The sequence below is a fragment of the Molossus molossus genome, unplaced genomic scaffold (assembly GCF_014108415.1).
Source record: "Molossus molossus isolate mMolMol1 unplaced genomic scaffold, mMolMol1.p scaffold_m16_p_16, whole genome shotgun sequence".
NCBI lineage: Eukaryota > Metazoa > Chordata > Mammalia > Chiroptera > Molossidae > Molossus > Molossus molossus.
The window spans coordinates 64,540,005-64,612,093 of NW_023425351.1; the positions used below are offsets into that span (position 1 = coordinate 64,540,005).

General features: G+C 41.5%; 2 long non-coding RNA genes across 2 annotated transcripts; one reads left to right on the plus strand and one right to left on the minus strand.

The window, feature by feature from the left end:
• The first annotated feature begins 32,212 nt into the window (after positions 1-32,212).
• Positions 32,213-46,305, plus strand: LOC118631670. Its single transcript, XR_004959885.1, has 4 exons — positions 32,213-32,404; positions 44,488-44,599; positions 45,925-46,003; positions 46,208-46,305. It is a non-coding gene; the product is annotated as an uncharacterized LOC118631670 (long non-coding RNA).
• Positions 33,991-40,554, minus strand: LOC118631669. The gene is made up of 3 exons (XR_004959884.1): positions 40,265-40,554; positions 37,901-38,021; positions 33,991-36,203 (listed from the first exon to the last, which is right to left on the minus strand). It is a non-coding gene; the product is annotated as an uncharacterized LOC118631669 (long non-coding RNA).
• Positions 46,306-72,089: the final 25,784 nt, after the last annotated feature.

The window sequence follows — 72,089 nt, forward strand, 5'->3', positions numbered from 1 at the left end:
CAAATGCTTTCTTGGGATTCACAAAGCAGCTTCAAGCATAAACATTTTAGCTGGGGAGATGGGAGGGGCACAAGACATATATAGGCAAAAACTGTTCAGGTGATGAATCTGAGAAAAACTGGTGATAATCCTATTAAAATTATTTTTAACTAAAAAATATATTCAGAGTTCACATGCACTTAGAAATTGGCTAATGAGTATATTTAAGTGAGTATGTATCAATTTTGTGACTAGCTAATATGCCCTGATGTCCTTTCTTGGCATTAAAATAATATGTGCCTATAAAAACATTTTTCCTAGATCATAAAGTAATCCTCACTCAGAAATGCTCCACAATGAATATTTTATAGAAACCTAGGGTATTAAATAATTACGTGGAATTGAAAGGTGCCTGAGATCATTTGGTCCAACCTTTTACTTTACAGAAGGGGATCCTGAGATCCAGAGAAACAATAGATATCCCGAGTCTGTTGTAACTGTGATCAATCTGTGAGTCCCCAACACTGCCAAAGCCATAGAGAGCATCCTGCCATGGTGGCCTTCCCTGCACTTATTTCTAGCTAAAATAACCCTTTTCTGATATTTTTTTCTTCATCATAGAGACAGAATGGTATGATTTAGAAGTTTGGACTTCTGAGTCACATAGATGTGAGTTTAAATTCAGATTATTTCGCTTTTATTTATTTATTTATTATTATTATTATTTTTTTAGAGAGAATTGTTGTTCCACTCATTCATGAACTCATTGGTTGATTCTTGTTTGTGCCCTGACCAGCGATCAGACCCACAACATTGGCATACTGGGATGACACCCTAACCAACCGAGCTATTCGACCAGGGAAAATTACCTAGTTTTTGTTTTTTTTAAATTTAACCTCCATAATCTTGGCTCTCATATAACTGGGGTCAGGTAGCAGCCACCCTATCTATAGCATATATGGAGAGGTTCTATATGCCGGAAATTATGAAGATGTCCAAGGACACCTGTGGGAGGCGGAGCCCACTCTGCTGTGAGAACTTCTCAGAGAGTACAGCCCACGGTTCGAGGAACTAGCTGCAGAACCAAGTGCGTGTCAATGGACGTGTCACGCTCCATTCAGTGCCCACTGCTGAACTGTTCTCAGTTAGGGCTGCTACGGCAGAGACCTCTGGCTCCTCTGGTCCTTTCCCCATACCAGCTAGTCTGCAACAATGTATCTGCTTCTTGGTTCTTTATCTTGACATGTCAAAGCAAGGTGATGGTGACGATATAAAATGAGATTCTACACTTGCCCCAAAGATGGCATGAGTCAGTAATTCAATTCAATGGAAGTCAATTCAACAATCATTTATCAAACTTCTGCTACATGACAGGCACTATGCTAGCTACGGGGGCTGAGGAGAACGCAGTTCCTGCGTCCAACACTTACATCCTAGTGAGCTGTGTGGACAAAGAATTATATGAGGCAGGATTGGGTACAATTAATGTCTTGCCTTTCTATACCATTTCACAATAGCAAAAAGCATTTCCACCAACTTATGTCACTTGAAGCTCATCCAAAAGTTATCATTATCTGATGTTCAGATGGTGAACTTCATTATCTGAAGTTGTCATCTGAAGTTCAGACAGGAGACTGGCAGGCTTTGCCAGTGAGAAGCAGAGTTAAGTCTTCACACCCTGGTCTTTGTGGCCAGTGTCCACGGCTTCATTCCACGTTGTGTTGTGGGATCAGGAAAGAGTGGCCGATTTTCACCGCAGAAGTAAAGGCATTTGTCCAAGGGGGTATTTGTTTATCTTTGTCTGACTCATTGTATTTAGTGCAATGCCTTCAAGGACCATCCATGTTGCTTATCCCTTTTTTATATGATATCTTCCTCCATTCACCAAATTTCTGATCTCTAAAATTATTCCAGATGTCTACTGTCATGAAGAGAAAACTGAAAATACTGAATTCCATCAGCAGACCTGCTTGTCATAAGCTTTTGTCAATCACAGAACGGTTTAATTAGGGGACTGGAAATTAGTCCAAATGTATTTAAAGAAGGCAGACAAGTCTCATTTTGAGAGATCTCCGTTCTGTCAGCCAATAAAGTGTTCAGCCCGATGCCATCTGGATTGGGACTGGCATGTAAGACAGTTGATGATGAACATGTTCTAAGAATTAAGCTTATGGCTGATTTGGAGAGTTGACTCTTAGGGAGTGAGGTGTGCAGACTCAAATGGTATTAGAATCCTTCAGGGTGAGTGACCATTGGTAGATGGTCCTGCGCCACTGTTTTATTCTCCCATGATAGCAGAATATCCACTAAGGGATTGATTCTCAGGGAACACGGGGCCTTTCCATTGCACAAAAGACTTTACTGCAGGACATCCTGCTGTGGGGCTGTGGAATGATCTACCCTTTCCTTAAAGGCTGTCAGAGGACTGTCTAGATGGAGGTGCCCATAACCTGAGAGAAACACTAAACAATCGGAGTATACCCAGGAGAAGACATTCATATGGTGAGAAATAAGAAATCAAGTTTCAGGCTGAAGAAGCAAAGATTTAGAAATGAGTTACCTTCAAATACGAAAACATCTATTTGTAGAAGTTCATTCTATCTAGTTCCAGAGAGAAGGACAATGATCAGTGTTGGAAATGACAAAGGGGCAAATGTCAGCTTACCCTGATGTGGCAGAAAGTGAGAACTATTCAGTAGCAGAAGCAATGGCTTCACACCCCTCTCCCCCTTTCAGAGGTGTTCAAGAACACTCCGTTAAAAACGTGGAAGCAGGGACTCTTCGGTTGGGTAAGAAGTTGGGTTTGATGAACTTTCCTGGGAATAGTCAACAGTTCTGGATATCCACCTGAAGCTGGTTTAGTCCTCATGTCTCTGATTATACTTATCTTATTGTCCATGTCATTGAACTGTCCCAGGTGGGGAAAACACTTGATTGATTTTAAAAAAACATAGCCACGTTGTGATGTGGACAGGAAATCCATTATCCACACTTCTAGGTATATGGGACACTCAACTAGTCCCTGGTAAAAGAGCATATGTATAACTTCTTATTTTTCTCATGTCAATCAGCTGTGGACCAGCGAGGACCAAGGGTCCCACACAACCTATTCCAGTCTATCTGACGACCCCATGTTGACCCTGACCTCTCACACTTGTACCCTTGAGTCACATCCAGCTGCTGGGAGTTTTCAAAATGCACTCTTTGTTACCATATCCTTGGCTTAGGTTTTCCTGTGTCAGAGAACTACTCCCTTCTGGTCCTGCGCTGGAACCGCTACCCACCTCACCTGTCTGTTTCCTGTCCCTCCTTCAGTGTCATCAGACGGCATCTCTCCCAGGGAGTCACCCCTGAGTCCCAGGCTGTGCTCACTGCCACTCCTCTGCCCCCCTAGCACCACCTCCGTCACAGTCCTGTCCCTTGCCCCCCCGGCGCACACTGCTAATCAACGAGGCACACTCTCCTGGCTGAGCCGGATTCACTTGAAAACTCTTTACAAGTCGCTCCAGGCAGCCCCTGCTCATCGACCACAGCTGACTACGCACCTGCCCGCCAGTCCCAAGCCGCGGCGTACTTCACTCCTGACACGTTCCCTGTGATAGCAGAACAGTTCATGAACTTGTTTAGCACAAGGCTGAAGTCACCATTAGGGGAATTGCTGTCGTTTTTAACTTTTAAAGTGTCCAGCACCGGGGCACAGTGCTTGATATTGGGCTTTGCATAAGAGCTCCTTGCTGCAGGGGTCACGGAGGGGGCTGGCGGGCAGCCCTAGGAAGATGGCAAAGAAACTCATCGTGAGGGCAGTACTGTGGGGAAGAGGGAAGAGTTTACGGTCAAGTAGAGATGGGTTCAGGGCCTGGTTCACCATTTTACTACCGGTGGGACCTGGGGGGCCATTTAACCTCTGCCCACCTTAGTGTCGTCATCTGTCCAGGGGGGATGGCACTTACTCCCACTTCATAGTGCTGCTCTGAGAGTAAAGGCCGATGTGGCTGATGCACTGACTCCCACCCTGACAGGCCCTCCTGCCCCCCTTCTCGGCATCTTACCCTCTTCCCTCCTCTTCGTCCTCCTGTTCCCTTCCATTACCTCTTCGGTTCCCCTTCTCAGTGCCGTTGTAAAATGTATCACGGGGATTAAGTAGTGCACACGAGATATGACTCACTCCTTCTAATTTCTGAACCTAACCCAAGTGACTCACACCCAGAAGCGACTCTAGACCTCAAGCTGGGTGGGCGCTCAAGGCGGCGGCCCGTTCGAGTCTAATAAGCGCAGCTCTGTGGGACGAGGCAGCACTCGCTGCCCCTCTCTGGTCCGACATGTTCGAAACACAACATTTTCTTGATGAGAAGAGGGAAAGAGCAGCTGGTATAGGAGGTGCGGCTGGGGCTCAGCCAGTAAGTCACCCCACCGACCTCACACATCAGCCGGGAGGCGCTCACCAGGAGCACAGCCTTCTCTCCTTGCCTGGGGGTTCCCCCGGGTGCTTTCAGGCCGGGACGGTCCCCTCGTGCTTGGCGGGTGCAGCAGGAAGGGTGTTTCCTGGCCTGTCCGTCACTCTCTCGGTGAGGACTTCGGCAGCCTCCCCAGGGACGTCGTGGGGAAGATTAATTACCTAATCCTGAAAGGACCTCCGATGATGACTGCTAAGTGTTTGCACCGTGAAATTGCCATTTTTCCCCAAGAAAATATCCACAGAGTTATTAATCAGGCATTGTGGAAGCACCTCACGCCCCATTATTTTACAGTTGTCTGGCAATTAACTGGCATCAGTACCATTTCAAATGGCATTTATTGCCCATTTCCCTGGTTTAATTTTTGGAAATTTTATGGGAAGCCTGGGCATTGTTTCTTATTCACTGTAACTCAGATAATTAACAACATAAATGCGGCTCCAGGTGGTGATATTGTCAACGAGAGTTCTTTAGAGATTTTAATTAAGAACACCAGCACACTGTACTCCGTGTGGAAGTTGACCGTGGAAACACTGTGAGCATTCTCCCTCGTGGGGCTCTGGCTCCTGCCTGAGTGTCTGTGCACATGCAGGGGTGTGTGTGTTCACATGTGTGCATGTGCCAGTACATGGTTTCATGATCAGTAGTGTAACATGAGCTAAGTCCTCCTTCGACTTAGTGTTCTCTTAGGTATCAACTGGAGAAGCTGATTCATAAACGTTTCTCCATTTTCTGACTACAGCCTAGAGACCTGAGTTGGCTCAAATCGAGTATCACTTATTAAATGTCTACGATGTTATCAGATACTGGATGTGCTTCATACTTTCTTTAAGCTTGACAGCAAGTCAGGGAGGTCGCTCATGTTGACAAAGTGATGGGTCAGAAAAGTTAAGGAAGGTGGCCAGGGTCACAAGCTAGCAACAAAGACAGGACTCAAGCCCAAGCTTCTACCTCTGCCATAGTGTGGGTTCTGTTTTAACTGTAGACCGGTGGGGAGGACAGAAGGCTATGATGGTCCTTGGAGACACCCGGATTATTACTCACTCTGCCTCCTTCCATCGGGGCCACTGTGAACAAGTTTCAGTACCTCCCCAGCTGCATGTAACTGATGTGAAGATAAAGGAGAACATGTATGGAGAGTGCTTAGAATGTTTCATGGCACATAGAAAACACACCTCCGCAGAGGTGGGATGGATGGGTGCCCTAAAGAAATAGGAATAATGAATGAATGGCAGAGACCTTTGCTCAAGGGAATTATTACTTTCCCACATTCTTTTTCCCTCCAGTTTTATTGAGAATTAATTGATATATATCATGGTATCACTTAAGGAGAATGGCATGCTGGTTTGATTTAAACATGTTATAAGTGATTATCACGATCAGTTCAGCTGACATCCATCAACTATCTCCTTTGATGAGAACTCTTCAGCTCTACTCTCGTAACGACTTCCCCATCGACCTCACGCAGTGGCAACCGGCCATCGTGTGGTACAGTGCCTCCCTAGTACTCATTCCCGCCCTGAATTCCTAAAAAATGAAATAAAAATGCACCTCAAGTTTTGAGAAAGCCTAGCATCACCGACTGGGTGGCCCAGGCTGCCTGCCCCTCTGTGGTGGAAAAACTGAACAGATCGCACTGAGTATGGAAAGGTAGCCAACATCTTGACAAAAATGAGCACTAAGATCAGAATATGGAGATTGAGCTAAGTAATACACGGGCCTGTTGTGTTGTGACTTATTTCACCCCATTTCATGGGTACAGGGCGGAATGGTAGAGCCAAGAGGAGGCTCGGACTGGAAATCTCAAGATTCTTATCAGAATCCAAATTCCACCGCCTGTCATTATCTATGTTAACACTTGGGCCTTTGAGGAACTCTCCAGTATAGACAGTCATTTCGCAGGAACTGTCCAGACTCCAGGCAGGGACTGTGAGATGGAGACTCTCCTGTAGAGGCCAGAACAGCGAGGGCGGTGTTCCGCGTCCCACCACCTGCCAGGGCGAGAGAGAGGCAGGGCCGGGCAAGGCGTCTGCGGCTCCCTTCTGTGTCTGCAGCGGACACCAACCCTCCCGGCGTTTCTGGAGCGGGGATGGCCTTTCAGCACTGTCCTGAATCCAGAAGCGGGGTGAGCCTTGGGACCTTTGCAGGTTGCTTCTGGATAGGGCCGTGACTTTGAGCAAGGCCAGTGGAGGGCAGTGCCCGGGAGGAACTCAGCTGTGAGCTGTCTGCGCCCACACGCCCAGCAGCTGCATGAGTCCCCTGTCCTGGGACGGAGTCTGAGTGGAGCACCCCAGCACCCATTGCAGGGGGGGGGCAAAGACTGGAACTCAGGATGTGAACCATTATGACTGTATTGGTCCCCCCTGCCACTCAGTGACTATGATCATTTCCTTTTCGCTGAAGAAGATAGCGTCTCAGAGTTAAGTTGACCTCCCAAGTGACTGGCCAAAGCCCATGCCTGTTCCCTCGGACCATGTGTCCTCCTACTTTGACCAAATCAGAATGTACACAGTAGTTTGCTAAACTATTCAACACTACAGCTTGCTAAAGCTCCTAAGAAGAAGACTGGAGAGAAGTGTGTATGTGAGAGATGTTTCAGCACAACACATATTAGCTGTTTCCTGGACATGGGCAGCGCCACTTGGGACTTCGGAGCACAGGAGACCGTGACAACCCACCTCACAGCAAGAGGACCCTGAGTCAGGTGTCCTTGTTTATAAACTTAGCTCCATTCAATCCAACCTCATATACACCTCTGAGCTTCACTGTCTAACTCTGTATTATGCCAGCAGTTATTGGTTGCACATCTATGATACGCTCAATGGGAATATGGAGGTAAGTGGAACTTACAGATTGTGACGGGGTTGTGTTCAATCTGGACCCCAAGACTGTAATCACATTCTGGAGATGTGGTGGCCCAGGGAACACAAGAAAGACAGAATAGTCTCTAAAACCTCAGCCTGTTCGCCATCCCCAGACTGAGATGACTGCAGCAATGGGAAGAGGCTCTCGGGAAAGCGATGGCATATTTCCCAAAGTCTCTGGAATGTCCTACAACTCAAGAAGTTGTACGGATGTGTGCCAGTGGCCACCTTGGCCAGAGTAACCCCTACAGGGTTAATTGGCTTAAGCATCATCTTACGCACAGTCAGGATGCCAGCTTCTCTGCCACGTGAGCTCATGGAGGCACAGTAGCCACCCCGAGGCTTCCCTCCATAGCAGGGCTGGTCCAGGCACCCACCCTTCCCCCCACCCACCCAGCCTGCTGGGAAAGGCAGGCTTCACTCTAACAGTCTCCTGTCTCTTAATATGCCTCTTCCCTGCCTGGGGACCCTCAGGATCTGTGCATCTCCAGCAGGCTCAAGAGGCTGCTCACTAACGACGACAGCAGAGCCTGGCAGGACACTGGGCTTGTGAGCAGAATGAAGTGGGCTGGAGTCATGCTCCCATCGCTTGCTGGCACCGGGGAGGCCACTTAAATAGTCGGGGCTCTGGTTATTCATCATCTGCAAATGGATGGGGCAGAATAACAACCATGTCACATTGTGAGGATCAGATGGGAGAAAGATGTAGCTCAGATTGAACGGTTGCATTTAGATTAAAGGGTCACTTATTGGGCATCCATCAAAGGCTGGGCATGGTGCGGGAAACCTTATCTATTATCTTAACAGTCAATCGACACGACAGTTGCCTTTTGTGCAGTTAGAAATGGAGGCCTATAGAGATGATTTACCTTGCTGGAGGTTACCCGGCTGAGATGCCTCTGCACACTCCAAATGTCCAGCTGCACAGAGAGAGAGCTGCCTGGGCCTCGGTGGCTTCCCTGGGCTCTGGGCACAGTGGTCACGCTGTGCGGCCTGGCCTGCCACCGCCACCTGCTCCGGCCTCAGGCACCCGCCCTGCTCCCTGCCTGTCGCTCAGCACACCTGGCAGCCCCAGAGTCTGCTCCCTCTTGCCTGGGGCTTCTTTTGCATAGACCTCTCCCCTTGTCACTCTGTGTCACCTAACCAAAGCCTTTTCATCCTTGGACTCTCAGCACGAGCCTCTGGACCCCGAGGAAGAAGATACCTGCCAAGAAGGGCTCCTGGTGACTAAATGGGTTCCAACTTCTAGAAACAGAGCCCGGCAGCCATTTCCACACAGGGGCCTGTCACGCCGACTTCGGGGAGACGCCTGCCTCGGACCCCGCTGCCTGCCTGCCTGCACGGTGTCCTGCCAGCCGAGCAGGCTAGCACAGGACTTCCTGGCATCCTGTCTCAGCCAGCAGGACCGAGGCTTCCCCATCGAATGCGAGCTGCACAGCTGTGTTCCCATCAACCAGAACAACTCCATTCTGACCCGTTAGGAGAGCGCCTTTGGACCGACCCAACTGCGAGGATCTGGAGTCCTCGTTGGCACGCGGGCAGGCCAATCTGGTGCCAGGGACAGAGACTCCTATTCACATGACTGTGAGTGCTCTGTCCCTTTCCACCAGAGATGGAAGGCTGTGTTTCCCTGGCGGAGCTGAAACACCGAAGATGCCTCGCCAGAGCAGAGCAGGGCAGACCCGTGCAGGCCGAACAGACTGCCGCAGACCTGAGCAGGCGGGAGCAGAGCGAGCCGACCAGAGCGGAGCAGAGCGAGCTGACCAGCAGGAGCAGAGCGAGCCGACCAGAGCGGAGCAGAGCGAGCTGACCAGCAGCAGCAGGGCACAGCTACCTAGACCGAGGAGGCCCGGCCCCGAGGCACACACTGTTTCATAGCCCTGCTGTGTCACAGTTGCATCGAATCACGTTTCCTGTTGACACTGAATTGGCTGGCAGGACCATGGCCATCGGTGACACCTCTCCTTCTCATGGCATGCTACCCTGTGCTCCGGGGCCAGCTCAGCTTCCTGTGCATCACCGACAAGGAGGCCTGGCCCCCTTCCTCCAGAGCACTGCACCTGCTTCGCAGCTACACGGGCTCCAATGTCGATTCATACTTGCTTTTCCGTTCTGATTGTAAACTCCATAAGTGCAGGTGTGGACTTTATTCATTTATTTTTTAATCCTCGCCTGAGGATAGTTTTCCACTTATCTCAGATAGAGTGGGAGAGAGGGAGAGAGAGAGTAAAAGAGAGAGAGGGAGAGAGAGAGAGAAATATCCATGTGAGAGAGACACATTGACTGACTGCCTCCTACACGTCCCTGACCAGGGCTGGGGACGAACCACAACCGAGGTACATGCCCTTGACCGAAATCGAACCCGAGACTCATTGGTCTGCGGGCTGATGCTCTAACCACTGAACCGGCCAGGCCGCAGGCATGGACTTCCAATGGCTGGATCTAAAGTCTGACTCCCCACGTATTAGCTCGTGGGCTTAAGTGAGTTACCTAACCTGTCTGGGACTTAGTTTTGTTGTAACTTGGGGGTAATAACAGTACTTGTGTTGCCGAGTTATCGTGAAGACTAAATAATTTAATACTTATTTTACAAAGTGTTTAGAGCAGATCCTGAGACATAATGACTTGCTATTATTTTATTTGTGTGGCTTTTCGGGTCCCTGTAACCCCTTCCTTCCCAAATCTCCAACTATTCCCCTAATAGTTCAGCTTCTTCAGCCTCCTTTTGACCGAGTTGCTAAACTCTGACCATTTCCTGAGCCTGCTAGATTGTGACAGTCTTGTTTCTCTTTCTCCCTGATTTCAGTGGAAAAGGACATTTCCTTTCCATTTTGATTCCAGTTTCAAATTTCAAATTTAAATTTCATGTCCATTTCCCTTGAAATCCTTCCAGGGGCGGGAAGTAGATCTATAGTTTCAATTACACTTGAGGTCTAGTACTTCAGGACATCCGGACGGACAGATCCAATCAGCTCCCTGTGGTGCTGGGAGCACAACTCTCCAGAAAGGGGCTCCCACCAGGACACGCGAACCCCGCTGAGCGCCACTCTGCCCCAGGCGTCAGTGCCCGTGGACTGTGCCCCGTGTCTCCTCTCAGGGACCGCTGGGCTAGCGAGTGACATCAGAAGCTCAGCCTCTGAACCTCAGCACTGCTGGCAGACCAGGCTGGCAGTTCTCTGTCGTAGAGTCTGATGCTTCATGAGGACGTCTGGCAGCACCCTGGCCTCCACCCACCGGACCTCAGAGCACCCCTACCTTCACCTCAGCTCAGTTTTCACAGCAAATGTCTCAAAAATATGATCAGATATCCTCTGGGGGACAAAGCTGTCCACAGTTGAGAACTACTATTTTAACCTATATTACATTTCAGATACTAGACAGAAGAAAACAAACTTTTATGCTTCCTTTTCCCCGCTCTCGAACATATCTGTTATTCTCATATATTTACTATTGTAGTTAATTTCAAGATTCATTCCCAAGTATATTTAAAATATATTTAATTTGGAGGAAGTGGCATTTAAAATAGTAATTATTTTTACAGGTATATTTCCATTTATACCAGGGTTTTTTTGTGTTTTGTTTTGTTTTGTTCTTTTACATTCCAAATTACCATGTAATCCTGCAATTGGTTATAAGTTGATTATTAAAAATATTCAATTTGTCCTCTTGTTTAATTCATATTACTACTGATAGGATAAGTATGTAAATTGTTATTATTATTATTTTTTAAATCTTCATTCGAGGAAATTTTTTCATTCATCTTCAGATAGAGTGGGAGGCAGGGGGTGGGGGCAGGAGAGAGAGAGAGAGAGAGAGAGAGAGAGAGAGACATCAATGTGAGAGAGACACATCAATTGGTTGCTTCCCCCACGACTCCGACCAGGGCCGGGGACCAAACCTCAACCGAGGTATGTGCCCTTGTTTGGAATCGAACCTGTGACTCTGGCTCATGAGCCGACACTCTACCTGCTGAGCCAAACCTGCCAGGACTGTGAACTGTTATTTACATCTCATAGAGGAGACTCAGAGGTTGAATGGAAGAAGGTAGAACCTAGGCTGATTGCTTGAACTCTAGGGCTTTTCCTTTCACCCTCTGCCTCACTTGAAGGCCTAAAATTGGGGGGAAAAAAGACAAGGAAGATACAAAAGACAGTGTGAGTCGTTTCCTGCGTTTGAAAGTATCGCTGAAAGCAACACTTCCATCTTGCATGAGAGGGGAGATTTTCCCCCATGGCTTAGAGTGTTCTAACTCCCACAGATCCAGAAATCCCAGAAATTTTCTTCAACTGATTTCCAGCTCAGTCTTGCAGCTCAAGAGATTTGTGCAGTTCAAATCAATTTGAAGATCGCGATGCTCGGGTGAAACAGAGCGCAGGAACCCCACTCGTTCTAATAGGGCTCTGGAATGTATTTAAAGGAGCAGCAGTGTGTAATAACAGGTGAATTATGTAGCCACGAACCGAAATTCATTATGACCATTAGACTTTTGACTTTCCCCCACCTTTTTTCACCCTCTGCCTAGAGCTGAGGAATGGAGGAATAACTTGGAACATAAAAATCACTGTGCTTTCAGATCTTTTTGCATGATCACCAATGCATGATCATAAAAAAAAAAATCTCTTTTTCTTCTGTCTCAGGATTTGTTTAGAAGAAACCTAGTTTACTAAAGGAGGATTGGAGGACTAGGAGTCAGGGACAGCAGTGCCTAGTGGGTCAGGACCAGCGTGGGCAGCAGGTCCTCTGGGGAGGAGGAGCGTGGTCCAGATCAGATGGATGCCTGAGTTGTACCCGAGAGCATGCAGCTGACTAGAGGGAAGGTCTAAACTGGTGGCTTGGATTTCATAGGATCTGAACTCAACACACGTTCACAAGGTCAGCCACGAGAGAATGATGGAAAACCCAGTGAGCTACCACCATCACAGAAAACTGCTTCCGGATTATTGAGCTCCAGTCTCTGAGCAAGTCCAAGAGCGGAGAGGGAAAGGGGTTAGGAAGGCCTGAGAGAAACACAGCAGAACACTCCCATGAGTGTTGCAGGGACCACGAGATTGAAATGAAAAGCTGGCTCACGGAACACGTCAGAACTCAATTACCTGGGTTGGAGAATAAAGACCCCATAAGATCAGTAGCAAATATTTCTTGATTCTATATCTTTACGTGTTTAGCTGAACCTGCTTTCACCACACCACGGGGGAGATTTTATCCATTAAATGAGCAAATGCTCTTTGAGCACTTACAATAAGAAAGAATTTATTTAAAAAGACTATTGCAATACGGAGAATGCTCTGGTCTCAGAAGAGAGCATCTTTTAAGAAAGAAGAAAATCGCTTCCTTTAGTAGCAGGAAGTTTGTGGGGAGCAGGGCAAGAGGGTGGGGTGAGCAGGTGGCAGCACTGGGATGTTTTAATGAAAAATATTTTTTTTTGTGGGTAGTGAACTCAGTTCTCAGAATTAGCTGTTATGAAGGAAATGTTTTGCACCTTCGTGGTTCAGTGCTTGTTAAAACTCAAGGACAAGCTGCATTTTAGGGTCCTCAGAGGAGGGGAGCCTGGCTAACGTTGGTCATTGGTCAAGCGGAAATGCAATGGCTATGTCATGGACAATTGTGAGCACTCGGTCATAAGGGGAGTGTTCCTGTATCACGTTAAGTGGGGTGGTCCAAGGTGGGCTCGCTGAGACGATGACACATCAGTAGAGCAGAAGTTAGAGAGTCAAGACTCGAGAACCACGAGGAAGCAGGACATGTGACGCTGGGAGAAACCCACTCTGGCGGGGGGACAGGCTAGCGCAGGTCACTGGCTGTTGTGTTTGAGAAGCAGCACTAACAGGTTGTTTTTCAAAGACTGCCCCAATGACACCTCCCATCTCACACGCTCCTTTGGAGTGCAGTCTTGCCACACTCCCATGAACAGGCGGGTTTCTTTCTCCCTCTCCTTAAATTCTGCCAAGCTCCGTGACCGCCGAAGCCGATGAGTGGAGGGTCACTGTGCCGTTCCAGGTGCGGCCCTTACCTGGCCCAGAAACCTCTGCGTCCTGCCTCCTCTGAGACTTGCTCCTGCCTTGCCGACTCCCACAACCCGGTCTCTCCTAGCTGCCTAGTTGTGAGCAGCGCAAGGCGCATGGAGAGGCCACATGGGGGCGCTATAGTTCACAGCCCCAGCTAAGGCCAGCGTCAGCTGTCAGTCAGGAGAGTGAGTTGTCTTGGACACCCAGCCCATTGAGCCTGCAGATAACTGCGGACCCAGCTGACACTGACTGCATCCATACGAGAAACCTTAGGCAGGAATGCCCAGTGGATGGCAATCAACCTACAGAGCCACAGAGGATAACACATCATTGTTTAAGCCGCTGAACTCGGGGGTAGATTATTAAGGAGCAGTAAATGGCTGAAGCAAATTACAAGGAGGGCACTGTAACTAGAGGAGGGTGAGCAAGAGGGAAATTAGTAGGAGATAATGTCAGAGAGAACAATGGGAAGTCCAGTTGGATAGTTCCTCCTAACAACTTTGGGTTTCACTGGCAGGGAAATGGGGGGCCCTTGCAGGGTTCTGAAAGAGAAAGGACAGGCTCTGACTTCCATGCTCCAAGGCTCTCTCTGGCTGCTGTGTGGGGGTCAGCTGCAGGTGTGGTTGCAACAAGCCAGCTGAGCACTGATGCTAGCTCAGATCCCCTGGTGGGCGGGGGGGCGAGAAGTTGTTGGCATCTGCATAGATAAAGAAGTGTTACCTGATGGGTTGAGAATGAGAGAGTTAAGAATGCCTGATCCAGGAAAAATATTCTTAACTGAGATGAAGAACCCTGCTGGAGGAGCCAGCTCAGGGAGGAAGCTTGAGGGCTCAGCTTGGAATATATTTCATTGGAAACATCGATTGGACATCCCAGTGGAAATACCGAGCAGGCAATAGGACATTACAGGTTTGGAGTTGGTGAAGCATCAGAGTTGGAGGTGTACATATGAGAATGATCAGCACAGGGGTTTTTAAAGCCGTTAACTAATGAGATCACCTAAAGGAAAAGTGTTAGAGAAGGGAACAGAAAAGAAGGGCACCAGGGACTGATCTCTGAGGCATCTCAAGCTGAAGAGGCTGGGAGAAGACAAAGAGGGTAAAATGACTGACAAGGAACAGTCAGTGAGACGGGAGAAGACCAAGAGAGTGAGTGTCCCTGAAGTCTGGTGAAAGATGTGTTTCCAGTAGGAAGGAGTTAACCAGCTGGGTCAAACGCCGCTGACAGGTCAAATAAGAAAAATTAATATTGTTTATCAACTGTAATTGAAAAATAAAAAGAATTATTATAAAAGAAGAGAACTAAGAATTGACCTCTGTATTCAGCAATGTGGTCTCCACTAAATGGTCGCATTCTTTCTTTCTCTCTGTTCCTCCCCATATACAACCCGATATGTATTGAGCATTTACTATATGTCAAGTGCCTTGGGGTTGCTAAGGTAAGTGAAATGTCCCCTTAAGGAGTTTGTTACCATTCAACTGATTAAACAATATTTACCACATAATTACTATGTGAAGGATATTCTTCTAAATATTATGAGGGATATAAATGCTGTATTCGACACATGTTTAATCTAATTAGAAATGTTAGACAGTAATACATGGACTATTAAATGGTGGTGAAAGTAAAGCCTGAAGAAATGTCACAATGAAGTGTAAGGTCTCAGCAAATGACAGGCATATACTAGAAGACTGAGTGCTATATGATGAAGCGGTAGGTTGCCTAAGTTGGGAATAAATCTGGAAAAGCTTCCGGAAGGGCACACAAACAGAACAATGCAGGGTGGAGAGCATGGGCACAGGCAGAGGAGGTCAATACATAGACAACTGGGGAGGAATCAGAAAATAGGTATAAAGAGTAAGTGCGACAACATGGATGAACCTGGAGGACATTATTCTAAGTAAAATAAATCAGGCGCAAAAAAACAGTGCATGATTCCACTTATATGAGAAATCTAAAATAAGTTAAACTTATAGAAGCAGAAAGTAGAAACCCCCTGGTGGTTTCCGGGGCTGGGGGCAAGTAGCAGCAAGAATTGCTACTCATAGGACATAAAGTTTCAGTTCCGCAAAGGAAGGCGTTCTAGTGGTCTACTGGACTACATCATGTCTACACTTAACAATACTGCATTGCACACTTAAGAATTGGTAAAAGACTTGCATGGTAAATGTTCTTACTACAATATAAAAAGAAATCCTCAATCATTACGAATTTTAACAAGGAAGTGGAGATACATCAAGAATGGAAGGGGCTGTTGTGCATGACTGTGGATTTTGACCTTTTCCTTTTTCATCCATCCACAGGGGTGGATAAAGAAGTTTGGGACCATGGGACGCTTCATAAATTTCTACTTCAAAATAATCAGTCTGGTGGGAGGTGTTAGGATGGAGTGTGGCTGGGAATGACAGGACTCAGAAATAATGTCACTGGAACGAATTGCTACTCAGAATGGTACGGGTATTTTAAAGTTTTTTCGACCTCATGGAGACTTTCCCTCTTCCTTGATGTGCGTTCTTGTACTTTTAGGGTGTGTGTGTGTGTGTGTGTGTGTGTGTGTGTGATGAATATCTATTTCTTAATGCATTAATTCATAAATACTCAATGTTTGCTGTCAGAATCAGAGTCCATTCACTTAACAGTCTAGCTATCACTGGTACTTAAGAACTGAACTGCAATGCTTGGGGTTTTTTATATCATGCAACAAAAAACTTGATTTATTTTTCTCTGATTTTCTAGTTCTACCATCACATCATCCGCACACATTGGTATTCCAGTGTTTTCCATTCTGACGCTTCCGCCTCCTTTCTTAAGATCTGAAAGATGCGGGCATGGTGCCTGCATGTAGTCGCTGCAAACAATCATCGTTCATTCTTATCTCCCTTTCCCCCTTTTAGATGTCTAGACAAAGTATCCTCTAAACATGTCACATTTAGGTGCTTTTATTTTTAGGTCACTATTAGACTTTTATATTTTAAATCTCTTGATCTTATTTTGTAACTTAAAAATCTCATTTTCTTCACATTCCCTCCTGTTTAAAAACATTTACTGGGCCCTTACTATGCAAGGAACCAAAACCTGAACCTCACCCACCCACCACCCCTATGCAGGTCTAGTCTATTTTTGGAGGCAGACACTGATTCAAGTCAGTGTGGACACAATAAACAATAGGTATCATACAGGTACAAATAAATTGCTAGATTTCTCATTTATTTCAAGTTTTGTTAATTGTTATATTTTTAAATTTTTGATAAATTGGTTACATTCAAATATGTAGATTTATATTTTTTCCAAAGCATTATTAGTATTGTTATTGTATTACTAGATACTAATTTTATCATTCCCCTGTTTTATTCATGACTTATACTGCTATCTTCCTTCTCCCTTTTAAATATTGATTGAATACATAAGCTTTCTGTGCTGATATTCCCTTAGAAAGAGTAACAGCATAAATTATTACATTTGTGCTGGTTAATTACTCTTTTGGTAGTATTTCCAGTGCTTTAAATACATGTTTTCATTTTGTTATATTAAGCATATCTTTGTAGGTTATAATTTATTATATTTTATTTTGAAATTTAGGAAGGATTCTTTTCAATGGAATCTTCAAAATGAATGGTATCTCAGACACATTTTGGATTTTTCTCTTTTCTCTTATATATGTACTTTTGCTATATTCCTAGAGTTCTCTCTTCATGCATCTTCATATGCAGTAGATGCTTTAAGTTTATTCTTCTCTTTTGAAACTTATTTAAACTCATCTATATTTCATCACAATTAAATATATGAACATCGATTTTTAGAACTCTTTCTACTTTCCCATTTATTTATTTATTCTTCTTTTTTTTTTTTTTAAATGAGCAGATTACTTCTACTAGCTGAGAAACAGGAATCTGGGCAGACTTCTGGCCTCAACCTCTGTTGGTAGATGATGTCAATTTAAACAAAACTGGCTGCAAGTGTCCTGAGGCCTCCCAGGGGTCCCGATAGACATGCTGAGCTACAGATCCTCGGAAAGTGGGGCTTAGTCAATGAGCAAACTGTCTTCAAGTTGTTCTGTCCAACAGCGGAGGACGCCGCGGAACTCACACAGGCGTATGCAGCCCAGCTCCCAGGCGAGGCGGGCATAAAGGCATCCTAGAGCAAGGACTGCCTGGCACCAAGGCAGACTGAATTCTGACAAAAATCTCCTGAAAGCTTTGGAGCTAAGAAAAGAAAAAGCTTTACTTGCTACTAGTAAGAGGGTCAGTTTAGAAAGAGAGACCCTGACTTCTGGCGCTCAGCAGCTATTTTGTACATTACCAGTCCCATGGGTCCCGAGCCCGGTCGCCAGACCAGTGGACCCACAAACAAGAGTGCGGTGAGAGGGGCTGGGCAGATGTTCTCGAAGCTCATTTGCCTGTTCTCGATTTTCTGAGAAGTGAATTCGAAAGTTGGCTTTCGTCTCTTCTCAGAAAACCTTCCATGAAAGTAAACAAATCTGAGAAAGTACCTTTCGTACACTCTTGTGGCTTGTAGCCTGAGGTTTGCCGGGCTGTTAGCCCCGCCAGGATCCGCACCTCCCACTGAAGTCTGCTCTGCCCCACCCCGGCAACAATCCACAGCCGTATCAGTGCCACCAAAACAAGGGGGACTGCACAATCACAGACCCCACTGTAACTCCCCAAAGCTGACATGGGTCCCCACATTTCCCCTGCTTGTCAGCCTAGAAGTTAAAGGGAGAGGTTATCTTGGGGTGTCTGTAAGTGAGTGAAATCTAGCACCATGCTTTGAAAAACAGTGTGGAGAGCCAAGTAACAATAATAATGGGAATAATAATAACAACAACAAGAACCTTAGGACAGTGGCTAAAAACTGGCAAAGTAATGGCCTAACACTGACTGTGGAATTCTTAAGGTTTTTCTTTTTCAATTAATTAATTTATTTTTGTCATAGATGTTTCTCCTTTATTTCTTAAGGTTTTAACTTGGCTTACAGCTCTATCTCGTACCTGCTAAGCAGGAAGGTTATCTTTCCCTTTCTCTCAGCTCCTTCTAATGTCTCTAACAGTGAGAGTGGACAGCTACCATCCCTGGCGAGGTAGAATGATAGCCCGATTCGATGTGTGGATGTGCGTGACCGCAGAGGGGAAGAATCCACAGCATCCGCCTTGATCAAATATAATTTTATTATTTGTTTCTCAAACTATCTATGGAAAAGAGACAGTTTTACTTTTAAAAATTCTAATCCAGCACAGTCTTTTGATTCTTTTATGAAATGTAATAAAAATGAATTACTAAAAAAATTACAAAAAGGCAGAAAGTAAGACTCTGAATTTTTATTATTAGATGGCACAGACATGAAATTTCCTTGTCAGACTCCTGCAAAAGTTTCTAAAGACTTGCTTTCAAGTCCCATATTCATCTGTCACAGGTGGATAACGAGAAGTTCACAAGCCTGCTTTGGTGTTTGCACAGATCTGAAGCTGCACTTTCCCAAATGTAACCATTCTGAGGGAATGCTGTGACTAATCTTTTTAAACACAGGCTTATTGAAATTTTTCCATATATCAGTCTATCTATTTATCAATCTATCTTTACCTTGTTTATTATTTCCCCCTAATTCAAACTGTCTACTTGCATTGTGTTGTGTTGCACTGCATTGTATTCCATCCCATGGAATACATTTGCTGAAACAATTGCTGAAAACAATGGCTCTGGCAGTTCACTTTATAGTTCCTGATTTCATATTTTTAAGTAAATGATAAAAGTCACATTAAAGAGTGAATCTGTTGGGATTCCAAAATGGCAGTGGAGTGAATAGAAGCTACACAGACCATCTCCCAGGACAAAATTGGAATTACAACTAAAATAAAGACAATCGTTGGGAAAAACCAACAGAAGAGCAGCTGGAGAGGACCCATCTAACCAGGGACAGATAGGGGACACTGAATTGAGCCTGGTAGGAAGTGGAGGCACGAGAATGTGGGCTAGGAGCCCACAGACAGCAGCTGGTTTAACTGTGAGCTCCCTTGGGGTTAAAATCCCAAGCCGAATCCACAGCACAGAGGGCTGGGACAGAGCACTAAATAAGCTACAGCCACTCACCTTGGGCTCCAGCAGAAGGAGAGCAGACTGGACTGGAACTGTGAAGAGAGACCTAGGAACTTGGAGAGCTGGGAGAGCAATGGAAGTTTTGTGCTGAATCACTCCCTCACAAGACAGTAGCCATATTACTCCAAGAGCCCCGGGGAGAAGCAACAGCCCCTCTCTCAGGAATTAAACACCACACAGCTGGGCCAGAGAAATGAAAATTGAGGTTCATTACCAGCCAGCAAGCATCTGCCCCACCTACTGGATATCCTCTTACCCTGAACACCTGAGGAATTTTTTTCATTCAGTAGAGGGCTACAACCCAAGTCTAATCAAGTAACTGAGAATAATAGCCTCCAGGCAAAAAGCCTGAGGATAACTTAACCTTTTCTGGGATTGCAAATCTACCCAGGAAAGTAAGACTTGACAGTGGAGTTTAACATGGGTCCTCCCACATTCATCTAAACCCAGTAGAGAGAGCCACAACCAGTGGAACACCAACACCCACAGCGAAAATTTGGCAGGTTCCAAAACCCATTGAGAAAGCCAAAATGATGAAACAAAGAAATAAATCCCAAATGAAAAAAAAAAAAAAAAAAAGGCAATTCTGCAGGAGAAGAAATAAATTACATAGAGTTAAGCAAGATATCAGAGGGAAAGTTCAGAGTAATAATCATGAGGCAGCTCAACAGCATGAATAAAGACATAAAAACATTGACAACCAACCAACTGGAAATGAAGAATGACATAACAGAAATAAAGAACATATTGGAAGGAGTAACCAGCAGAGTAGAGGAAGCTGAGGACCAGACCAGTGAATTAGAAGACAGGGTAGGAGAAAATCACCCAATCAGAGAACCAAAAAACAAAAACAAAAAAACAGGAAGACAGCTTAAGAGAACTGTGGGAAAACATGACACATAACAACATCTGCATCATAGGAATTCCAAAAGAAGAAGAAAATGAGCAAGGGTTAGAGAATATATCTGAAGAAACAGTGACAAAAAATTTCCCTACTTGGTGAAGAAAAATGGCATACAAGTACAAGAAACAGAGAACACCAAGTAAGAAGAACCCAAACAGGCCCACACCAAGACACATAATAATTAAAATGACAAAAATTAAAGACAAAGAGAGAATCTTAAAGGCAGCAAGAGAAAAGCAATAGGTTACATCCAAAGGAACCTCCATTCAGTTGACCTCTCAACAGAAACCCTACAGGCCAGAAGGGAATAGCATGAAGTAATCAAGGTAATGAAAAACAAGGATGTGAATCCAAGACTACTCTACCCAGCAAGGCTATCATTCAAAATAGAAGGTCAAATAAAGAGCTTCCCAGGCAAAAAAAGGCTAAAGGAATATATTGGCACCAAACCAGCACTGCAAGAAATGTTAAAAGGACTGCTGTAATTAGTAGAAGAAATAGAAAAAATATAACCACAATAAACAAAAGTGGCAATAAATAAATACATATCAATAATAACCTTAAATGTAAACGGATTAAATGCTCTAATCAAAAGACAGAGAGTAGCTGATTGGATAAGAAAGCATGACTCATATATATATGTTGTTTATAAGAGACCCACCTCACAACAGAAGACTCACATAGGTTGAAAGTGAAGGGATGGAAAAAAATCTTCCAAGCAAATGGAAAGGAAAAAAGAGTTGTGATAGCAATACTTATATCCAATAAAATAGACTTCAAAATGAAGGCCATAACTAGAGACAAAGAAGGCCACTACATTAAAAGGATCTATTCAATAGGAAGATATAACCTTTGTTAACATATATGCACCCAACATAGAAGCACCAAAACATATTTTAAAAACTTCTGGAGGACTTCAAAGGAGAAATCAACAGCACTACAATCATAGCAGGGGACTCCAACACCCCACCAACATCACTGGATAGATCCTTTAGACAAAAAATCAACAAGGACACAGAGACTCTAAATATTTGACGCACTAGATCAAGTGAATTTCATAGATATCTACAGAGAATTATACCTCAAACCTGCAGAATTATTTCAAGCATCTTCTTGGATAACAATGGCATGAAACTAGAAATCAATTACAACAAAAGCCCACAAAACCATTTCAACACATGAAGGCTAAATAGCTTGTTCATAAACAATAAATGGGTTACCAAGGAGATCAAGGAAGAAATTAAAAACTTCCTGGAAACCAATAAAAATTAACACCCAACAACACAAAATCTATGGGACACAACAAAAGCAGTCCTGAGAGAAAATTTCATAGTACTATAGGCCAATCTCAAGAGACAAGAAAAATTTCTAATTGACTATCTAACTTCGTAACTCAAAGAACTAGAAAGCAAACAAAAAGAAAAACCCAGAGTAAGTAGAAGGAAAAAAATAGTAAAGATCAGAGCAGAAATAAATGACACAAAGACCAAAAAACCAATTCAAAAGATCAACGAAACAAAGAGCTGGTTCTTTTGAAAAGATAAACAAGATTGATGGATCCTTAGCTAGACTCACCAAGAAAAAAAGAGAGAGGACCCAAATATTCAAAATCAGAAATGGAAGAGAAGTTACAACTGACACCACAGAAATATAAAGGATTGTTAACAAATATTATGAACAATTGTATGTCAACAAATTGGACAATATTGGTGAAATGGACAAGTTTCTAGAAACACACAGTCTCCCAAAACTGAACCAGGAAGAAATAAAAATCTTGACAGACCAATAACAACTAAGAAAATTAAAGATGTAATCAAGAATCTCCCAGCAAACAAAAGCCCGGGCTGGGGCGATTTCACAGGGGAGTTTTACTGAACATTCAAAGAAGAACTAATACCCATTCTCCTCAAACTATTCCAAAAAATTCAAGAAGAAGGAAGACTTTCAAACTCTTTTTTTGAGGCCAGCATAATTCCAATTCCCAAACCAGATAAAGACACTACAAAGAAAGAAAACTACATGGATGCTACTAAGGATGCCAAAATCCTTAAAATATTAGCAAATTGGATCCAACAATGCATTAAAAAATTATTCACCAAAATAGCCTGGTACTGGCACAAGAACAGGCATATAGATCAATGGAACAGAACAGAGAACCCAGAAATTGACCCAAGACAGTATGTTCAATCCATATTTGACAAAGGTGGCAAGAGCATACAAGGAGTAAGGACAGCCTCTTTAATAAATGGTGTTGGGAAAATTGGACAGCTATATGTAAAAAAATTAAACCAGACCACCAACTTACACCATACACAAGAATAAACTCAAAATGGATAAAAGACTTAAATGTGACTCATGAATCCATAAAAATCCTAGAAGAAAATGTAGATAGAAAATTCTCAGGCATCACACACAGAAGAATTTTAACAGATACAATACCTAAAGCAAGAAAAACAAGGAAAAAATTAATACATGGGGCTACATCAAACCAAAAAGCTTCTGCACAGCAAAAGAAACAAGTATCAGAATGGAAAGGGGACCCACTAAATGGGAGAGCATAATTGCCTATGATACATCAGATATGGGGCTAATTTCCAAAATATATAGAGTACTCATACAACTCAACAAAAGAAAGACAAAGAACCCAATTAAAAAATGTGCAGAGGACCTAAATCGACATCTCTCCAAAAAGGACATAGAAATGGCCAAAAACATGCACAATATCACTAATTATCAGAGAGATGCTAATTAAAACAACAATGGGGTATTACCTCGCACCTGTCAGAATGGCTGCCATCAACAAAAAACATCAAACAACAAGAGTTGGCAAGAGTGTGAAGAAAAGGTGACTCTAGTACACTGCTGGTGGGAATGCAGACTGGTGCAGCCACTAGGGAAAACAATATGATGTTTCCTTGAAAAATTAAAAATCAAACACCAATCAGAAAGAATATATGTACCACTATCTTCATAGCAGTGCTACTTACAATAGCTAAGATCTGGAAACAGCCCAAGTGTCCATCAGTAGATGAATAGATAAAAATGCTTTAGTACATATACACAATGAAATACTATGCAGCTGTAAGAAAGAAAGATCTCTTATCCTTTAAAAAAAACTTTTTTTTTTCTTTATTGATTTTAGAGAGAGAGGCAGTGAAAGAGAGAGAAGGAATCATTGATGAGAGAGAACATCTATTGGCCACCTCCTGCATGCCCCCCACTGGGGATCAAGCCCATAACCTGGGCATGTGTCCTGACCAGGAATCGAACTGGCGACCTCTTGGTGCATGGGTCAATGCTCAACCACTGAGCCACACCAGATGGACAAGATCTCTTATCCTCTGAGAGGACATGGAGGGACCTGGTGAGGATTATGCTAAGCTAAATAAGCCAATCAGAGAAAGACAGATGCCACATGATCTCACTTATTTGTGGAATATAATAAACAAAATAAGCAGATGAACAAAATAGATCCAGAAACATAGAAAGGAGTACAGTTCAGACCGACAAACCTAAGAGTAGGGGGTCGGGGGTGGGGCGAGTTGGGGAGGGATGAGAAAAACCAAAGAACTTACATGCATGTATGTGTAACCAATGGACATAGGCAACAGTCCTGGGGGTGGGGGTGGGGGTGGCAGGATTGAGAGGAGGGTTCTAGGGAGGAAAACGGAGAAACATCTGTAACAAAAATAAATTAATTAATTTAAAAGAAAGAAAAACAAAAAAAAAACAAAGCAAAAATAAATAAAAGTTCCAGTAGAAACATATGGTGAACAGTTTCCAGAAATTGCTGAACATCATAAGCATATGGTTCTATTCCATACCATCTTAAACATTTTTAGGGGCAGAGAAATGAGTATGCTCTTTTAAGTGGCAAGATTGAGTAATAAGGCCTGGGAAAAAAAAGAGTGAATGTGTTTATATTTTAGGCTTGCTGTCCTTTATTTCTTGATATAAATCTCTGGGGGGTCATGTTTTGATTGTCAGGTATTCTTTCATTGTTTTGGTTATACCTTAAGATTTTCACAAGGAAATGACGAATTGACCACTTTTCTTCAGATACTTCACTGCCTCCTTTAAAAAAATAAATTGTAAGATTTATATTTTTAAAAATATCTTACTAGTTATACTCTTGAATCTTTCATTACTTTTATTTTTATTTATTAATTTATTTATTTTTATTAATTTGTCTTTATTGTTGAAATTATTACAGATGTCTCTCCTTTCCCTCCAACTAACATCCTCCTCCCTGCTTCCAACTCTGCCTTCACCACACTGTTGTCTGTGTCCACTGTTGGGCATTTATGCATATCAGTTCTTTGGTTTATCTCTTTTTTTTTATTTTTAATTTTGGTATGTGCCCCTAGCGGGAACCGAACCCGGTACTCTCTGGTCTGCAGGCCAACACTCCAACCGCTGAGCCAAACCAGCCAGGGCATTTGGTTTATCGCTTCCCTCCCTGCCCCACTCCCTTTTCCTCTGAGGTTTGTCATTCTATTCCTTACTTCCATGTCTCTGGATCTATTTTGTTCATCAGCTTATTTTGTTCATTCTATTCCACAAAAAAGTGAGATCATGTGATAACTTGTCCTTCGCTGACTGGCTTATTTCACTTAGCATGATACTCTCCAGGTCCCTCCAGGTCATCTCAAAGGGTAAGAGGTCTTTCCTTCTTACAGCTGCATAGTATTCCATTTTGTAAATGTACCATGGCTTTTGTATCCACTCATCTACTAATGGATACTTGGGCTGTTTCCAGATCTTAGCTATTGCAAATAGTGCTGCTATGAATGTAGGGGTACATAAATTCTTTCTGACTGGTGTTTCAGGCTTCTTAGAATATATTCCTAGAAGTAAGATCACTGGGTCAAATGGCAGTTCCATTTTTAATTTTTTTCAAGAAACACCATAGTGTTTTCCATAGTGGCTGCACCAGTCTGCATTCCCACCAGCACCCTTTTTCTCCACACCCTCACGAGTACTTGTTTGATGTTTTGTTGATGGGAGCCATTCTGACAGGTGTGAGGTGATGCTTCATAGTTGTTTTCATTTGCATCTCTCTGATGATTAGTGATGTTGAGCTTTTTTTTTTTTTTTGTATGTCTCTTGGCCATCTGTATAATCTGTATATCCTCTTTGGAGAACTGTCTATTCAGGTCCTCTGCCTATTTTTTAATTGGATCATTTGTCTTCCTCTTGTTGAGTTGTATGAGTACTTTATATATTTTGGAAATGAACCCTTTATCCAGTGTATCACTGGCAAATATGTTCTTCCATATAGTTGGTTCCCTTTCATTTTGATGCTGGGTTCCTTTGCTGTGCAGAAGCTTTTCAGCTTGATGTAGACCATTTATTTTTTATTTTTCCTTTTTTTTTCTCTAGCCCTAGGCAATGTATCATTGAAAATTCTGCTTTGTGTGATGCCTGAGATTTTTCTGCCTAAATTTTCTTCTAGGATGTTTATGGTTTCATGACTTATAGTTACGTCTTTCATCCATTTTGAGTTTATTTTTGTGTATGGGGTAATTTGGTGGTCTGGTTTAATTTTTTTTTGCATGTAGCTGTCCAATTTTCCTAGCACCGTTTATTGAAGAGACTGTCTTTACTCCATTGTATGTTCTTGTCTCCTTTGTCAAATATTGATTGAGCATACTGCCTTGTGTCAATTTCTGAGTTCTCTGTTCTGTTCCATTGATCTATATGCCTGTTCTTGTGCCAGTACCAGGCTGTTTTGATTACAATGGCTTTGTAGTATAAACTCATATCCAGTATTGTGATCCCTTCAACTTTATTCTTCTTTTTCAAAATTGCTGTGGTTATTAGGGGTCTTTTTTTGTTCCATATAAACATTTGGAGTTTTTGTTTTAGCTCTAAGAAGTATGCTGTTGGTATTTTAATAGGAATTGCATTAAATCTATATATTGCTTTGGGTAGTATGGGCATTTTAATGATGTTGATTCTTCCAACCCATGAACATGGTATAATATTTCTTTTTTCAGTGTTCTGTAGTTTTCTGAGAACAGGTCTTTTACTTCCTTGGTTAAGTTCATTTCTAGGTATCTTAATTTTTTTGTTGCAATGGTAAATGGGATTGTTTTTTTTTTTTTTAGTTTCTCTTTCTGAGTGCTCATTATTGGTGTATAAAAATGCCATCAATTTCTGGATGTTAATTTTTTATCTTGCCACTTTGTCAAATTCATTTATTAAATCTAGTAGATTTTTGGTGGAGTCTTTAGGGTTTTCTATGTACAATATCATGTCATCTGTGAATAATGACAGTTTCACTTCTTCCTTTCTAATTTGGCTGCCCTTTATTTTTTTTTTCTTGTCTGACTGCTGTGACTAAGAGTTTCAGTACTATTTTGAATAAGAGTAGTGAAAGCAGCCCAGCTGGTGTGTCTCTCTGTGTTTCCTGTCCTTGTGTGACTTGTTCCTTCACCAGCTTAGGAAAGTTGTCTGTCATTATTTCTTCAAACAGGTTCTCTAATTTTTTCTCCACTTCCTCTTTTTCTGGTATCCTTATGATGCAAATGTTGTTTCATTTCATGTCCCAAAGCTCCCTTGAACTCTCTTCTTGCTTTTTTGTTTATTTTTTCCATTTGCTTCTCTAATTGGCTATTTTTTTCTAACCTGTCTTTTATCTCACTGATTCTGTCCTCAGCTTCTTCTAATCTACTATTGAATCCTTCCAAGGTGTTCTTATTTCAGCTATATCATTCTTTATTTCCTCTTGATTTTTACTAATAGCTTCTACATCTTTTTTCAAGCTCCCACTGAGTTCTTCACAGTTGTCATTAAGTTACTTGTAATTCTTAGTTGTTTGAGCACCCTTACTGCCATTGCTTTGAATTCTTTATCTGACAAACTGCTTGCCTCCATTTCATTTAGTTCCTTTTCTGGTGATGCCTCCTTTTCTTTCTTTTGGGGGGTGTTTCTTTATCTCATCATTTTCATGGTTCAGGGTGCCCCGGGTTATGCTGGCAGGTTGGTGTGTCCAGGGGCATTAGGTTGTGCTAGGGCCAGGTCTTGGATTGAGTCTAGTCATCCTGGGGCAGCACCCCAGGTAGCTCTCTATGGTGGCTGCAGTAGTGGGGCAGGTGCCTCTTGTCAGCTGTGGGTCCAGGAGGGTTGATGGCTGGCAGCTCATGTTCGTGTGTCACTGTAGGCACTGCTGGGATGTGGGGATCCCGAGGAGCCGCTGCTGCCTGGTGGGGCTTGGCTCCTGAGCCGATGCTGGTGGTTCCGGGGGTGGGGCTCAGCTCCCGGGGGTGGGGCTCAGCTCCCGGTGCTGTTGCTGCTGCCAAGGATGGGACTTAGATCCCCCAGCGCTTCCATGTGCTGGTGCCTTGGCGTCATGGCTACTGTGTCCTGGCTGGGTGGCCAGCAGAAGCAGCTGGTCCAATGGTGCAAGGTGCACTCAGGGCCACAGAGCTCTGTGCTCTAGCCACTCCCTGCTGCCTCTTCCCAAGGAGGACCCAGCAGATCTTTCCAAGTGGCAGTGCCTTTCATCCCTGAGTGGGCAAAAGTGCCCGCCAAGCAGTGCAGAGTGGTAGCCGGCTGCTCCCTGGCCCTAGTACCATCTGCCCGAAGTTTCCACACTACTGCGCAGATAGATATTCATCCACAGCCACACTCGTTCACACTCTCCCTCACACCTATCACCCACTCACCCGCTCACTATTGCTCCGGTCTTGCTCATCGCCATGTTCCAACATCTAATTACTTCTGTTTTTTTTTTTAATGTGAAGGATCTTTTTTAATTCCTACATATTATATGTGTTCTGTGTCTTATAAGGCCAAAACGAGCATATCTTGGGCCCCATGCGCAACATTTTTGTTTATCTAAGATTTGTGTTGCTTTTCATAAATCCGTGACTTCTCCAGGTCTAAGAGGCAACATGTGCACTCTTTCATATTTTTGTATGTTTAATATTACAGATATTCCCCCTTTTTTCCTTCAACCCTTTTAGGTTTTGGCTAGGGCTCTGTAGCAAAGCCAGATTAACAAGAAAAAAACAAACAGAAGTTTGTTAACATGTATATTTCATAAATATACAGGAGAAACTCAGAGATGAGTAGCTCAAAGGTTTAGTTAGAACTTGCTTAGCAAGGGAAGCATAAAGGTTTAGAGAAGTGATAAGACAAAGACAACAGCTTTAGGTCCCCAGGGGCAGCAAGTTGTGTGAAAGCAAATCTAAGAGAAACTGTGCTGGGGCTGTTGGCTGGTGCATTAAATTAAAAACATGCAAATTATTGTCTGCTGAATGAGAGGGCACAAGCCACCTCTTCCAGTCATCAGGTAACTCCCGCAGCACCCAAACTCTCACTTTGGGGAAGTGAAACCCCGACACCCCTGGGATCCTTTGATTGAAGGCACAGTTCCAATAAACCCCAACAAAGGAAGTAGAGTCACAAGATTTATTACTCACAGATCCCAGAAACGGGATTGGGGGAGGGGTGGGTTACTCAGTGAGCAGTTCTCTACCCCAGGTCACAAGCTTGCAGTCGGTAGAGAGCAGGGGAGTGAGCACGAGTTACTTACAAGATAGTTGGGGCAGAGTCAGTAACGTTGGCAGGCTCAACGCTATGATTATTTTATTTTATATTTATTTATTTATTAATCCTCATCCAAGGATTTATCATCAGATAGAGTGGGAGAGAAAGATGAAGAGAAGGAGAGAGAGAGAAACATCAATGTGAGAGAGACACATCGACTGGCTGTCTCCCGCACTACCCCACCAGGGATGAGGAACCACAACCGAGGTACATGTCCTTGACCAGAATTGAACCCGAGACTCTTTGGTCTGCTCTAACCGCTGAGCAAACCGGGCAGGGCAACACCATGATTATTTTAGAAGGTGCTGTGGTCCAAGTACCCATGACTAGATGAATGGATAAGAAAACTGTGGTATATTTACATAATGGAATACTATACAGCTGAAAAAAAGAAGGTTCCCATACCCTTAAGACAGCCAGAATGCACCTGGAGATTATTATGCTAAATGAAATAAACCAGTCAGAGAAAGACAAGTTTCACATGATCTCATTTATATGTGAAATATAATGAACAAAATAAATTGACCAACAAAGTAAGTCCTGGGGCATGGAGGCATGGGACAGACTGACTTATCCTGGGTGGGGTGGGGGGGTGGGGGGGGGAGAGACAAACTAAAGAACTTATACACCTATATGCATAACCCATGGACACAGACAGTAGTGTGGTGAAGGCTGAGGGATGGGGGGAAGAGGATAAAGGAGAAAAATGGGAACATCTCTAATACTGTCAATAATAAATAAATACATATATATTTAAGAAATAAATATATACACTTTTACTTGTCCATTATACCTCAATAAACCTGGGAAACATACATTAATTGTATTTTTAAAAGAAAAAACCAAAAAACTGCTCCAGGAGAAGCAAAGTGAGAACTTGGGGTGGAAATGTCCCGACTTGGTGTGAGCAGGTGCCATGCTCTGAAACGCCTGGGCAGCGACTCAGAAAAGCTGTTTTCTCATCACCGAAGCTAGTGGTAGGTGAAGGCTGGCTAGCCCAGTTTGTCATGTAGATTTGTCTGGTGCCACCTGCAGGCTGATAAAGGTCTAAAGCTGTCTCTGGTGATTAACTTTTGTCCTTTCTGGTAGAGAGGGGAGAGAGGACACACTTGTCAATTTATGTCCTGCTTTTAGGCAAATAGGGGGAGGACAGAGAGCTTTATTGTCAGCTCCTTCTTAATTGCCTCAGTCAAAGTAATCGTTTTGTCAAAGTGGCATATTTTGGAGAGACTAATCTTCACATTTCAGGTTGTAAAATGTGAAAAGTAGGGGAAGACTTTTCTCTTTCAATGTTGCTCATGGTAACACTGATAAATTAATAATGTATATATGAGATTTAATATCTGAAATTTTAGAGTGCAATAAAAATTATTTTATTTCACAAAAATAAATACTGATCACAGAATAAAAGCAAGAGTTAAAAAGAGTTCAGAGAAAGAGGAGACAAATATATATATATATTTGTATATATATTATATATATATATATATAAATCCTTTCTGAAACTAGACCTAGATTTAAGAAGAAAATTTAATTACTGTCTTGTACAATACAGAAATTAAGGAGCCAGACTGCCTCCTTCCACATCCACCTGACGTGAATAAAATTGGGATTGAGGCCAGTAGCCTCCTTAAGTGGGAAATAAAAGAAAAAAGCAAAACCTTCCTTGTGGTATTGTGAAGATTGAATGAGTTAATACATTTAAAACATAGAACAGTGGCCTGGGAACTATGGAAAAGAAGATGAAGGTGACGTATTTTCTACTCTTTGAGAGCTATAAGAGTCACTAATTTTATGAACAAAATATAAAACAGTGAAAGTTAAATGCTTTAAGATAAACAAAGGGATGGGTTGACAGAAGGAAATGAAAAGTGTGGGCATCAGGGGTTCTATTCAATAAATGAAGAAACTGAGGACTAAAGAATGTGAATTACTGTTGTTCTCTTGGCCAACAAGACCAGTGGTTTACAGTGTGGTCACACTGCCAGCTGCAGAGGTGCATTAGTCAGCATCTACACAGGAAATGGTTTCTGAGCTAGCTTGAGTGCACTGGAATTTCAATTGCAGATAATCCACCATGTGACAAAGAACAGGAAGCTAAAGTATAGTCTAGACTCATGACAAGAGTCTAGAGACTAGACTAGATGTGATGCAAGTTAGTTGACCACATTCAAGGAGTGAGCCAGGGCTCTTTCCTCTGTGCAGCATAACCTCAGCTTCTCTACTTAGCAGCTGTATGAGCTTTGGGAAGTGACAGCCTCTCTGATCCTTAATTATGTATCTATGCAACAAAGATAACAATTGTACCTATCTCTGGAAATTGCTACCAATTTTCCAAATGGTGTGGTAGGTGATATGGAAGACCAGAATGTAGAATAGAGAAACTTGAGCCCATTCAGACAGGAAGACTGATAGGGGAGGTGGGGCCAGAAAGGAACCCAGAAGAGGCATCATCTAAACTTCATGTATACACACATTAAGGATTTAGCTTGATGGAGGCAGAAGAAAACACACAAGCAATGTCTAGACATGGAGGAACTGCACGTGGTTCAATAGAATTGGAGAGTCTCCGAAGGGCTGGCAGAAGAAAGGAGCAAGCCCACGCGTGAGGGCTTGGGTGCTATGCTGTGCAGTACACACTGTTTTTTGAAGAGCAATAGGGAGAGATTTAAAATTTTTGACAGATTAGTAACAAAATCAGATTTTTATTTAGTTCACTCTCACTGCTCTGTGGAGACCATATTGTGAGAAAAGACTGGAAGGATGAAGACCATTTAGGCAGTGCAGAAGTCTTGAAGGGATAAGGTGATATAATGACTGGACCAGCATCTCGACCAATGGAGAGATGTGGACAGATGTAGTAAGTGAAAGGAAGAAAGGCTACATATACAGAGGTTGGGAGGTGGGGCATTAAAAGTAAGTACATTCCATGCAGAAGAGCCAGTGGGGTGGGAGGGGTCATGACATAGCCTAGATTCAGGTATAGAGAACTAGAAACTAGACCAGAATGTAGTCTAGACTCATGACAAGAATCTAGAGCCTAGACTAGATGAGATCATTTTGTTTTGTTATTACTTCTGCTTGAAACTCTTTGCTACTATATCTTTGTCAAAACTAAACAAATGTTCCCCTTGCCTGATAAGGCAAAACATAAACACTTCAACTTCCTGTTCTTTGTTATGTGGTAGATTATCTGCATTCAAGTTACCTCAAAAACCACTTCCTTTGTAGGTGATGACTAAAGCATCTCTGCAGCTGGCAACGTAACCACACTGTAAACCACCAATTTGCATATTTTTTCGTCATTCTCCCTATAAAAGCTGATACCTTTCTGGAGATCTTCAGATTGGGGTGAGCTCCCTACAGCAACAGTGTAAAGAATATTAGTCTCCTAACTTGTGTCTTTTTGTGTTTTTGGTCTTTGACAGTTTGGTGCCATGGCTCAGGATTATAACTTGCCTTCAGATTCAGATTCTGGTCTGCTCCAGTCAGGTAATAGACCATGTGGAGATGATCATTCTTCATTTCTGACTGGCAACCCAGGGATCTAAGGGTAAGTTCTGACACTTGTCCTGTGTTCCAACCTCTTGTCTGTTGGTAGCATGGTAAAAATTGGATTTTGACTTTTCTGGAATGCTTAATGGATTTCTGGTACTGGATTTGTTCTTATTTTTGTTTTATAGTCTGATCATTTAGCAATCTCTCTAAAGAATTAAATGGTTTACAGATACCTTATCTCTCTTAGGTAAAAAATGTCAGAAAATCAAGTTTGTTATTTTTTTCTCCTTGTTTACCCATTTTTCTCTGTTTTGAACTCAAATCAATTAAGAATTTGTATCCACTGGGAGGACAAAAGCTCTTTTTTTTTTTGTATGAAAAGTGAATTTTGTATTTCTGGATTTATGCCAAACCGGTGGGCTGAAACTTTAGAACTGAAGCTATGAGTTTTTTATGTCTACATGTATAGTTATGTGTCTTGGGTATGTAATAGTTTCCCACTAAATTAGGTTATACACTTTTTAATTGAATTTATTGGGGTTACATTTGTTAATAGAATTATATAGGCTTAAGAGTGCAATTCTATAATACATCATCAATATGTTGTGTTATATATTCACCACCAGAAATCATGGTGTCTCTTTCCACCACCATTTATCCCCCTTTTACCCTCTTCCACCTCCTGCCACCCCCATTTTCCCTCTGGTAATCAGCATACTATTACCTGTCTGTCTATGAGGGTTTTTTTTTTTTTTTTTTTGCTTAATCCCTTCACCTTCATCACCCAGCTCTGCAAACCCCTTCCCCTCTGATAGCTGTCGGTCTGTTTTCTGTATTTATGAGTCTATTTCTATTTTGTCTGTTAGTTTGTCTTGTTCATTTGATTCTACATATAAGAGAAAACATATGGTATTTGTCTTTTTATGAATGGCTTATTTCACTTAGCATCATACTCTCCAGGTCCATTCATGCTATCACAAAAGGTAAGAGTTCCTTCTTTTTTGTAGCTGCATAGGATTCCATTTTGTAAATATTAACGTATTTTTAAAGAGCACTATTCTGATGGACTTAGAGCTAAGTAAGGACTTATACAAATGGAATATTTTTAAATTCCAAGATATCAAAAAGATTAAACTCCTAATACTTTTAAAGTGGTAAAATTGTTATATGGACGAAAAATTCAAGTATACATAAGTGAGGTACATTTTGGCAAATGAGACTAATTTAATATTATTGGTTCAATAAAAAACAGCTATATCTTCGGAGTTATCATCACCAGGTATAATAGAAACATATTTTCATTCTACTCGGCATGTTCTTTCTCAACTTATAAAGGTTTGCTGATTTAATAAGCTATCATTTTAGTTACTGGATTTTAAAGATTATAAAAAGTATAAACTTTTTTGTCAAATTAACTCATTATTCTGACACTATTTAAACAGTAATTATGTTTTTTTAAATTTATTTTAAATTTATTTTTTAATCCTCACCCAAGGATATTTTTCCATTGATTTTTTTTTTTTTTTTTTTTTTGATAGAGTGGAAAGGAGGGAGGAAGGGAGAGAGAAAGAAACATCAATGTGAGAGAGATACATTGCCTCCTGCATGACCCTAACTGGGCCAGGGATTGAACCTGCAACCCAGGTACATGCTCTTGACTGAGAATCGAACACGTGACCCTTTGGTCTGAGGGCTGATGCTCTAACCACTGAGTAAACTGGCCAGGGCAAAAAAAGTAACTATGTTTTATAGTATGTCACTTGAAGATAGTTTCCAAAATCCTCTTAATTTAAAAGCTTGGTCTGATGCTAAATTGAGTTAATTTGTCAGATATCTAGAACATACCTAAATAAGCTAAAATACTGAAGCATTAATTACTAAAAATCATTTCATTTTTTCACACTTTTCACTTCCTACTTTTCCTTAATACAGAGAGGCTGTATATTTGGGTCTGTTAAGGGACATGTTTATTCCTGCCACAGTAAGAAGTTATACTGTAAGGGATATTTATGGCCATGGAAAGTCATGAGATATATATTTATCAACTCTGCTGGCAAAGGTGGACGTATGAAGATAGTTTACAATTTTCTACTGACAGAGACTCCCTCCTTGCCCAAACTTTAGTCAGGCTCTTACGAGCCTGTAGATGGGGCCTCGGCCTTAGGCTGCTAACCCAGTTTTAGCCAAGAATCTTAAGAAACACCACCCCCTCCCCCAATATCTGATCAAGTTCCTGCCTTGAATATCTAAGACCTTGGCCTGTAAAAATTCTGCTAAGCCAGTTTAGCAAGAATTCCTGCACCCTTGATAGCTAATCAAGTTCCTCTTAGTTATTTTCCACCCACTGACCCCTTGCGCTGTTCCTTGGCTGTGGGTGACCAGCTGTCTTTGCCGTATTGGAAACTGAGCTCAGTGCTTTACTGAAGGCTCTTTTCCCTTCCGCAGTAGCTCAATAAGCTCAGTCTTGGCATTTCAAGCAGTGTTCATTGTATAGCTGTTTTTTTATACCACCTCCTGGTTTTCCCTGTGCAATTGAGGTTACAGTAGTTATAAAATTACAACTGATAGATGTGGGTCAGACTCATAGGAGTGAGAGGGGCAGAGAGAACACACTTGGCGTGCTAAGCATGCAGGTGTCTCATCAAAGACGAGAGTAGGTTTGTTCTGAAGTAAAACGACTAGATTTTCCGGATGAGAAAGAGAAAGTCATCTTCAAAGAACCTTCCTGGGTGGAGAAAGTTGCGGATGGTTCATGGAAAAAAAACTTTTAGTTCTCATAGTCAAACCTGGTTTAGGTTTGATGAGTTTACTTATATGATTTAAAATAGGAGTTGTAATTTCAAAACTAGAATTTGATTTTCTCTCTTAAAAATGACTTTTTTTCCCCTCTGATGATTGGTTTCTTAATAAGAGCTTGTAAAAGATTTTTTTTTACCTTTTGAGTAATCTACCTAGACAACAACTATTCAGTGTCTTAGCGAAATATTTTCCTACATTTTGTGTGGACTTTATCAGATCCTTGATAGTTTAAAAGAATAAAGTTTTCCACTTAAAAGAGCTAAAGTTCTTTATAATCATGTTACCATCTACCTTTTTAAAATTTGTATTACCATTTTGGTTAAATAGATAACCAAGTACTGATTCTCGGCAATCCATGATCCTACTGAGTCGAGTGTTCAAACTTCTTGACAACTTTTTATATTTTACCTTCCAAAAATCATATCCTAAATGATATCTTTTATATTGTCAAGAAAGACAAGGTAAATCCAGACTTGAGTAAAGAAAGACATTATTAAGCAAGAGTTTTGCCTCAGGGAGATGCTCAAAGCCTAAGCCAGAGAAGTTTCAAGCAAGGTGCGGGCAAGGATAGCTTTTCTACGCGGAGACCTGGGCTAGGTAAGTGTGGAAGGTGGAAGAGAGTTGCAATGCTTGAAGGTGGTGTGTGGGCGCAGCCTTTCAGCTTGACTGCACCAAATATTGCACTAAGAGAAAAGTTGAGGCGGCAGAGTTGGTGTGATCAGGCACATGGCGTTGCTATTCTGCATGTGACGTGGAGCAAACATGCCCGAGTGCAGAACGTTCACACGGAGCCGAGGGCCTAGCGGTGCTCTGCAGAGCTGCCTGCAGTTGTGCTCAGCACGGTTTAACCCACTTTGTCAGTCCCTGTTCTTGTTCAAGGCAGGCTCAACAAGACTTGAACAATACAGGGATAAGAAATTTTTTGAACAAGGGATGCTGAGTGAACCAGTCCTCGGTGACGTCCCTACAGGACTGGTTGGACCCTTTGCTTCGTGTGCTGGCCAAGGCCAGTTGTTTCTGTGTCCGTGAGGTCAGGCATCGAAAAAGTGGGAACCCTGAAATAAAAAGGAAAAATGTTAATACAAAGGAAAGGAACAAAGTAACAACCAGAAGTTGAACCCTAAGGGTATCTAGTTTAGCGAATTTCAAGAGCTCGGTGGATGAAACTTTCCTAATTATGAAGCACAACCTTTTGAATCATATTATGCTCCTAATTATGTTGCCCAGCATCGAAGTTACTTCTCTTATGAGGGGATACATTAGCTGAGCATTTCACCAGGATCCTTAGTGTCCCAGACAGCAGCTTTTCAAGAGAGAAATTGGCCCATGCATGGTCTATAGCAGTGATGAGTCCCAGGTTTATAACAAGTCCTCAGACTAGAGCTTGCACTGACTCTTCAGATCATGGGCAAGGACCAGCTACAAGGCAACCTTAGAGTCTCAATAAGGATCGGGCAGTCAGGTTTCAGTTCTCAGTGACTCCAAGTCAAAAAAAGGGAGGAAAAATGGAAAGCTTAATTTGGAGGCTCAGGTCAATTGGTAGCCAGTATTGAAGGAATCTGAAAGAACTGAAAATCTGGTAAGGGTTGACAAATGCGCGAGATGAGAGAACCCAGTTCAGTACCTAACCGATTTTCCACAGTGAAAGAGAAAGCTTGGTCACTAGACAAGACAGAGTTTGCATGTGGACCAGTCAATTGCATTTCACAGAGCAGTGCAACATAGCTCAGAGACAATGAGTAGGGTCCGAATCTGATCATCCAGGAGAGTGTGCTATAGTGAGTTGCCCAATGAAACACACACAGTTTCTCTCTACAGTCTCTCTTCTCCTTTTGGTCAAAGACAATCTCAAAGATTATTCTTGATCACAAAATAAGGCTGGTCTCATTAGAGGTGGCCTGGTCATTTGCACAGATGCACCAAGAATGGCAATCTGCCACATAGGTTTTAGATTTCCTTTGCTGGAAGTTTTCATAAAGAATCTCAGATTGGACTTTTCAAAGCCTCTTGAGGGTAGAAAGCAAGCCAAGAATTCACCACCACTTTCCCCCTGCAGCACCCAGTGACCTGATGGGAATCCTCTCTTCCTGAGGTCCCCCAAGTAGCCTAAGGTTCCTGAGCCTGCCAGGAAGTGACCTTCCTCACTCACTGGCAAGGCTGGGAACCCTATGAAGCCAGTTACCAGGCCAGTCTTCTCAAGAGAGACCAAGTCAGCCTTAGTTCCTAGAAGCATCTGGTCATATCTGACTAAATGAGCATCATTCTCCAATATGACATTCTAGGCAAAGCCTTGGTTGCATAACCAGTCTTTCCAGTTATGTCCTATTAACAAGGTGGACAGACTCTTACTGAATCTATGCAAATAACTGTATTGCCATGAAAATAAGAGTACTCAGTAAGAGTTTCAGAATTGTGGGAAGGTGAGTCAGGGTAGAACAGATAGATGTTCCACTTCTGTGTGCAAGAGCACAGTCTACTAAATTGTTATGAGTGATCGATAGCTTAATAGAAAGCGGTTCCTTACATCCAGAAAATAGAACGTGAATGCATCAGCACTATTGCAAACAAAGCCCATATCCATCCATCATCAGTTCATTCAGTCCTATGCAATCACACCTGTCTCACTCTATCTTGGATTAGCAGGCTCATAAATCCCTCTCCTTCTCAGCTGAAGTCCTGGAAATCCTGACTCAGTCCACCAACAACCCCAGTTATTGAAGCAATGCCCCCAGAAGCCAGTGAGCAGGAGTACCTGGCCCAGTCCTTCTCTGCGGGTCTTTGAGACTGTCCTTTCAGCTGAAGACAAAGCACTCGGGCACGTAGCTGATCTCCAAGTCTTCTTTGGGACGCATGAGAGTGAAACATGAAACTATCTGTAGACGACAAAAGACATAAAATGGTCACGGTTAACGTATTTTTGATAGTTTCCAAAAGGGAAAAGTTTGATGACAGTTCCCTATAAAAATAATACAATTGAGCCCTGGCTAGTTTTGCTCAGTCATTAGAGCATCAGCCTGTGGACCAAAGGGTCATGGGTTCGATTCCAGTCAAAGGCATGTACCTTGGTTGTGGTCTGGTCCCCAGCCCTGGTCAGAACCACACGGGAGGCAACCAATCGATGTGTCTCTATCACATCGATGCTTTTCTCTCTCTCTCAGTCTATCTGAAGACAAATGGAAAACTATCCTTGGGTGAGGATTTAAAAAAGAAAAAAATAATAATAATAATACCAGTGATGAGAAAATTTACTCATGTGGCACTTCAGTCAGTGTAAAATATTTTAAACAAAATATGCATAAACATGATGATTGATCTTAGTGTCAAAGAACAGTGGGTATTACATCTATTTTCTGAAAATGGAGGGATATATTCTTTAGAGGGAAAAAAATGTCAGATGTAATAACCCTGAAGCATAATATGCCATAAATATATCGAGCATATAGTTAGAATAAAGCAGTAATATATCTAAATTATAAAACAAAGAGGTTCAGAAAGTCTGTATATGCTTAAAAAAATATCCAATTAGAATAAACATGTATTTTCGCCAGATTGATAACTCAGAAGACATAGATGTATTTATTAAATTAATAAATAGATGACATTTTTATTAAAGTCTCATTTGCCCAAGATGTACTTATATCATGTGAAGTAAAAATGTTTGTAATATTTTGGTAAGTTTATGTAAGAATGCCCTTTTCTCCACATTGTGTATATTAGAAATTTAATTTTAATAGTTTCTTAAAATTTCCGGAATACTTAAAATTATAACCTCTTATTTATCTCTTAGGTAATACAAAAGGAATTTTTAGAAAGGATTTTAGAGTAGAGTGTGGTAGCACAGTTTGTAATTAGGAAAATGTTATACATGCATCACACACACACACACATATAGACACACTTACATACATACCCATATACAGAGGCACACAGATAGATTACAGCTTTGATTTTTCATTTTACAACTTTAGCCATGGTTCAGGCATAAACCCTGAAATACAAAACTCACCGGCTCATATAAAAGAGCCGACTTCATCCTTGCCTCACGGTTTACATTTTTACAAGGACTGCTTTTCTGGCAGATGGGGCTCAGGGAGGTAGCTTGCTCAGTCAAGGGCTGAGCATCTTCACCGGTATTTGTGGAGCAGACCTGAGGCTGTCCTTCGCCACGATGGGCAAGCCTATGGAGACCGTGCACTAAAGTTTGGGAGAGGGGTGGAGGGGAGACCAAGCAGCCATCTGGTGTCTCCAAACTCCATTTGAGTGGAAAAATTCCTCAGCCAGCTTCCTGTTAGCTTTTTCAGCCTCAGGCCGTTGCTCTGGGTGTCTCTGGAGCCCCGACAGTGTCAGAGGGACTTAAGTCTCGCATGACGGCAGGAAGGTTGAGGGGTTGGAGTGAGAAAGGACAGGTCTGGCAAGGGTGGGCAGAGGTGGTGAGGGAGAGCAAAGGATTCCAGGGAGCTTCAGGGTAGAAAGAAGAGAAGGGACAAGCTGGGAAGGTGAGTGAAGAGAAGAGACAGGTCTTAGAAGTTGTCGAGGAAGGAGGACAATCTTGGAGGGAAACAATAGTCTCTGAACTATTTTTGTGGGAGAGACATTTTTCTGGTTCTTTGTACCAATAATAAAAGCAGTTCATTGTTTGGATAAAATCTTGGAATCAGGGGATTCAAGAGCCCCTCTCAGAATGAGCCAATATGGACTAAATTTCAGGAGAGGGTTGGAGGAGAGACCAAGTTCCCCAAAGGGACCGTTGAAATTCTAAGTGGTCATTAGTACAATTTTGCCATTTTGAAGACATTGGATAGCATCAGTACCGTAATGATGTAGGATGTACCCCGCAAAGAAGAGATCTGAGGGACAATGATTAGACTGACAATGTCTTATGATAATGAAAGGAACACCTATTGGTACTAAGACCTCTGGGCTTTAGCCTAGGTATGATTTCCAGGGACAGAGTCAGGGGCTTTAACCACACTCAAAAATGGCAGAATGAGAAGACAGAGAAGTAGGGAACAAAAGACAAAAAAAGAGAGAGAGAAAAGAGAAAGAACAAATAAAGCCACGGCTTTACCATGCTCCAACAGACAACTGGAACACTGGGGTAGGAGTCACCACTTACCACTGTGGATCCCAATCTCCCCAGCCAGGGAAGAACACAGGGTCTGATAAAACGGCCTTAATGCTTGAGTGAAAAAAGCAGGGTCCGAGGGGTGATCAACAAACACTCCATCAGAGTCATGGCACCATTACTGTCAAAGAAAACAAAAATGCAAGCTGGACGTTAGCACGAAAGACTTCATCAAGGGGGTGCTGCAGTAGGAACAGGGGAGTGTTATCACAGAAAGAGGCTCAAAGACTAAGACAGAAATGTCTCAGGGGAGAGGGCTGGCAAAGTTTTTAAATGCAGAGAGAGCTGTAGAATGTAGGAGGGGTAGCGGTGAAGCTGGGCGGAGTGGGTTCTTGAAATCTAACAAACTACTGTAATAACAAGAAAGTTAAGACAGGAAATGGTGGTTGTGGTTGGGCACATGGGCTGGGTCCACACCTAAGATGAAACAAACAAGTTAAAATACAGGAAGTTCTCATAGAATCGAGGGCCTCGCGGTCTTCAAGTTGCCTCAAGTTCAATGTTTGATTAGCCTTTGTCAGCCTTTGTGGTTTCCCAGAGGGTCCCTGGAAAACTACCAAGATTTGTTCTTTCACCTTGTGAAAAGAGAAATGTTAGAAATAGGGTTATTTGCTATGTTACCAAGCATGAGTTACATACAAAATATTGTCAAATCAGAAGTAATGCTAAGACCGTCCTAGGTTAAAATTGCATGGGCCAAGTGTTATTAACATAAATATTTAAACACTTGTATTCTGTGTGAGAAGGTTTCAGAGAATTGTCAATGTTTTCGCTGTCCATGATTTGTTTCAATTTACCAGAGTCCTGGTGTTGCTTTGCCTTTAAGACAAAAGCAGTATCATGTTTTTAGTCATAATTTCAGTTACTTTTAAACACATTAACTTGGTTGTAACTTCTTTCATTTTAATCTAGTAGATTGCAGGCCAGTCATTTTCTATTGGAAATTCACAACACTTATCTGTGGAGTCTTATTAATCTATTGATGTTTAAAACCTTTTCCAGATGTGCTGAATCTATTTACTTGAAAATCTTGATATATTCTTGTTATATTCTAATGATGTGCTAGGCGTATGTGGCATTCTGTGTCTCAGGATTTTTATATACTACATCTGTAATTGTGTTCTCTGTGAAGATTATGTTCTTTCATTTCAATAAACCAGATGTATAGCCACCATTATTTGAAAATAGACTTAAATCTCTGTGTTTATGACGATTTTGTATAAACTTGTTCTGGGTTGGCTTTGTTTTGCGTGCCATGAAAACAACCAGATGTGCTTGTTAATTACATTATTCTTAGAACAAACTCTGTTTAGATTATTGTCTTTTAAAAAATATCAGTAATAAGTAAACAATAGCCACTTTTAGTCTTTTGACATCTACAGAGAGTTTTGTGAATGTGTTTTGTTTTACTCCTGATGCTTCCATGAAATCTCTTACAATCAGAAGGGTTCCATCTTCAACAAAGAAAGACCATCATAAAGCCTGGTGAAAAGGACTATGCCAGGTACTCTTGGGTACAGGCTTCTGATGGCACTGCTTAAAGGATTGTAAAATCACACCTGTGAAAATCAGGAGTTCTGAACCTCTCCTGGAAAGCAGATGCGTTCGTGAGACTACTGACGCAAGCTCAAGTGGAACAAGAAATAATTGCCTAGGACTGAATGGAGTGAGCAGACTGGACGAATATGGATTTTGGGATAGTGCTGATGCACTTATGTTCTATTTTCTGGGTGTAAGAAACAGCTTTCTGTTAAGCTATCTATCACTCAAGGCAATGTAGTAGACTGTGCTCTGGTACACAGAAATGATCAGCTACGTGCCCGAGTGCTTTGTCTTCAGCTGAAAAGGACAGTCTCAAAGACCCACTGAGAAGGACTAGGCCAGGTACTCCTGCTCACTGGCTTCTGGGGGCATTGCTTCAATAACTGGGGTTGTTGGTGGACTGAGTCAGGATTTCCAGGACTTCAGCTGAGAAGGAGAGGGATTTATGAGCCTGCTAATCCAAGATAGAGTGAGACAGGTGTGATTGCATAGGACTGAATGAACTGATGATGGATGGATATGGGCTTTGTTTGCAATAGTGCTGATGCATTCACGTTCTATTTTCTGGATGTAAGGAACCGCTTTCTATTAAGCTATCGATCACTCATAACAATTTAGTAGACTGTGCTCTTGCACACAGAAGTGGAACATTTATCTGTTCTACCCTGACTCACCTTCCCACAATTCTGAAACTCTTACTGAGTACTCTTGTTTTCATGGCAATACAGTTATTTGCATAGATTCAGTAAGAGTCTGTCCACCTTGTTAATAGGACATAACTGGAAAGACTGGATATGCAACCAAGGCTTTGCCTAGAATGTCATATTGGAGAATGATGCTCATTTAGTCAGATATGACCCGATGCTTCTAGGAACTAAGGCTGACTTGGTCTCTCTTGAGAAGACTGGCCTGGTAACTGGCTTCATAGGGTTCCCAGCCTTGCCAGTGAGTGAGGAAGGAGACTTCATGGCAGGCTCAGGAACCTTAGGCTATTTGGGGGACCTCAGGAAGAGAGGATTCCCATCAGATCACTGGGTGCTGCAGGGGAAAAGTGGTGGTGAATTCTTGGCTTGCTTTCTACCCTCAAGAGGCTTTGAAAAGTCCAATCTGAGATTCTTTATGAAAACTTCCAGCAAAGGAAATCTAAAACCTATGTGGCAGATTGCCATTCTTGGTGCATCTGTGCAAATGACCAGGCCACCTCTAATGAGACCAGCCTTATTTTGTGATCAAGAATAATCTTTGAGATTGTCTTTGACCAAAAGGGGAAGAGAGACTGTAGAGAGAAACTGTGTGTGTTTCAATGGGCAACTCACTATAGCACACTCTCCTGGATGATCAGATTCGGACCCTACTCATTGTCTCTGAGCTATGTTGCACTGCTCTGTGAAATGCAATTGACTGGTCCACATGCAAACTCTGTCTTGTCTAGTGACCAAGCTTTCTCTTCCACTGTGGAAAATCGGTTAGGTACTGAACTGGGTTCTCTCATCTCGCGCATTTGTCAACCCTTACCAGATTTTCAGTTCTTTCAGATTCCTTCAATACTGGCTACCAATTGACCTGAGCCTCCAAACTAAGCTTTCCATTTTTCCTCCCTTTTCTTGACTTGGAGTCACTGAGAACTGAAACCTGACTGCCTGATTCTTATTGAGACTCTAAGGTTGCCTTGTAGCTGGTTGCTTTGCCCAAGGATCTGAAGAGTCACTGCAAGCTCAAGCCTGAGGACATGTTATAAGCCTAGATCTATGAATCACCATTTCTGCTGACCATTCATGGTACTGCTCTTTCCTGGGATGAGCTGCTGTTTGGAGTACTCTGAAATTCTGGTGAAATTCTCATGTCACCCATGCCTTTATTGGAGATGTAACCAATGCTTTGGATGAGATCATTAATGCAACTGACATCATAACTTCAATGAACGTGGTGAGTGGAGAGAGGCTGGGTATACAAACAGGCAAAGGGAAGGCCATATATGAAAATAAAACTCTGACAATCCTGGATGTTTTGGCTTAGCAGTTGGAATGTTGGCTCAAGGACCAAAGGGTCTCAGGTTTGATTCGATCAGGGGCGTGTACTTGGGTTGCAAGTTCAATCCCAGGCCCATGTCAGGGTTGTTCAGGAGGCAACCAATAGATGTGTCTCTCTCACATTGCTGATTCTCTCTCCTCTCTCTCTCCCTCCCTTCCATTGTCTCTTAAAAATATCAATAAAAACATATCCTCAAGTGAGGATTAACAAAAAAACAAACAAACAAACAAACTCTGACACACATCCTCTATAGCAATGAGCCTAAGAGTCCATCCACAGTCTCTTCATCATCAGTCCAAATCAGGACCTAGTCAATAATTGCCAGTTTCTCTAATTTTTGCCCCTACTTCTAACTTAGGACCGACCATAGAAAGCCAAATATATATTTCTAACAAACGACATAGAAAGGCCCACTTCTAGTTAGCCTGCTTCCCGCTTCTCAGGCCAACAGCTTCCAGGTAGGGTGTACCTGAAGCCTTCCCTCATTTCCACCAGGGCTTGCCCACTATTCTACATGCATTTGAGTTTCTGCCAAACTCAAGTGTTGGTGGTGACTCTCTTGTTATAGCAAGCTCTGAATAAACAGAATGTGCTTGTTTTTATTTGAGAGATCTTCACTTATTTCCATAGTTTTCTTGTAGGTTTCACCAAGATACAGTTTGCACTCACCATGACCATGGACTCCAGTCTTCATCCAGCTGTGGAAGCCCCGGTGCCTTGCTGCTCACCTCTTGTCAAGTCTACAACAATGTGGTAAGTCGGCACCAGATTTGCCCTCCACTCCCTTTGTGTTGACTTACTTGGTTATTTACTCTCAGTTTGGCACCCAGGTGTTGTTATCAAGTTCCCATTGTTTGACCTCCTTAGTGGAATCAAGCAATTCTTTTCATTCTCCTTACTGCATTTTTGTTACTATTTCGTGGTATGCTGTCTCAAAGTGTTATTTGTCAAAAGAAGGAGAATCACCGGGCAGAACACAGGCATATGTCCTATCAGCCTGTTGCTCAGGGCAATCTACAGACCAGGGACTTTGTCGTTCTTATCAGAACTGCTCATCAGAAGTAATTCAGAATTCCACACAACTTTGAAGTCTAACAGGGGACTTCAAATTAAGGATACTCAGAAATCTTGTAGACACAGCTGGTCTTTGGAACAAGCAGGTGACTTTATTTATTTTAATTTTTTTCCTTTATTGATTTTAGAGAGAGAGGAAGGGAGAGGAAGAGAGGGACAGAAACATCGATGAACAAGAACATCGATTGGCCACCTCCTGCATGTCCCCCACTGGGGATCGGACCCACAACCTGGGCATGTGCCCTGACCAGAAATCAAACTGGTGACCCTTGATGCATAGGTTGACGCTCAACCACTGAGCCACACTAGCTGGGAAAAGCAGGTGACTTTAGAAAATGGACAGCTTCTGCCCAAGATGTTAAAGTAGGACCTCTGTCTGATTCCTATTTTTTTTTTAAATCTATCTGCTAATTATTTGAGGTGATGAAAATATCCTAAAATTGACTGTGGTGATGGTTTCAAATTTTTTAATATAATAAAAATTATTGTATTATACATTTAAATTATTCTTTTTCTCATTTCCTATAAAGAATTGTTGTCATCCACATATAATAGCAATTTATCTCTTTTTTGCCCCCTCCTTATATAATTGTTAGGTCAGAACATATTTATTTTAAAGCCATTCTTAAATGATCTCAAACGGTAGCCACTGCCCTCAGTCTTACTGATGCTGGGTATACCATCTATCACTGGATCCCATTATAAACCCCCTGGGCAATTCCAATCTCGTCAAATGAGATCATAAGGAAATATAGCTGGTGGATTTTCTACTTTTGATATTAACCAAATCAACTGGTAAATTATTTTATTAGTGTCCATCTCTCCAGTTATTATAATCTATAGATTGTACCCTATGTAATTCTAAATTATATTTCCACAACCACTTTAGGACAATGAGCCAAATATTTGCCATATAGAAGAGACTAATAGAGATCTAAATACGTGATCAAACTGATGTAAGGCCTTGGTTCTGCCCTCATGTCATAACTTCCTTTTTTCCCTAGATCTCTATGTGTCCCTACTGAGTACTACTTCTTTTGTGACCAAAATGCCTAGGTCTGTTCACTTCAGACTCTGCCAAAGGTAAGTGATGATGGCTAACTCCTTTGCTATATATCAGGCTATGAATAAATTAGTCTTTGCTCATTCTTATATGGGTGGTCTTAATTTCTTTTAAAGTACTGCTTAATCAAAGATTTTCTTCCACTAACCTCTTAGAATCCACTAGACTTGTGCTCCACAGAGTGTGAAAAACTTTTATATTAATAGTTCTTTTTTTCATTTCAGGAATCCTGTTTAAGGTGCCTGGATTTCAAAATTCTAAAACAACTGACCTGTGCTATAACTGTTCACCAGGTGGTTCAATGTATTTTACAGAAACAAAACCAACAAGAGTTTGAGAAAGACTGTTAATTAGATCTTGCTTCATCTCACCCAGGAGTTTTATACATCTCTCTTAGTTGTTTAGGAACCTATTATATTCATTTATATTTAACAAAAAGGAGGACTGACAATGTTCAGCTTTACCTAAGCTCTGTGTTCCTGTAAAACAAGTGATGCTTAAGAAATTCCCCACACTTGGGGCTGAAAAGGATGGGGGGTGGGCAGAGGATGGGAGGGATAGCAATGATCTTTTTTTTTTATTTGAGGTGATGAAAATATCCTAAAATTGACTGTGGTGATGGTTTCAAATTTTTTAATATAATAAAAATTATTGTATTATACATTTAAATGAGTGAATTGTATGATCTGTAAATTAGATCTCAATAAAGCTGCTAAAAGCAGCAGAAACAAATGACCCATGTTTGCAGATGTTTAGATCTTTGGAAGCCTGCTTCCTGAACATTAGAACTTGAGAGCTCATTCTGAACTATCTTCGACCCTTTGCATTCAAGCTGCCAGCATTTTTACCAATGTGATTCTCTTAAAATTTTTGTGGGTTTTCTAGGAAGCTAATGAGCAGTTCACTCTGTATCTTAAAACCACATCTATAATTATTTTTGAGTCAGATCTTCATCTAATGCTTATGAGAATACAAAGGTTCATTAGAAGCCCTTTGGTGTACATGAGAGGGTCTATTAGGTACCATCTTCAATTTTTATGAGGTCTTAACAAAGATCTTACAGTTAGTTATCCATTACTACATAACAATTTATCTCAAAACTTAGTGAATTAAAACAATCATGATTTTAAAAACTCAGATTATTTTGCGGAGCAGCTGGAAGAGTTCATGCTGATTTTGCCTGGATTTACTCATATGTGGTTTCAACTAGAGATCTGGCTAAACTGGAAGGTGCAAAGAACCTCACATATGTTTGGCTGCTGGCTTTTGGCTGAGATTCCTGTTGTTCTCCACATGGCCTCTCATCTTCAAGTAACCAATTCAGCTTCCTTTCAGCAGTCTCAGGAAAGTTTTCTAGGAGAACAAAAGCAGAAGATGCAACACCTCTTAAAGCCTGACCCCAGAAGTTGTGTTATGTCATGTCAGCCAAAGCAAGTTATAGGCTAGCCTAGATCAAGAGAATGGAGAAATGACTTCACCACTGGATGGGAGTCAAAGTCACATTACAATATAGCTATGCTTACTGAGACAGGAGGAGTTCTAAACATTAAATAACCTATCAGTCATTATCTATATAAGGATTTTGGACTTTATCCTTTAGTGTTTGGGGCATCTCTGAAAGGTATTAATAGCAAGAAAATTATATGGTCAGTTTGTGTTTCAGAAAGATGATCCTGAGGGCTGTGTGGGAAATGAAGTGAAGAGAGGGAAGATGGAAGTTAAGCAAAATGTATTTAGAAGAAAAATAAAATGGTCCACTGCACTCAGAAAATTATATGACACTGAAGAAAGAAATTGAAGAAAATACAAAGAAATGGAAGCATATGCCGTGCTCATAAATAGAAAGAATCAACATTGTTAAAATGTCCATAAAACCCAAAGCAATCTATAGATTCAACATAATTCTTATCAAAATACCAATGGCGTATTTCACAGAACTAGAACAAATAATCCAAAAATTTATATGGAACCACAAAAGACCCCAAATAGCTACAGCAATCTTGAGAAATAAGAACAAAGTTGGAGGAGTCACACTAGCAGATATCAAACTAGACTACAAGGCCATAATAACCAAAACAGCATAGTTCTGACATAAAAACATATAGACATATATGTCAATGGAACAGAATAGAGCCCAGAAATAAACTCACACCTATATGGTTAATTAATATTTGACAAAGGAGGCAAAAACATACAATGAGTTAAGTGCAGTCTATTCAATACATGGTGCTGAGAAAATTGGACAGATACATGCAAAAATAAAATACTAGACCACATTCTTAAACTATATACAAGAAAAAACTCAAAATAGATTATAGATTTAAATGTAAGACTCGAAACCATAAAAATCCTACAAGAAAACATAGGCAGTTAAATCTCAGACATTTCTCCTAACAATATTTTTTTATGATATATCTCCTTGGGTAAGCGTAACAACAAAAAATATAAACAAATGGGACTAAAAACTAAAAAGTTTTTGCATAGCAAAAGAAACCATCAACAAAATGAAAAGACAACCCACTGAATGGGAGAACATATTTGCTGGTGGTACATCTGATAAGGGGTTAATATCCGAAATGTATCATACAACTCAATAGAAAAAAACAAATAATCCAATTAAAAGTGGGCAAAGGACCTGAATAGACATTTCTCCAAAGAGGACATACAGATGGCCAATAGACACATAAAAAGATGTTCACTGTCACTAATCGTCAGAGAAATGCAAATTAAAACCACAATGAGATATCACCTCATACTTGGCTGAATGGCTATCATTAATGAATCGACAAAGAAATGTTGGCGAGGATTTGGAGAAGAGGGAACCCTAGTGCAGTGTTGGTGGGAATGCAGACTGGTATAACCACCATGGAAAACATTATGGAGGTTTCTCAAAAAATTAAAAGTGGAACTGCCTTATGACCCAGCAATTCCACTTTTGGGTATATATCTGAAAAAATCCAAAACACTAATTTGAAAGGATATATGCACCCGTATGTTCATTGCGGCATTATTTATAATAGCCAAGATATGGAAGCAACCCAAGTGCCCATCAACAGACTAGAGGATAGAAAAGCAGTGGTACCTATATGCAGTGGAATATTATTCAGTCATAAAAAAGAATACAATTTTGCGACAGCATGGATGGACCTAGAAGGTATTATGCTAAGTGAAATAAGTCAGCTAGAGAAAGACGTATACCATACGATTTCACTTATATGTGGAATCTAAGGAACAATATAAAGGAACAAACTAAAGGAAACAGACTCACAAATACAGAGGACAGACTGATGGTTACCAGAGGGGAGGGGACTTTGGAGTGGGGGGACTGGGTGATAAAGGTGAAGGGATTGAGAAGTACAGATTGGTAGTTACAAAGTACTCATGGGGATGTAAAGTACAGCATAGGAAATATAGTCAATAATATCGTAATAACTATACGTGCCAGGTGGGTACTTGAAATATCAGGGAATGGCCCTGGCCAGTTTGGCTCAGCGGTTAGAGCATCGGCCTGCGGTCCGGAGAGACCCGGGTTCGGTTCCCGCTAAGGGCACGTACCTCGGTTGCAGTTTGTCCCCGGCCTTGGTTGGTCGTGCGGGTAGCAGCCACTCGATGTGTCCCTTCACGTCGATGTTTCTCTCTCTCTCTCCCTTCCTCTCTCTCCCTCCCACTCTATCTGTACAAAAAAATGGAAAAAATATCCTTGGGTGAGGATTAAAAAAAAAACAAAACCAGAAATATCAGGGAATGCTATGTAAAGAATATGATTGTCTAACCATTATGCTGTACACATGAAACTAATACAAAATAATATTGAATGTAAACTATAATTGAAAATTAAGTTAAAAAATAATAAAAATGTCTATTTGGAGATGATAAAGGTGTAAGCGGGAACTGACCAAGGAGCAATCTTAGAAATTTTTGAACCTGATTCAGCGTCTAGCAAGTTTCAAGATTGTGTATAGCATGATACTTCACTCTACCATGGCTATAAGTGTGTATAAGAAATTATATATCACGTTCATAACAATAATTGTGTGATATAAAACTATGTCAAAGGAAAGCAAGGAAACAATTGAGCATAGGAGTTGGGACGATGGCCATTTTAGATGGGGGATATAAGGTCTATAAAAGTCTTGGATTTTTAATTAGGTGGTGGGCTCATACTTGCTTTTTATATTATTCAAAAGAAGAAAGAGAAAGGAAGACAGTTATATATCAAAGATGCGAGCATAGTATAAAACTTGTTTTGTATATCTGAACCATGAGTGAAAAGGATAATGCTAACATGCTTTGTGAATCCCCAATAAGATGAATTAGTATACAGCTTTTCACACACTTGCTTGTGGGAGTAATTTCTCCACAGAGTCACTGTGGGAGGTATCATGGCACTTAGTTCTATTCACATATGATAAAATTGAGTTTATGAAATGGAAAACAAATTTGCTCTTCTTCTTAAGAATTTTACATCTTTCTCTTGTTTCTCCACGATTTGCCATAATTTTATTAGCTAATAAACAGTCAGTAACATTTAATGAGAACTGGATACTTGACAAAGTCCTATGAATACTACAAATAGAGTAAAATCCATATTCTAGTCTCAAGAGATGTGCTGTCTATTATAATGGATACGAGACACTGTGGCTTTAAGCACTTGAAATGTGGACAGTGTAGCAAAAAAACTACATTTTTAATTTTATTTAATTTTCATTAATTTTAGTTACAATTTAAAATACTTTCCATTATAACTATTGTTTTGATAGGACTATGTTTCACCTAAACTGTTGAAAATTTAACAAACTAAGATGTGCTATAAGCAGAGATACATATTGGACTTTGAAGGCTACTATGAAAAAAAAGTAAAATATTTTGTCAATAACCTTTTATGTTTACTACATGTGAAAATGATAAATTTTCATACACATAGTGGGATAAAAGTAGGTTTACAGTTGTGAGTACACATAACATTTATTCTTGTATTATTATTTATTAATTATTGTATTATTTTCCATTTGAACAACTGTAAACCTACTTTTGTCCCTCCCTGTATTAGGATACATAGAATATTATTAAAACCAATCTCAGCTCTAGCCGGTTTGGCTCAGTGCTTAGAGCGTTGGCCCTCAGACCAAAGAGTCGTGGGTTCGATTCCAGTCAAGGGCACGTACATCAGTGGCAGTTTGGTCCCTGGTCCTGGTCAGGGTCGTGTGGGAGGCAACCAGTCAATGTGTCCCTCTCACATCGATCTTTCTCTCTCTCTCTCTCTCTCTTTCTCTCTCTCTCTCTCTCTCTCTCTCTCTCTCTCTCTCCCTCCCTTCCACTCCATCTGAAGATAAACAGAAAAATATCTTCGGGTGAGGATTCAAAAAACAAAACAAAAACCAACCTCACATGTTGTTTGGCTCAGCGGTTAGAGCGTCGGCCCGCGGACCGGAGAGTCCCAGGTTCGGTTCCCACTAAGGGCACGTACCTCGGTTGCAGTTAGTCCCCGGCCCCGGTTGGGGTCCCGTGAGCGGCAACCACTCGATGTGTCCCTCTCACTACTTTGAATGCGGCTGCTGGACAACTTAAAACTCCACATGCTGCCCCTATCCACTTTCACCTGATGGGACTGCTCTCGGGCCTTCCTATTTCTCAGACAGAAAGACAAAGCCAAACTCTGAAACACCGTTCCTGCCACAGGACCTCACGCTCATCAGAAAGGAGAAGTCTCCTTCTGTGGCCTTCTGACTTTTAAATCACTAGCTGCCACTAACTGTCCGTGATGCTGGGTCCAGGCGAGGGTCCGCCAGGTGTGCCGGGCAGGTCTGCTGGGCAGGGTGAAGCCCGGGGCCAGCAGTACCATGGGACACCGCATTGGTGGCTGAGGGAGGCCTCTGCTGGACCTGTCTGTTTAATGAAGCCGGGCAGCCGTTCATTGCTTGCTTGCGGAAAAAGTGGTGGAGACTGTTGCTTTGAAGAACCTGTCTCCGTTAGCGCATTTCGGAGCTGAGAGCTGTCCTCGGGGCCAGGCAGACGGCCCGTGCAGCCGTGCCAGGGACGAGGCAGGCAGGAGAGCCGGGTGGGCAGAAGGAGCAGAGTCGTGAGGGCTCCAAAGCGGCCCACACCTGTTCCTGGCGTCGGGGTGGCCCTCAGGGCACCGGGGTTCAGCCCTTCCGAGGGGAGCTCTGGGCCTCGACGACAGGCAGGAACGATGGAAGAAGCAGTCCCAAGAGGACACATGCCCACAGTGTATATAATTAAAACCCGCCCCGCTTCCCAACGAAGACCCACGCGAAATGTCTGCTGTCCTCACTTATCACACGGGGACCAACAGCCCCCACCGCTCCCGCTTGAATGTAGATGGAGGGGCGAGAGAGGACTGGCATGAACGCCAGCTTCCCGCGGGGCGCTGAGCGAGATGAGCAGGACTCAGATCTGAGGTCCGAGGGCGGCCCCGAAGGGCGGCGTGGTGCACGTGGGCGCTGTGAACACGCTGCGGCACATCCAAGGGGAGGCGGCTTGGCCTCCCGGTCCCTCCAGAACAAAATACGGGAAACTCTCGAGCGATACTCTGCTTAGGGTAGTTTTCTCGTCTTCCCAGATGACCCGGCAGCGTGCCAGTGTCGAGAACGCGGGTGCTGATGGCCCGTGTGGTCTGGACAACTGGGCAAACAGGTTTTAGGGCGAAGAAAAGCCTCCCCGTTCTGAACACAGGAACAAGAGGACAAGCCCCGGACTGAACTGAGATGCAGGAATCCTGAATCTAGCTCAGCTCTGCAACCCTGCCTCTTAGTGTCCTCACCTGTAAGAGGAAGAGACTGTCCACGTGAGCCATCCCTTAGTCAGCAGCTCCCTCCGTGCCTGGGGATGCCCAGCCTTTGACAATGTACTCTGAGGGGTACACAGGTTTGAACCCCGGTGCTACCGTTCCCCAACTCTGTGACCCTGGACAAGTTACTCAAGTTCTCTTACGATTGATTTCCTGGGCTGGAAAAAGTAGGTGAAATATACCTATTGCCTGAGTCATTATGATAAAGATTAAATAAATTAATATCTGTAGAGTACTTAGCTTGATGACTCTCACCTGATGGCTGGTCAATAAAAGTAGCTATTATTATGATGTTCCTTATATTCTTTTTATTTAACTTGTTAACCCCGAGTTCCGGGGAAATCAAGAGAAGAGCACGTAGGAAGTAGACTTCGTAGACTTTACACGTTTGGCTGATTTCTCTAGAGGTTCATGTGGCCATATTTCTCCCCGTGCTTGAATCAAAAGAGGAGATTACAAAACCTTCACAATCGGTGGAGCTAATTATCATTCATTTTCCACCCTCAGAGTGTTCAGTACAGCATTTGAATAATGGGATTATCCCTGGGAGCCTTCCAAAGCATTTTCAGGACGAAATCTTTATTTACAGAAGGGGAAAATAAGTCTCCCGTAAGAACACACGCCTTCATTTGGAAAGGACAACAGGGGTAATTGTTTCATTCACTTGTAACAATTTCACCATCCCTAAACTTACCCGGAAACCCACCTTCTGTCTGGAAACCCCACAGCCAGACAGCTTGCCTCGCGCATTTTGCCCAGAAAGGAACAAAACAGTGGACATTTATTGTATTAAGCCCTGTGCTGTGCTTTCTCTGCTAATTGTTTTTTTAACTGAAGAGACGTTTACGGAGCACTTTCAATGTGTCAGGCAATGGAGTCACTTCCTGATCATAGCGCCGCTATGATGTGCTGCTTGTTCTCATTCCCACTTAACAGATGCGGAAACTGAGGAATAGAAATGAAGTAACTTGCCCAAGGTCAGCAGGCCAGTAAGTGGCGGAGCCTGGGTTCAAAGCCAGCAGACGGCCTTCAGGTTTGGGCTTTTCTCCCCTAAGCCCTGCTGCCTTCCCTCCGAACTTCAATCAAATGAACAGGCTACCACGTGGGAACACAGGAACGAGCAATTGTTTTTAAACAGGGAAGGTGTAGAAAAGAATTTGAGAGTGTTGGAAGCACTTTCACTGGGTCATGGCAGAAGAGGAGAATTTTGATAAGGCAAGATGACAGGAAGAATGTTCCAGGAAGGAAAAAAAAATCACGCAATAAGACACGGTGAAGGAAAGTACATGAAACATTCTCGGAATGAGGAGTCTGGCTCGGGCGAACCATAGCTTGCCTAGAGATGTTAAGGAAGAAATGAGACTAGAAAATGCTGAGAGACCAGATTCAAAGGGCCTTGAGTGCTTGCTGAGGAGTTTAGATTTATTTTTTCCTGTGGTAAGAGCTGGACAAGGGAGAGTCATCTCAGTGTTTCAAGCCCGAACGCAGCCAAGTTCACTTCCATGTCAGCATCCGTCTGGAGAGCGAATGGAGGAGAAGGATACTCATCAACAAGCTGCCCGAGAATCCAGCTGGGGGATGAGGTGGACTCAGGTCACGAGAGAGAATGGAGCTGAGAGGGGCTGGATTTGAGAATTATCGAGGAGGCTGAATCTAACATTTTCAAACACTGGTTAAATAAAAACAGATGATGTAGAAAGAAGCAAAGGGAGATGAGACTAAAGCAGACAAAGCTTTATTAGACAGCTACCTGTGTTCCAGCCCTGGTAACAAGCACCAGAAAAACAAGGAGCAGTAAAACAGGTTTAGTGCCTGCCCAGGGGATGCTTCTGGCCTGCGGGGAAGACCCTGCGACAGCATCGGTAATCACTCCAGATAAACACACACTGGGAAGGTGCATGAGCCGCGGTGCATTCCCCAGGCTGCAGCTTGGTTGGATAAATAGCCTTGGATTCAGGAGAGCGCTTTCCCATCAGGGACAATGAAATTAGCCGGCCACAGTCAGCATATCCCACAGAAGACAAATGCCTCTCCAGCCACAATCCTTTCAGCCGGTAAATAGACCTGACATTTAAGCATCTATTGCTCCTTGTGCACTAATAAGTCCAACTCCAGGCCCAGACATCATTAGAGGAATGAGCACTTTTAACGAGCTCTAGGAAAAGAACGTGGTTGAGAAAGCACGTTACCTGCAGTTAAGTGGCGGCAAGGATGCTAATGTTAAAATGTATGAGAAACGTGCCGGAGGAAGGCCTGAGCCATTACAAACACAGAGAAACAAATTAGATCATTTTTTCAAAAAAGGGTCCACCTTAGAGTTTATTTGCTAAACCTCATTATAGATTTTGCTCTATGGTTCTATTTTTCTTCCCCTTCCCTCCCCATGGTGGTTAAAGATCAGGTTGAGAACAGGTGGTAGGACTGTGCTGTGAGCTGATGAATCATGCACTGGCTTATTTTTCTGCAAAAGGATATTAAAAGGGAACGTGGGGGGGGGGTGTCTCCTCAACGGTCTTACCAGCACAATGTTCCAGGTAGCCACTACCAAAGTACAGGCGTTGACAAGCAAAATGGAAACTCTCTTCTGCATCTGACTTAGAGAATTACCAGTTTTTCTCTAGGTAGATGAGACGGTTTGATTTGTAAGAGTGAAATTCTAACAGAATTTTATGCATTTAATGGTACAGTGTGTGGGGGACGGCCAACTAGAAGCTTTGCAAAACCTATTTAGTAATGCAAACTGAAGAGAAATATGTTCTATGCCCATGAAGAATGGTCCTCATAATGGCTTCATTTCTGTGCTTTTAATTCAAATTTTCAATTCAATTCTCAGAGAACTGGAGGGAAGAATTAAAAACAACTACTAGTTTCTTACTAGTGTACTGAATTACAATTCAATGCAATAGCATCTTTTATAAGATAAAATGGATTTTAGGTTGATTGTTTACTAGAAAGGAAAGAGTTAAACAGCAAGTCTCTGATACATGTACTCCTTTTACGGTGGTGGAGTGATGAGAGGGAGATACTCCCCAGAAGGAAAGATGCCTGGGGACCCAGTCTAATCTCCTTCTCACATACAAATGCCAGGCCTCCTGTCAATCAAACCCAATGGTGTCTGCTAGCCAGGAAGCCTTATCTGAGGAATGCTTTTAGCAGATCGTGCCTGGTTGTCTAGCATTGTTTATAGCCAATACATCTGGAACTGGAACATCTGAGTTTATGAGGGGTGCTTCCCTGGAAGAAGTTGGATAACTTGGTATAAAATGGAGAAGTTTCAGGAGTTAGTGGGGTGATCACACATCTTAGAAACAGCGTCTCTTAACCTGGATCACAGCTCATCTGATGCGGGAAGAAAGGGCCCAGGGAGGTCCTGGGCACCTCTCTGCTTTGCCCGTGTTTATAATTATTTTCATCCTTAAAAAATATTCATAAATCCCAGTAATAGATAAAATCTCTGATTCCCGTGTCATTAAACAGTCTGATCTTTTAGGTTGTTTCAGCTCCTTACCTTGACAAGTGCATATTCTCCTTAACTTTTCACTATTTCCATGAAAGGGAAAATTCTTGCAAGAATGAGAGACTACAGCTTCATGTTTGTTTCTCTCCTCCTGCTCACAGATCAGGAATCAGCCTGGAGTAGATGTGAACACAGACATTATTTCAACTGCCCAATTTGTCGAGGGCCAAAGCAAACCGTGGGTTAACTGCCAAGGTTTGTTGAGGACGTTTGTGGATTCTTGAGCCCCGAGAGAGCATATATTCAATTTGTGTTTAAGATGACAGTCTGAAATGTGACGCAACTCCCCACTCTCATTGCAAATGCAAAATGACAAAAAGGCCTATCAACAAGTAAAGCCATAAATGTGATGCACACAAGAAGCATTGCATGTCCCAGGAACTGTTGGAAATCCCAGAAAGGCTTAAAATAGACAACATAGAACTGAAGGGAGAAATCTCAGCTAAAGCCACATAGGAGGCCTGATAACAAAATTGAGGTTGGCAGACAAAGCTTGCCCACCGGGGAGTGACCTATATACCCAGAGTAAGAAGCAATTCAATAGCAAACAGCAAAGTGACTCATTGGCTTTGCCCACAGAACAGGTTGGCACTCGGCTATAAAGCCATGTATCCTCATCTGGATGTCTACTTCGGCTAAGAGTGCAGGGTGTGGGAACTTGGGTTATACCTAAAAGCCAGTGCCCTGGGTGGATGGTCCCCCTGAAAGAGAATGGCAGGTGGTGGCTCTCAGAAGCCTTCTCAGTGAAGACAGCTTCAGCGGCACATTCTCTGGTTCCCTCCACAACACTGCTGAGAGGCATCAGAGTCTAACAGGAAATCTCAGTACCGCAAGGAACACAACATCCTGTTGAGTGACCTGGTGTCACTCAACATCAGAGGAAAGACAGACAAGACTAGAGAAAGAGAGAAGAGGAACCTGAACTCGGAGACCCAGTGCCTCTGGGTGGTAGTTGGGTGTGGTTCCTCGGAGCTAGAGTTCTAAGACAAGACTTCAGATGAGGAGAAATCCAGAGGAAAAAGGGACAGTCTCCTTCTCTACCTCAGAGAATGTGGTGCACATTTCTATCCTTTGATTTATTATCTTGTCCTTGGTTGGCAGAAGCGCAACATTCTCGTCTACACTAGAACCCAAGGAGACAAAGAATACAAAACAAAACAAACTCCATAATTAGTCCACTGCTCAGCCAATCAGCATAATGAGTGAAAACATTTTGACAAGAGATTGAAGTTACGAAGACCCTCTTTGGTTCTGATGGGAAAATTGGGACATTGTTACCAAGGTCACAGAGACCATATTTTCTAAATGGGTTAAAATTGATTCCATGTCTGAGAGTTCTTGAGATTAAAAATAAATTATATGCAAAGAGTTTTTCTTTTCCTTGACATTGGAAGGAAAGAAAATTTCTGAAGAGAGCTACCAACCTCAAAATGTCGTGTATAAATAATGCTTCTGAACCTACCAAGGAGAAAAACTCTAGGCCAAAAAACAATTATAAAAGTTCAGGGACTGAATTGCTTAACTGTGTCATTCACTGTTTCCTGGCTAATGAAGAAAATTTGTTTATTGGTATATGGAAGGTAGAAAAAAAGAGTCTTTAAATGTTTGGTTAAATGCCACTTAAATAAAAAATATCTTTGAAAACCTAACAATCTTTATTAAGAGTGATTAGAGAGGATACAGGCAAAAAATATTCTTTTAACCTAAAGTTCAAAGAGAAACAAAATTTGCAGATTTAAAAATTTATTCGTCAAATTCTGTTTTCCTTCTTCATAATCTGTTGTATTTTGAGAAAGTTCTTTCTTTCCTGAGCCTTTATGTCTTCATTAATAAAATAGGGATAATATGGACCCGATATATCCATATATAAATTAATTATATAAGAGCAAATAAGCTAGGAATCATGAAAATGTAAATCTATAAAATTACATCTATACCATCTTGTCCTGACAAAATGTTCACCTTTAATCACCTAACATGCAATGCAGTGCCTTGCTCATATGAGGTATCCAATAAATATTTGTTGAATGAATGAAAGAATAGATTTATATCTCTACGTTGAAGAAGTAGACAGGGACCAGACTGTGGATGGATATGATTTCCACGCTGAAGAGCTTTATTTTGAGCTGAGAAATGTTTTATCAGATGAGATATGGTAATTGTGGAGTATAGGGCTGAGTATTGAGAAGAGACGGGGGTTATCTTGATGGAAACTTAGTAAACAGGTGGTGAAGCAAGTTTGGTGGGATCTGTGATGGTGCAAAGGATGTTATCTTCTCAACTCCATTTCTGCGTATTACCTTTAATGATGCTCCATTGTGAAGGGGAAAAGGAGGAAGCAAGAGAAGCAAAAAGAGAGCAAGGAATACAATCACTATTATTGATTGGAATCTATGATTGGTATGGTTTCATGCTAATATTCCAAGTATCCGGGTAATTTTTATCTTACCAACAAAACAAACCTCTAAGCTAGACACCCTTGCCCGCTACCCTTTTTAATGAGGAAACTTAGACCAAGGTTGGTGAAATACCTTTGAAACCTCCCCAGAGAGTGACTAATAATTTTCAAACCCAGGTTTGTATGATTACAAAGTTTTCTTTGTCTTATATTAAACACTTCTTCTTCAGATAGAAAAAAAAAGAAAATCAAGCTTCTTAGTGTCACACAGAGGGGTCCCCAGAGTGCACAGTATGTGAGTTACAATGAGACCCAATCGTCACCCTCAGAGAACTTTTCTCTTTGAAAAACTATCCCATCCCTTCTCTTGGCGCATGTTGGAATTAACGTGTACTTTTCCTTGTTTCTCCTCACATTGAAAATATATTTAAGAAGAAATAATGATCTGATTTGTTTCATATTTACATTTTAAGGTTTTGATGCACAGGGCCCTACATGACTAACTCGATATCCTCAGTGCCTAGAAAGCCACCTCGTGGTTTGTAGTGAAATCAGGTGGCATTGACTTTTCCCCAGCAGCCTGATAGCATCCTTTGTACATCTCCCTGCTCACAACTGTGTTTCTCCCTGGATGTGTCCAGGACTCAGGGATCCTGAGATTTCCAGTGTTAACAGTCCTGGTCCTTCTTAACCTCGGGCCTCAAAGTCAGCTGGTCTTTTCATTTTCTCTCCTTTGCCTGCCTCATCTTTCCCCCAAAAGGCTGAAGATCATTTCAGAGCACACAGAAGCTAATCGGTTCTTTCCACAGATCAAAATTATCCAGACAAGGTCATGAGAAAATGTACAAGTGGAAGTGAATGATCATAACCAAGAACACTGGGTTCTAATAGAAAAGCAAGAAACTGAATGCAAAGTGTACAAATAAGTAGAAATGTGGAATCGCCTTCTAAATAGATTGATAGTACCCCTTTTTTCCTGGAGTCACATAGAAGGGGGAAAAAATCACTGAAGAGGTCTCTGTGTCAGGCAGCACCTGAGAGTCATGTTGACCAATGTGTTGACCTCTTCAGCTCCCTCCGTTTCCATGGTTCCAAGAGCTGGCGTTCCCTCCCCCCACCGCACTGAAAAGAGACAGGTGTTTCAATGACATTGCTGAATGCTGACCTTTCCAAGAAAATGAAGCTCAGACACTAATGGATTTTTAAAAAGAGGGATATGTATAGCACATCATTTTAAATTTGAACCTGAAGATCAAACACTGAATTTCACTGCTGTGACCAGAATTCCCTTTAGACGCGTGCAAATTCAATGGACGTGTAATAAAAGAACAATGTCCTTCCTAGATCAGTGCTCGGATTATCGAGTTTTACCAACAGAAATATTCATGAAAATCTCAACCTCGTAATTTGTTTTTGCTGTCATCCTCATGCCACCTAGTATACTAAAAATACTACTAGGCATTGCATTTTGAAATGAAAAGAAAAAAATGTATGTAGAATTTCTATGTTGTGTCTTACACTTTTAAAATGGTTTATATACTGTATATGGGAGAAGGGCTAACGTGTAGAATATGTGTTGGGTCTACTATGTGAAGGTAACTCTGGTCTGGGAGACAGGAATGTCTGATTCTAATCCACGCTCAAGCAGGGTTAGTTAGCTGTGTGATCTGAGGCAGACCACTGGAACTTTACTGATCTCAAATTCCTGATTTGTAGAATTGAGGCTTGGTCATTTGAGAGACTGCAGTAGACAGAACAATGTTCCTACAAAGATGTCTATGTCCTAATCCCCAGAACCTGGGATTATGTTAGGTTACGTGGAAAAGGGAATTAAGACCGCGGAGATGATTAAGATTGCTAATCAACTGACCTTGACATGGGGAGGTTACCCTGGAGTGTCCAGTTGGACCCGATGTAATCATGAGTTCTGCTAAGGAGACGGAAGAGGCAGAGATGGCTCAGAAGATGTAGGCAAAGGCTACAGAGCAAGGCCTGTGGGCAGCCTGCGAATGCTGGAGAAGGCTGTGTTATTTTTTCTTTCATCAAAACATGTAATTTACATATTACGCTTGTCTTCCTCACGTCTCCTGATGTCTGTCTGGACCTGCTTTGATTACTTCACTCTTTAGCTGCACCCATTTCTTAGGGGGAGATGGAAGGAATTGCAATCAACCTGCCAAGTCTGTTGAGCACTGATCCACAAATCCAGCCTCCAGAGTCACAGGCATTGAGCGTCCCTAATCCGTGAGACACCGGTTGGCAAACAGTGACACGGGATGGCTGTCCAACCCTTGTCTCAGGTGACTGAGGACAGCCTGTCTGCACAGCCCGTGCACAGGTAACAGAGAACGAGAAAGAGGAGAAAATCCTGAAGTCTGAGACAAGGATACATCTGAGAACCATCTTCTGCAGGACTCAGAATTACATTTTTGGACTCTGAGGTTCTCAGTGTGGAACACGGAGAGAAAGCTCTATGCCCGCTGGAGGAGGGAGTTAGGAGAGAACAGGCTGACGGGAACCAGAAGAGAATAAATTACAAAGGGGAGAGAGAGGATGTAAGGAAGGACCACGGGAAATGCGAATAAAATGAAGTTAAAATCTATCCGGGGGAAAGTGAAAGCCAAAATGAGAGTATAAAATGCCAGATCAGATACGTGGGGAACACAGCTGATACACTTTGTAGAAATAGTAAAGAAAACAATAAACAGATGAAAACAAAAGGCACTGGACAGAGAGGACTACAACTAGAAGTCCAGCTCGGTAAGTGTTCTGAAGCATTAATGAGCAGCGACTGAATTTAAGAACATCTTCCTGAGCTGAACCTGCCCTTCACCCCCCAGTATTCAGAATGAAAAGGATCCCATCAAAATTGAAGCGAGGGGGTACTTGTAATTTTTTGAATTACAAAATTCTATAATATAAGCCTCCTTATCAGCTATTGAAATGTATTTTAACATATAATATATTAATACTTAAGCAAGTATAATATTGTGCCCCAAACTGATACATAGACCTAGAGCAAAGGAATATAATAAAGAACCCAGAAAAAGACCCACAAATTAACACAGAAAGGTGATATATGGCAAATGAGGTACTAAACCTAATGAGGAAAAAGTAGACTATTAATTAATGTTGCTTCAGTAATTTGTTATGAAGATATAAACATGATATAGTTCTGCCCTGGCTAGTTTGATTCAGTGATTAGAGCATCGCCCCTTGGGCCAAAGAGTCATGGGTTTGATTCCCCTCAAGGGCATATACCTCTGTTGCCGTTTGGTCTCTGGTCAGGGTCGTGTGGGAGGCAACCAGCTGGGGTATCTTTCTCACATCGATGTTTTTCTCTCTCTCTCTCCCCCTTCCTCTCTCTTCCTCCCATTCTATCTAAAAGTCATTGGAAAAATGCCCTTGGATGAGGGTTAATAAAATAAAAATAAAAATGATATAGTTCTATCTCACATAATACACCACAATACATTCTAGGTAAATTAATACCTCAATGTGTAAAGTAAAACTTTTGAAGAAAACTTTATGACCTTGAGAAGGAAAGAATATCTTAAGACACTGCCAAACCCAAATCATCCAAAAAAAAAAAAAGAATACATTGACTATTTTCAAATCTTATACTTCTTTCAGCAAAAGACATTATAAATGGCAAGGGGCAAATTTGGGGAAGATTATAGTAATTCATGTAACTGATAAAGACTTTGTATCTAGAATAAAAAACAAAATAACCCCTACTAATTAGTAAGAAAAAGACAAGAAGAAGAAGAAGAAAAAAAAGAATTAATAGTGTACAGGAAAGACAAAAAGTTAATAGCCAATAAAACAACGAAAGAATGTCCAATCTGCTAGTAACTAGGGAAGTAAAAATAAAATTCATAATGGAAAATTTTATATGCAACAGTATGGCAGAAATAAAAACATTCCGACAAGACCTAATGTTAGCAGGGATGTGAGGGGGGTTTAACCTGCTGTAGCCATTTGAGGAAGACCTTGGCGCTATCCAATAAAGTCAAGTCTGTGCAGTCAAGTCCGTGGCTCAGTAATTGCCTTGCGGCTTGGACCCTGGAGATCCCTTCACAAGAAAACACGGACAGAATGAAAGGACCTGGAAAGACCCTGACTGTCTGTTCCCAGGAGGACGATCAGAGGAGTGGCCGTCCATTCGATGTCACTTTCAATGATGCAAGTGCTACCCCGGCCGGTTGTCTCAGCAGCTAGAGCACCGGCCCTGGGACTAAAAAGTCAGAGGTTGGATTCCACCAACTGATGAATCTCTTTTACATCGATGTTTCTCTCTCTCTCTCCCTCCCCCCACCTCCCGCTCTATCTGAAAAAAATCGATGGGAAAAATCTTTGGGTGAGGATTTAAAAAAACAAAGATAAAAATAAAGATACCCATACCAGTATAGATCATCTCAAAAACACAATTTCGAGTGAAATAAATTCCAGAATAGTTTGTGGAATATATCATTTTTTGAGGCTTAAAAACATGCAAAACACTACAGTATATGTATTTATGGATTTGTGCATATATACATAACATACATATGTTCACATACACAAACATATATAGTAAAATGTATGTGTAGTAACAATTTTTAAGTGTAGGGAAAGAACAGCTACTCCTGGATAGTAGCTACTTTCGACGGTCATAGAGAAACCCTCGCTTATGTTCATGAAGCTGCATTTCAGAAGCCGGGGCGAGGGCACCCCACTGCTTCGATGGCTTCTTTCTTTGTACCACTTGCAAGCACGAGATATTTACTATAAGAACACAAAAGACTTTAACAATAATAACAATTTACAAGTTCCACATGACTTTTATAAACATTGTGAAGTACGTATTGTAGGGGATGAGATGATGGTGAAAGTGAATAAAATGTACTGACTTCTATCTCTTATAATCTCGAAATGAATTATAGCACTTTGTTTTTTTGGGTTTTTTGTTTTTGTTTTTTTTGCCACAGTTACTTGGAGAAATAGAGCTTAAGGGGTGTTTTTTAAAAACTTAGACATTTCTATATGTAGAATTACAGTAACAAGACACATGCACTCTTAAAACACTCAAAAGATAAAAGCAAATGAAACTTTGTTCTGATAGAAAAGTACATAAAAGAAGAAGGAAGCAGAGAAACCAGAAAGCATAAAAGACAAACAACCCCAGCAGGTGAATAGAAAATCATTTAATCCAGTACTTGATCTCTTTGGGTTAAGACTTTATGTCTGAGGTTTAGAAATCTTCAGCTCGAAATATGTTTCAGTTCATGTAGCATTGTATAAATTTAGGATTTAAAAAGCAAAAAAGATTTAAGAAGAATATTTATCTTAGAAAAACTTGTATTTTACACAAATATATCTTGCCAGTTAATTGAAAAACGTGTTGAGTATGTGTTATTACTTTGCTTTTGTGTTGATCTGAATACAGGCAAAAAACAAACAAAAAACCCGCCACAATTTTAGTAATGAAAGAACATAAATGCAGCTTTTTATCAACATTTATGACAAAATAATGGAACTTTGTGCATTAATTCCCTTAAAAGGGTAATTTAGCATTATGCAATTAAATGATTATGTTAAATGAAAAGTGGTGGAAAATTACTAATCGGCATGATAGATTGACAGGCAGTAAAACATAGTGGCCGAGATCAGAAACCCCAGAGCTGGTCTATCTGTGTTTGAATCTCAGCTCTAATATTTACTTGTGTATAACTCTGGCAAATGACTTAACTGTTCTATGCCTAGTCTGCTCATCTGGAAAACAGCAAATAAAGATAGAGCCCAGGTGCTCAAATTACTCATCCACTAGTAAAGTAATTTGAATTATTATTTAAATGAAGACATACATTCAATTATCTACCAAATATACTCACACAATATATAGGGAAGTGCTTACCAAGTAATATGTTATAGGGCAGATTATTATTATTATTTTCTGGTAGACTAACTTTTTAAAAATTTAATTAATTTATTTTTGTTACAGATGTTTCTCCTTTTCCCCCCATTGACACCTTCCTCTCGTTCCTGCCACCACCCCCCACCCTAGCATTGTTGTCTGTGTCCACTGGTTATGCTTATATGCGCAAGCTTCTTTACAAATCATTTTATTAATGCGTGAATTATTTGTTAATTGTTAGATACTATTCTAGATCTTTAGGATACATTAGCGGAATAAAAGGACAAAGATTCCTGCTCTTATATCTCATGTTTTTGTGTTTATAGTCTTGGCCAAAACCCTTGAAAAAGAAGAGGGCTGAATAGCATACGAGAAAGATTTTATATATATATGTGTATATATACACACATATATATACACACACACACATATATAAACATATATATACATATATATATAAACTCCCATGTAGAATACATAAAGAATTTCCATAAATCAGAAAGAAAAAAGATGACTATCCAATTAAAAAAAGGGGGGGGGGAGTCATTTAAACAGGAATAACCCCAAAGAAAATATCAGGATGGCCTATAATTATACGGAAAGGTATAGAACATCATTTGTCTTCAGAGGAAAGCAAATTAAAATCATGATGAGATACTTCCCCTAAACTACCAGCTAAGTTTCAAAAGACCAACACTATTGTGGCATGGGTTCCTGAGAGCACCTCAGATTTACTTCCAGAACTCAGAGAAGCTGCTATAATCGTGGTTACAGTCGGCTACAGTGAAAAGGTACAGAGTGAAATCAACCAAAGTGAAAAGCACACAGGTCTCTCCAGCAGAGGACAGGCACGAGCTGCCGCTTGGCCCTTCCCAGGTGAAGGGTATGAAGAGTGAACAATTCTCCCAGAAATGATGAGTGACAAACATAGGAATATTGTCCACCAGGGAAGCTCACGTGAGCATTGGTGTCCAGAGATTTCACTGGGATTTGGTCTCATAGGCATATCGTGTTCATGTGGCTGCCCTTAGTTACCCCTCCAGAGGTCCAATTGACCCAGCATGGACCAAGTTCCCCATCACAAATCAGACTGTCAGCCCTGGCCGGTTTGGCTCAGCGGTTAGAGCGTCGGCCTGTGGTCCGGAGAGACCCGGGTTCGGTTCCCGCTAAGGGCACGTACTTTGGTTGCAGTTTGTCCCCGGCTCTGGTTGGTCGTGCGGGTGGCAGCCACTCGATGTGTCCCTTCACATCGATGTTTCTTTCTCTCTCTGTTCCTCTCTCTCCCTCCCGCTCTATCTGTACAAAAAATGGAAAAATATCCTCGGGTGAGGAAAAAAAAAAACAAATCAGACTGTCAGCATAGACTGTTTTCATGGTCCAAGCCCAGGTACACAGTCACTCATATCAGGCAGCCTCTTCTGAGGAATCAGAGGTTACCTCCCAGGACTTGGTCATGAGCCAGTTGACTTTTTGGAATGGAAGGGGTTTCAGTACCCCAAGCCTGCAGAGTTCAACCTTTATTGCCAATATAAAGAAATAATCTAGAGAAACTGCTTGTGGAAATTTAAAATAGCAATATGACTTCGGAAAACTTTTTGAAGTTTCTAAAAAATTAAAGATACACCTATCCTGTGACTAAGAAATTCTACTCATAGGTATACACCAAGCATAAATAAGTGCATATGTCCATGAAATACTTCTACAAGAAGATCCAAATCAGCTTTATTAAATATGGAAACAGACTAAATGTCTATAAAAAGGATAATAAACAAATTGTGGTACATTCACATAATGGAACATTGCTCAGAAATTAAAAGGAATAAATTTATACACTCAAAAGTATTGAATGGGCTTTTAAAATATGCTTTTGATCAAAAGAAGATAGACACAAAAGAAGACAGCCTATACAATTTCTTGAATATGAAGTCCAAGAACTGACAAAGTACACCTAATGTTATAGATGCCAGGAAAATGGTCAAATAATTGGGGAGAGATATTGGTGGCAGAGAACTTTCTGAGTTGTTGAAAATACTATACCTTGATAAAGAAGCTAGTCACACAGATACAGACTTGAAAAATTCATTGGGTCAAACAATTAATATTTGTATATTTTACTGTATGCAGATTTTTCTCTAAATTACAAATTGCTTACACTTTTAATTTCTCAGAAGTTCCTACCACATGGTATGCTCTAAACCAGTACGTCTGAATGAATGAACAAATGAATGAATCCATATCTTGACATCTTGGATCTGTTCGCATGCTCATCAAGCCACACACTAAAAAGAAATACGGTGTGTCTATCTTGTTAAATTATCCATAGAAAGAGAACCAATGAGCAGAGGGCACAGGCAAAGTAGTTCACTTGGTTATTTTGTTTTTCTTATAATTGATTGAATAGGTTGTCATTCTAGTATTTATAGGTCAGTAAAGGGATCCAATATCAAAGAGCTGTACTACCTCTGGATATATTAGTAATTTTATTTTAAATAAAGAAAGATAAAAATTAGACCATGTACAGGGAACTCTCTCTATAAGACTTTCTCCCCCCATATATACCTAACTGGGTAATCTGTCAGCCTTTGTAAAGCTAAAAACACACCAAAACAAAACAACAGCAAACACACACTAGAAACCCCTAAAAACAAAACAAAATCCCCAGTTTTGTCAAATGCCTCCATCAAAGTGCATGGTATATTAATTTCTTGAAAACTCTGGCTGATGATGAGTCCCTCGGATGATACTGTGTGACATTGTTCACAAAACAATAGACAGCTGGGTCTAGAAGAGATCTTAGCAGCCATCTCGTGTAGAACCTTCATTTAAAGACGGGAAACTAGAGCTGTCTTTATCAGAGACTCGACTCTGGGTTCTTGGTGGGTTTGCTGAGCTGTGAGCTAACCCTGAACTTCCTGCCCCATGACTTCTTTGCACATGAAACCAATAAATCCCGACATGTCTGCGAACCCATTCTTCATAAAACATTTTTCCTTAAAACCAGGAATATTTCTAACCAATGCAAAGTCCCTGGTACGTGGCCTGCTACAGCCTTGTCCTTGTGCAAATGCAGCATTTGAAAGCCCAGAGAAAGTAATTGCCTGAATGGTACCCGGCTTTTCAACATCAATGCTTTAGCAACAGTCAGTGCTGAGGTATCTTTAGTGATGGAAGAAAAAAACTTGGGACTTAGAATTTACACTGGATTTAGTGTCCATCTAAAAACAAAAAATGTAATAATAATGTTTGTGTGCCTACAAAGTTTTTTAGGAGTTTGACCACACTAAGCCTCTTTGGGAGAGCTCTTGATGGATTTTCCCTAAGGCGATAAAGCATACATCTGGGAGTCCATAATAAAGTATATAAAATATAAGTAAACAAAGATGTTTATAAGGGGTAGTTTGTCCTCAAGAAGAAATCACTTATAAAATATTTATAATAACCTGGAAATTTAGAAGTGATGGTGGGAGATGAGAGCTGGTCTGAGAGAAATACACATATTACTGGACATTGAAGGCAAAAGTAATTTAAGTGCGAGTATCACTAAGTCAGGAGTAAATCTCTCTAGTAGGAGGTCGGAAGAAGTAAAACTAAAACCAAAAAGAACTTAGTAACTAGAAGAAAATGAAATCAAGGGACACAGATAAATCATGCGATTCACCTAAACAGGGCAGGGCAAAAGTAGGTTTACAGTTGTGGGCACATGAAGTACAGAGTTTATTCTTGTATTCTTGTTTATTAATTATTGTATTACTTTCCACATGAACAACTGTATACCTACTTTTCCCCCACTCTGTATTATATACTATATGCTGAAAGTAAAGTAAATATAAAAACTGGTTAAACTCATTGGTTAAAGATAGCAATCCTCAGACTACATTAGGTAACAAGAGAAAAACAGCAATAAAGACATATAATAAACTCATATTTCAACATTTCATCACTGATTTCTGTGAGACATTCCTTTTGGTTTTGGTAAGAGCGATTCTTAAGAGCCAGACCGGAGTGAAAACCAAAGTTAATGGGAAAACACGAGGCAAATGTAAACCGGAAGAAACACAGAGTAGCAATTTTAATAGCACAAGATAGATTTTATGGCAAAAGCATAAGCAGTGACAGAGAGGGACGCTGTTACTGTGAAAAACAGTGATAGAACAACCAGCAAAGACATGCATAGAACGAACTATATACAACTTAAAAATATATCAAACAACAAGTGATAGATTGATGTAGTGATGCACTATGCAGTTGGAGATTTTAACACATTCCTTTCAGAAACTGATAGAAAGAACGGACAAACCTAAGCAAGATCGTAGATATGTGTAAATTGATTAATGATGATTATATAGAGACATGTAGAGAACTTTCTGTAATTATTGGAACAGTCACAAAAATGTATCATGTACTAGAACACAAATCTATCTTTAAACATTTCTTAAGAATTAAGAAATGCCCTTACAGTATCTCTTATATCCAAAATACATAAAGTTAGAAATGAATGTCCAAAAGGGTAGAATTTTAAGTTACTATGTCTTTAAGCCACTAAAGTACTTATAGAAAACCCGTGTTAAAGAATATATATAACACATAACAAAAGTATTTACAGCTAGATGACAAGGAAATAATACATAACAACATGAGTGAGGTGTTAATAGATACCCATGTATTTTTAAATCCATTGATAAGAAAGAGACCAAGAACATAGGAGCTAACTTAAAATCTAGAAACAGTGAGCCAAAAGTCTTAGACTTCCAGCAGTAGCAGGCAAGTGTTCTAAAAATAGCTCGGCTGCCTTCACATACACAGATACTGGATAATTTACAACAAATGTATTTTAAATGCATTTCTGAGTGCACAAGGAAGTATGGAAAATCCCCAAGGGCCAGCGATAATAGAGGGAAAGCGGTCAGAAACTACCGAGCGCTGAGAATTCGCACACTCCTGCCACTCAGCCATCGAAGCCAACGATGGGAACTCAGAATTCGGAGTGTTATTCCTGCTGGAGAGAACAGGAGGCAGCCGAGGCGGCGAGTTCCTTAGAAATTGACCCCAAACCAAGGACGCTTGTGCAGGGATCGAAGAGATTATTGCTAGAGAAAGCCAGTCGAGAGTGCCGAAAACAGGAGAGGAGAGGAGGGGAAGCTGAGCAAAGGTGTAATCTCGGCCACGGTCATACTTCGATCCGGCTCACATATTTAAAAGACTAGTCTGTTCATGGCGTGAAAAATCATCTGGGGGTAGAGAGTGCAAGCCGGGAGACCAGTTGGCTGGCTCTCGCAGTCGTCAAGGAGAGAGGAAAAAGGGAGAGGAGCCATTAGACACGATTGTATGGCTAGTTTGCCTGTGGAATGTGGGAGAAAAATCAAAGAAAAGAGAATGCCAAAGCTTTGGGTTTTAGATGCTAGTTGCTTGGTGCCTTCTGCAGAGATGAGCGAAGACACTGGGGGTAGGCAAATGGGCGAGAGTTCGTTGAGATTGAGATGCCTGTTGCATAGACAGCTGGATGCACTGAGCAAGCAGATGGAAATGGGAGTCTGGATGCCAGGGCAAGGCAAAAGGTGTACCCACACTGGGGAGTGATCGGCTCGCTGAAATAAGAGGTCTGGATGGCAAAACAGAGAGACGAGTGTACTCACAGAAACAGCCCGTGGGTTGGAGCTGGTGACACACTGACATCTAGAGTTTGGCAAGGGAAGGGAAATCTGACCGAAGAATTTTAGAGAGGGAAAAACAATGTTATTGGTAGAAAAAATAACACCAATGCCTACTTTGAGGACAGATATATTCCGAAAATCAATTTTGCTGAAGGAAGAACAGGGAGCCTGGGACTCCTAATAAAATGCAAGTTTGAATCAGCTTCCACAGAAGATGCTTGGGGTCACTGCTACCGAAAATCTTTACTCTCTAACTATAAGCTGCTCTTTTGGTCTGGATACCCATAACAATGACGTGTAGCTTGTTTTTCAAAGCTTCTTTATGTTTCATCCCATTTTATGTTCACAGCAAGTCTTACTTAGGAGACATGATACATTTTTAACAGCCATTTTATAGATGAGAAAGTTGAGGTTCAGTAGGTGAACTAGTTTCTGCAAAGTCACATCATGAATAAATGCAACGGAGGTCTCTTGAATCCTCCTTCTTTCTATCGGCGTCATACTTATTCAAGCATTTTAAAACTTCTACTCACGATGTTTTTATCACAAAGATAATTTTACACAGTGCATTTTACATACATAGGACCAAAAAAAAGAAAAAATGCCAAGGGAATATCTTTAGTGTTTTTCCATTTCATAAAACCATCCACAGATTTATCAATCCATCTATCAATTCAATAAATGATTTTTCGAACACCTTCTGTGGATGCCAGACACCATGTTACATGGGTATATAAAGATGAGGAGGAGGATGACTTCCCCCAAGATGGTTTTAACTCAGGGGTATTTTCATACTTTTACTCAATATGCAACAATTCATATACTTCTCTGTGATTGGTGAGTATCTAAGCTGAGAAAAATGTTCAGATTTCATCATAGGCTTTAACTTCTCCCAAGTAACAAGTTCTAGCATATGGGGAGAGAAATTTATATTTTATTCTCTCATTTGAAAGGACAGCTCTAGACGTACAAGACGTTAAGAGACCTCGGATGTCAGTAATCCAACACTTTCTGGGAAGCTGGAGTTCAGAGATGTGAGTGATTGGACAGAGCCACAAAGGGATTCCACACATCGACACTGAAAGTACACTGTTTTTTTCTTTTCTGTAAACCACAGTAGACTTTATTAATACAAGAGATGCGATAAGGCAATAGAACGCCTTGGTGCCGTCTCTTCTCTGGCTCCGTTAACGGTTCGGCCTCTTTCTGCTGCTGAGCTACGCTGTCTGTCAGAGCAGTTTCTCGGGTTGCGAAGTTCTGGCCAACGATGCGTGCAGGTTGCCAAAAGTTTCCAAGAAGCTCATATTGGAAATTCCATGAGTTTCTCACTCAGGAATTAAATTTACCAAAGCAGATGGCATTGTTGGCAAGACTGAGGTGTCACAATCCAATTTGTTCTTCTTCTTTAGGCTTCGTATCCTTATCTGCATAATGAGAACACTCAGAGAGGAGCTTACAATTCATTATAGAATTCAGATGATCAATGTTTATTATTTGAGATTTTAGTCAGATATTATCATGCTTGGGAGCCTAATGTATTAGAGTCTCCAGATAGCACGCAAATTTTTTTCCTTTTTTAGCTTGAGCATGAAGTCCCTTATTAATAATATTATATTAATCTTCTTGATCTCGTCTGAAAACCGATTTACTAATGTGAAGCTACTAGCAATATTTTTTGAGTCTTATTATGGTAATCTCACTGTCTTAATGAAAGCAACAAAGGTTTCTTTCTTTTTTTAAAAAGAATAGTTTATTGATTTTTTTAGAGAGAGAGGAAGGGAGATGGGGGAGAAAGAGAGAAACATTAATGTGAGAGTGTAACATTGATTGGCTGCC